The following is a 60,948-nucleotide window of genomic DNA, read 5'->3' as shown; positions in this document are numbered from 1 at the left end:
GCAAAATCCATTCCACACTTTCAAATTGTTTTGTACTTCAATGCCACTGCAGTTGCTAAATTTAGCACCACATGCATTTAGCATGGGTTTCATCTCTTTATTAATAATAAAAGTTAGTGAATGTGGATCATAATCAAAGCTGTAACTTCCTCTAAGTTTTTCCCTCCCCCTCAAGTTATCTTTATGATACTATTTTTGCCATATAAATTTCTCTTTTTAAGTGTGTCATTCCTTCTTTGAGTTGAAAGAAGTCCACATGTACAACCAAACAGTTTGAATTCACTTGTCAAGTATAACTTGTTGGAAAACTATAGCAAATAACCTAGATTTAATTAGCTGCACATGTATGTCTTCAATGTACTGTTTATACTGTTATTTCAAAGAAGATACTCCTCAGTGTACCATGTTTAGACATATCTACCAAGTATTCTTAATGGGTTTGTGCACTGACTGTCATAGGCTCAGAACAGTTCTTATGTGCTGGACTAAACTGAAATGAAATGAATAGGTTTTTAAAAATGAATATGTTTTTTTGAAGGGCAGATAGGAATGTGGTGGTTGTTTGATTTCTTCATTTCTCGTCATACTGTTTTCCTAGACTTGGAAAATAGAAATAGCGTATGATTTTCATGCTAGTAAGGACCAGTACATGTTGGTGACAGGGAAAAAGATTTCAGGTTGAGGGAAAAGCAACCAATAGCACCATTAGCTGAGAGTATTGTAAGAGATTGTGCCATTAGCCAGCCTCATCTCTAAATTCAAACAGACAATGGTCTGGTGTGATCATGCCAGAAAAGAATCCTTGTTGCAGAAGATGGAAGATTGCATGACAACTCATGTAGGTTTGTTGTGAATTTCACAGTTTGGTTTGGTTTGATATTTGGTGGTACTGGGATTTCTACTTCTAGTCATGTGCTTATTGGAAGGAGTCTCATGTTTTTGTCTGGTGCTGACCTCTGATTCTGACCTTCCTCTCTATTAAGCTGGATTACAGCTATAAACCACCACAACCAGCCTCAGCTTCTCTAGTTTTAAAACTAAAGTCTTGCATCTGGGAATGAGATACAATTGAGGAGTCAACATTTCAAGCTTTCTTTCAAGTTCTTAACTCTGTAAAGGCACGAAATCTGCCCTAGACCAAACTGGTAAGTAGGAGGAAGTTTATCCCATCTAGTAGATAGGTTTTTGCATCTTTTTCTCTGCTACCTTGCAATTTTTCTTTTTTCTTTTCACTACTTTCAAAATCTGCTTTTAGAGCTATCTCTTTGTGCATAAATAATTTATCAGCTTAAGAAGTGATTCTTCCAAGTGGTATTTGGTATCAAATACCAAAGCCATTAAATAAAATAATGCCTTTTAAATATTTCCAAGCATCAGTGTATCTTAAAAGACAAGAAATTATTACCAAACCATGATATGCTGATAAATTAAATCTGTCAAGCAAGGTAAAAATACGAGTGTATGTTATACATTTGCTGTAAAATTATAACTTTTGCAACCATTTTGAAAAGCAGACAAGCTAAAATAAGTCTTGTGGTTTCTTTTATTATTAATTTCCTATTTATTCTTTTTTCATTATTTTAATAAGACTGTGGAAAGTAAATGCAGTCACCTGTATCCTAATGACAGGATATGACAGGCAATTTCATAGTCATGCAAACATTTCAAAGTATAGTCATACATCAAAATCAAAGATGATTCCATCACTAGATGAAATAAATTTAGGAAGCCACCATTACGTAGTTATCATTCATTAAATCATTATCCTATGTCGTGTGAGTTTGTCCGTGTTAGGAAAAGATACTGGACAAAAAAAGTCATTCTCGGTCAGGAGTTTGGCCTACTGGTAGAGTGCTTGCCTAGCATGCACAAAAACTCAGGTTCCGTTCCTTGGTACCACATACACAGAAAAAGCGGGAAATGGTTCTGTGGCTCAAGTGATAGAAATCTAACCTTGAGAAAGCTCAAGGACATCACCCGGGCCCTGATTTCAAGCCCCAGGACTGGCAAAAAAAATTCTCCTATAGAGAAATTAAAATTATCATATTGATGTAATCCACAAAACATCTTGAGTACCAAAAAATTACAGATGGACAAAAGCAAAGCAAATGAAACTCCAAATTGAGATACAAACCAGCTGTTGTGAAAGTTTTAATGATCATATAGAGGAAGCAAGATGAAACGTGGTATGTCAATATGCAAAAAAAATGGTCTCCAAGCTTTGGCCAGTAGTAAATAAAGTCTTAACTCACTCCTAAAATATGTAATCTATAAGTTACTTTGTTCCATAATGCCAATATATTCACTGTATAATAATAATACACTAGCATCTAAAACATAAATTAACATAAATTCTAGCATTTTCTCTACAATCCAATGGCTTGTCTAAGTGCTTCTGGCCTACCTACACGCCACTTTAAAAGTAGAACTGGAGGCTCCTAGCGGTAGAGTGCTTGCCTAGCATGCACAAAGGCCCGGGTCGGATTCATTGGTACCACATACATACAAAAAAGCTTGAAAGTGGTGCTGTGGCTCAAGTGGTAGAGCTCTAGCCTTCAGAAAGTCCAAGGACAGTGCTCAGGCGCTGAGCTCAAGCCCAGGACTGGCAAAAAAAAAAAAAAAAATGAGGGAAGTTTGGCCTAGTGATAGAGTGCTTGCCTAGCATGCATGAAGACCTGAGTTCGATTCCTTGATACCACATACATAGAAAAAAAATCCGGAAGTGGTGCGGTGGCTCAAGTGGTAGATCTCTAGCCTTGAGAAAACTCAAGGACAGTGCTCAGGCCCTGATTTCAAGGCCTGAGACTGGCAAAAAAAAAAGCGGGGGGGGGGGTAAATAAAAGTAGAAATGCTATGAAAACATCTACATATTGACCAGTATTTTATTATTGCCAAGTTCCCATAAATCATATCCCAACATCCCTGCCTATGGAATTTCTGACAAATGTTTGGATTCAGAGCAATAATTTATTTTCTATAAATCTTTTAGAGAATTTCCAAGGTTTATGAGTTTTAACTTAAATAACTCCATGTTGTAGGAACATTTAAACTGTGAGCTCACTAAACTTCTTTTCCTTATGTTACTCAGACTCAAGTATTTTACTGTGGCAACAGAAAATGGTTTAATACACATTTCAAGCAATTTTTATAGGTCACTTGCTCTTCACTTACAATTATGAATTGTACTATCTTCTATTCCAGTAGGAGCATTGTTTCATTCATTCATGAGTAAGGATTCACTGACTGTTGGTCAGGATTTTAGGTGCCTGGCACAACACTAGAGAGCAAATCAAAGCCCTCTGAGCTCATAGACTTTACACTCTGGAACAGATGGGCAGCAAGAGGGTATAAGGGAAGAGAGACAACAAATAATATCTATGAAGTCACAAAACATTTCCCATACATTTTCATCACATTCAGAAAGAATGTCTACATTTCTTTCACTTAAGCTCATGATTTAAGTTAGTAAGTAACATCATATCCACCTGTGTCTTATGTAATCAAAGTTGCCCTAAGGGGGTAGAAAGAATTGCTTTTAAAGACTACCTAATGAAAACAAACTGTATATTCTTAGGCTTATGTTTAGAATGCTTGTGTTATACAAAACATGAATAGGGCTTTATGAGCTAATTAGTAGGTTGTGCTAATTGGTAGGGATGCTGTGACTAAAAATATAGTTTCATTCTAGAATAAAAGCATGCCAATATCTAATTTTAAAGTTGCTGGATATTGAGTAAGGGAAGAAACATGTAATGGCCAAGTTTTTTCTTTATGAATTTATAATGACTAGATTATAGCAAATAATGCCCATGGATTCTGTCCTTTCCCAAGTGAGCTCAAATAATTATAACTACGAGACACTAACACTAAACAATAAATACCTTTATAGTTTAAACCCACTTTTTGCAAACTTTTCTATAAAGGACCAGATAGTAAATGTTTTAGCCTTTTCGGGTGAAGAGGTAAAATATGAAAGGTAATACAAGAAGAAAAAAGCTTCAGGTTGGGGATTTCATTCAGTGGAAGAGCACTTGAGTTCAGTCTTCAGCTCTGCAAAACCAGAGGGGGAGAGGAGGAGAGACGGGAGTAGAGGGGGAAGGAGAGCAAAGAAAGGAGGAAAGGAAGGGAAGGGCAGGAAAAGGAAATAAGAAAACAAATTTGGATGATTTTTTATTTTTTTATATTTTTTATTGTAATTAATAAAAGGGTTACATGATATTTGCCAGATAGAAGGTGCATTAATTCACATCTATTGATACCCTTTCATGTGTCTTGGTCCCCATTACCCTCCCCTCCACCCCCCCTTCTTGGTTTTCCCCCCTTCCCTATCCAATTTCAAATAACCAAATACAAATAAATTGGATGATTTTTTTAAATGAAAAGTCTCAATCTAGTTGAGAGCAATGTAAGCTTACTAATAAAACAATTACAACTTAACATGAGTCACGGACTTCAAAAACAATTAAGACTCACTGCTCTGGGCTTGAATGCCGTCAAGTTTCTATAAATAATAGAAGGAAATACTTACTGTTAAATATTTCTACATCCTAATATTCTTTCCTAAGGCGCCAACTATAAGAAGTTTCATTCCCAGTATCCTTTTGCTGAGTAATAGTCATTAACTGACAAGTTCAGGTACCTGCAGGTGTGGGAGACTCAATGCATCCTGGCCTCAACAGCTCCTGAAATGAGAACAGTGACACCTCCTGTCTTTTCTCAGGAACTGCAACTGTATCCATTTCTTTGGTGAAAATTTAATCACATCCTCCTGAAATGTATGTTCAGTAATACAAATCATTTTCCCTCTCAAGAAGATACTTTGAAATGTTTAGTGTGTAACATCGTAATGACATTGCTGACCAAAGGAAGTAACAGAGACAAAATTTCTGCTGGGAATAATTATAGAATATTTGACAGAGATTGTGTTAAAAGAATCTGTATTGAGGGCCAGGAGTTTGGCCTAGTGGCAGAGTGCTTGCCTAGCATGCACGAAGACCCAGGTTCAATTCCTTGGTATCACATACATAGAAAAAAGCAGGAAGTGGTGCTGAAGCTCAGGTGGTAGAGCTCTAGCCTTGAGAAAGTCCAAGGACAGTGCTCAGGCCCTGAGCTCAAGCCCAGGACTGGCAAAAATAAATAAATAAAGCTGTATTGAAAGAAATCCATCTACTTTTCCCTTTATGATTTTTTTTGTTTTTGTCTTGTTTTAGGAAGATTCCTCTCCAACTCAAAATATTAGTTCCAAAATGCCCATCATTTAGTTGGCTAGCTATTTGAAAGCTCCCCCCACCACCCCACCCTCCTTCCTTTTATTCTTTTTAAATGTTAAATGAGATGAAGTTGGGAGGGGAATATGGGCCTGATGCTCTAAGATTAATTTAATGGACAGATAACAAGGAACAAAGTAGTAATGATTTAAGATGGCTCCAGCTGGCCCAGGCTTCTAGCATAAAGGATGGAGTTTCTGCATCATTTGTGCCTGGATCTGGTGGGTTTGGGAAGATCAAATCAAAGTTTGTTGGCAACCTGCAGACAAAAAGGAAGTGAGTACACAGGCTTTGCCTTCTAGGGAAGCCCCAATGTTGCCTTGTATATTCACTTTCCCATTAACCAGAACTTGTCATAGAGCCACTCCTACCTCTATGGCAAACACGAAGGTCTCTATTCTGCAATAGCAGGTGAGCAGCTGAAAATGGATATTGAAGAGGCAAGTACCAAAAGAATTACCAATTCTCCCCGGATCACCCTTCTCACTATGTAAATGTACCCATCCTACTATACAAGATAAGTATATTTTCCCCCTTTCAAAGGCTTTAGCACCAAAGACTCTCTCCCTGCAGTCAGTTCACAGTCCTATATATATGTAGGGGAATATACAGTCTCTTTACTAGGAACAAATGTACCCAAGGTAACTATAAATGAAAAGGTATTACCTGCCTCTACACACTCAATAGAGACTGGAAGTCTTGGGCTAGAATGATTCTAATCCATAACTGAATGAATGAACTTGAGGTAAAGGTTAATTATCCCTCTGCATGGGTGTAGTTAGATCAGAGATAACTTCCAATGTTCTGTGGCATAGTAGGACAACAATGGGTGAAATGATTAATAGAATATTTAAAAAACTAGTTCAATATTCTTAGTATAATGACAAATATTCCAGGTGATATGCCAATTAGCCAGATCTGATCATTGCATGTTATATACAGGCATTAAGACATTCTATATCCCATAAACATGTAGTTGCTATGGGGTAAAAAAATATAATAAAGTAGGAGTGAACAGGAATTTCCAGGTTGTCCTATCCTGGCATTTCAGCTTCTTGACTAGTCTCATAGAACAGCCCTTGTACTTTTGCTCTCTGAGAACTCCTTGTCCATTGCTTCTGGGGAAAGTTCTTCATTATTTCTCCCTAACACCCTTTCAGATTCTAAATAGGGCTGCACAGCTTTCAGTGCTCACTGCAGTTGACCAAGATAACTGGACATAGCATTTTGCCTAAGAGTTCCTTATTACTCTTATTTCAATGTAATTATTGATAGCTCCCTTTCTCTCAAATATATTTTGGCTTGGGTATAAATGACAGTCACATTATCCCTGAAATGGACTTCCATGGTAGCAACAACATAAACTTAGAAGATGAATACAAGTCTCAAGTAAGATGGTGATCCAGCATTACCTGACTTTCAGCCTGGACAAATCAACAGAGTAAACTTATGACACATTCCTGGACCCATGGAAACCAACGTGCTTATTATATTGTCATTCTTGCCTTCAACTTTATATTTTGCTGATTTTCCTTTGGAAACATAAATTCTAAATGAAGAAATGAACAATTCTAACCAGGTTCAGTGAACAGGTTCAGTGAACTTGCGAATATTTGTAGTTAGTAATTAGTACAAATAACCCCTAAGGGAGTTTCTGTTACATGAAATTCATCAGATGTCTAATGGAAGATCCCAAATACAGAATTCAAGGTAAGATTTTCAATGTTTTGTCATTGAAAACAAAAGGTAACCAGCTCCCCACTCTACGATATCCATGCCCTTATTGAATTTCTCTGGTAGGTGGGGAAAAGCCAAACTCCTCTAGAGGTTATTTTCTATTGTCACCAGGATGAAGAGGTATCAGTAGCATTTGGTCCCTAGGGGAAGAGCATTCATGTATGAATTCATGTATGAATGCTCTACTGTATGAGAATGTCAAAACCCTGTAGATGTACACTTCAGGTTTTGTGACTTGCAGAGACCTACATTTGGTACCAAATTATGTACAGAATAAGAGGCAGAATTGATGGGAAGAAAACAAAGCAAAACCAATCTAAAATAGCAGAGGTGGGGCAGGGAGTTTGGCCTAGTGGTAGAGTGCTTGCCTAGCATGCACGAAGACCCGGGTTCGATTCCTTGGTACCGCATACATAGAAAAAAGCTGAAAGTAGTGCTGAGGCTCAAGTGGTAAAGTGCTAGCCTTGAGAAAGTCCAAGGAGAGTGCTCAAGCCCTGAGCTCAAATCCAGGACTGGAAATTAAAAAAAAAATAGCAGAGGTGTAAATATGATGTCTATTTCTCCACAAGGTTCCAATTAGTGCCATGCCTGGTTAGGTTCTTCATGTCCCGGACTGGGTGTCAGTGGGTCTGCTTTTCAGTCTTTTTCATTGTGTTGTGGGGGAAAACTATCAATCTGTTAAATAAATCACACATATGTACATGGATGGTTTGGTTTTTGACAAAGGGCTGTTAAAATCATGCAGAAAATCCTGATTTTTTTTTTTTTTCCAGTCCTGAGCTTGAGCTCAGGGCCTGAGCACTGTCCTTGGACTTTCTCAAGGCTAGAGCTCTACCACTTGAGCTGCAGCACCACTTCCAGCATTATTCTACGTATGTAGTACCAAGGAATTGAACCAGTCTTTGAGCATGCTAGGCAGGCACTCTACCACTAGGCCAAACTCCCAGCCGACAATCCTGATTTTTATGGTCATTTTTATATTGACTCTTATCTAAATGCTTCTATACTATTGCCTAGTCCCATTCCTTCATGCTCTTCACTTACAATTGTGATTTAGTTGTGTATCCCACTGTCGGTTTTATATGACAATATACTTGCTTTGCTTTCATTTAATGTATTATTGATGAATATTTAGAATGGTTTATTGTATTTATTATTATTGCCAGAACAAGTCTTTGGAATGGAATTTGAACTCTTGTTAAGGTCAACATCAGAAAAAGAGTGCACTCTGGTATGGTTTTTGTTGTGAGGGTGGTTTTTTGCTAGTCCTCGGGCCTAGTTAGTCAGGGCCTGAACACCATCTCTGAGCTTTCTCGCACTCTACCAGGCCAGGCCACACTCCTGGCTTCTCTGATAGGGTTTTTTTTTTTTTTTTTTTTTTTTTTGCCAGTCATGGGCTTGAGCTCAGGGCCTGAGCACTGTCCTTGGACTTTCTCAAGGCTAGAGCTCTACCACTTGAGCCTCAGCACCATTTCTGGCTTTTTTCGATGTATGTGGTTCCGAGGAATTGAACCTGGATCTTCGTGCATGCTAGGCAAGCACTCTATCACTAGGCCAAACTCTGGGCTCTCTGATAGGATTTTAATGCTTTGCATTTTCTCTTCCTGTGAGTCTTGCAGTGTCCTGAAACAGGGACTATAGCAAATTACACAACTGTGTGTTGTGAAGAACTCATCTTTTCTAAGTGCTTAGTCTACACTAAGTGAACTATGACTCCTAGATTTTCTCTTCTGTATTGTCTGTGAAACTGGAGGCAAGCTTTCTGGTAAAACTCTGGAATGGAGATCTGTATTCCTAGTGTTTACATTCTATTAAATGTGTAAGTTAGTAGAACAAAACATAAGAAGTTAATGATTTTTATTGTATAGACAAGTTTTTTGTTTTTCTTCTAAAAGCAGAGTCCTGTTATATAACCCAGGCTAGCCTAGAATGCACTCAGTATCCCAGGCTGTCTTTGAATTCATGATCTTCTTGCCTCAGGATCTCAAGAATATACCACTGGAACTGGCTAGCAATTTTAGGGGTTGGGGGTTGGTCATGGGACTTGAACTTTGGGCCTGGGTGTTGCCTCAGCTCATCAGCTCAAGGCTAGCGCCCTACCCCTTGAGCCACAGCATCACTTCGTTTTCTGGTGGTTAAATGGAGATGAGTCTCATGGACTTTAGTGCCAGGTTGGCTTTGAACCACGATCCTCAGATTCTTCTGAGTAGCTAGAATTACAAGCATGAGCCACTGTGCCCAGCAGGGGTATTTTTTTTTTTTTTTGTGAGACATGGGGCTTGAACTCAGCCTGGGCGCTGTCCCTGAGCTCTTCAGCTCAGGGCTACCAACCTACCCTGGGCCTGGGCCTTGTCCCTGGGTTCTTCAGCTTGAGGCTACCACCTTTGGCTTGAGCCAAATTCAGTATCAGTTTTCCAGAGATTAATTGGAGGTAAGTCCCAGGTTCTTTTGCGCCCCAGCTGGCTTTGAACATTCATCCTCAAATCTCAGCCTCCTGAGTAGCTAGAATTACAAGCATGAGCCACGGCACATGGCAAGGGTATTCTTATAGTGAGAAAAACCCTTGTATACGTATTTGTCTTCTATTCTTAGTCCTAGCTACGTATAGTTATGCAAACAAGCTAATGAGTGAAGATGTATGCTGTTACATGTAGTGGTATTTAGCTAAGTAAGGCTTGGAGTCTGTCTTGCACAAAACCCTAAATCTGAGTTATAAACACAAGTTTTAATGTGTTATTTGTGACAGGTCTTCTCAAATAGGTTCGATGTGCCTAAGTATTGATCCCTTTAACTTGTCATTAGCTGAAAGGCTTCCCCCTTCCTGTAGTGTGTGTTACCAATACCAGCATTTTCTATACAAAGTGTGATATAATAGTTCCACAATAATTTGTAGAGCCAAAGCATCCATTTCCTATTTACCAAACTTCACCAGGCAGGCTGTGAACAGGATCCTTAAATCTCAGCTTCCCAAGTAGCTAGTAGTAGCATAGGTGTGGGCCACCACCACCCGCTGCTCAGTATACTTTTGACTTTCAATGTTTTCAGCTTAGAACGGTTTTATTTAGGATGTAATCCCATTGTAAGGCAAGGAGCACCTGTATAGTTTGGAAAAACAGTACTCTTGTCAGATAGAGATGACCTTTCTAACTGCAGAATTCATAGTTGTTTACACTTCTAGAGTCCTCCCCCAGACATTTTCTTGAGTCACAACTTATTACTGACCACTCTCAAATTTAAGTATCCATATTGACCTACATATCCTACATTTCTTTGTAGTCTTCACTAGAAATGTTGATTGTTCCACATTTTAACTATCCCTCCCCACCAGACTATCACTGTAATCTCATTCTTTTCATCTTGGGCATAGCAACAGCCTCTATTAATTCAATTCATGCACTCTGTGCCTACACTTAACACAGCTTTCTAGCCATCACTGCTAATTGTGAGCAGTATTCCATTTTACCTGACTGTCCAACTGCTTCCCAGGTTCATTCACTTTCCTCTTCTTCAAACTTCAAAGTATCCTCTATGCCCTTTTCCCCATATTTGACTGCTACATGTTATTTATTACTCATAAAATCTTAAACGGAGACCTGAGTTGCCCCAGCTTTCTGACCATAACTACCTAGTTGGTTAATCCAGAATCATCTGCAATTCCTTAAAGCATTAGCATCCTCCCTCCTTGATGGCTTTCTTTTTTCTTTTCTTGTCATGGGGCTAAAACTTGGCCTGGGCACTATCCCTGAGCTCTTCAGCTCAAGGCTATCGCCCTACCCCTGAGCCTGGGTGCTGTTCCTGAGTTCTTCAGCTCAAGGCTACCACCCTAGCCCATGAGCCAAGCCCCACTTCCTGTTTTCTAGAAGTTAATTGGAGAAGGTTCTTTTGTACTTAGGTTGGCTTTGAATCTTGATCCTCAGATCTCAGCCTCCTGAGTAGCTAGGATTACAGGTATGAGCCACTATGCCCGGCTTGTTTGATGGTTTTCTTAATCATATGTTCCATATCAATCTCTCAGTAAATCTCACACATTTTACCTACTGTTTCATTATCTATAGCTACTGCTTCATCTATAGCTACCCATTCTCTAGCTAAGCCAACACTCTTTCAATAGATCTACATGTTTCCCTAGTTGCTGTCTCTAATTCTATCCTCAGTTTCCACAGTTTAGCCCACTCAAGATAGCAGCTATTAGAGTTCCTATTCATATTATATCTCTGAGCTTTAGGATATTTTAGATTTTCTTTATAAGGTGTCATTTGTAGACTAGCATTAAGTAAACATGACTTTGGTATATGTTCGGATTTGGGCTACATCTTATTTTTTTATTCTACATTAGGAAACAGAGCCAAAGTATTGGCCTTTATGAGATACAAATCCATAATAGCCCAACTGACCCAACTAAGCTAATCAATTACAAACTTTAATAGTTACTTGAAAATCACCATCAAATTTTAGATATGTCTTTTTTAAAAAAGGAATAGATAATGTTTATAATTAATTTTCCTTAGAAATCCTACTATGCTAAAACTAGTAAAACTAAAGAAAGTGATTTAGCCAAAAATGTCATAATTTCGTATTATATTCTCAATGATTTCAAAGCCCAACATGATTTTTAAAGGAAATTAAACAACATGCTTTGAGAGAACTTTTTAAAATCTATACAATTCAAGCTAATGAAATATTTTATTATACATAATAAAAGTGGATTTTTTTGTTTTTTGTTTGTTTTTTAAGAAACATTTCCAGATCCAGACATGTAGGAGTATGTGAGGAATGGATTCCACTCAAATATAAGAAGCAAAACTACTGAATGAAACCATAAAACTCCTTGTAGTAAATACTAACATTCACTACAGGCTTGAAACTCCTGTAGTATTAGTAAATCTACTTTTAAAAATATTACAAGCATGCTTCTGATGCATAGGAAGATGGAAAAACTTAAGACTATGTAACTGCATACCATATGTACTCCCAGCTTTCCTAATTTACAACCATTTAAGAATTACAATATCTTAAAATAGTATATGACTCACTGTTAAGTGCTTTTTCTACTCAAATAAATAGGAAAATTTGCATTTTTAACATCACACTGAATTTCAGTACTTATCAATCCAAGGAAAAAAATGAACTGAGACAGGGTCATGAGTTCAGGATTATATATATTACAATTTGCCTTGTTATAATACATTTGTGGCTTTGTGATAAAAATAACTCAGGGACATATGGAATTCAAGCTAATTTGCATAACTCACGAGAAAAAAGCATTAAATGCATTTCTGGAATAAGTATTCTCATTTAATTTCAGAATTTCAAAACAGCAATAGATGTTGGCCTTGTTTTTAAAAAAAAGTTTAGTTAAACACTAAGCTAGCTAAATAACCTTACTGAAAGGTCTAAACATAAAGTGACCTAGAAAACACTTTCCCTCTAATCTCAATCTTTCATCAGTGGAAAAGGTAAAGAGAAAAGGTAGACAATTTCTTTAGCAGCATATATGGCTAAGTCCATCAACCACCTTAAGCTAGAATGCCCATTAGTGACCCCATTAAAAAGAATTGGGCTAATAGCAAAAGTTACCCATTTCATAAGCCAAAAGGCAACAATTTTAGGATTACAGTAAGTAAAATACTTTCGAAATACTTCAAAAACTTTTCACCATAAACTAGAGGAATCATCTCTTCATTTTAAGAAAGGAATAACAAAGAGGCATTTAAACTAAATTCATTTTCAATCCTCTTAAAACAAAAGAAGTGAAAAATAATGGTTGATTAGCTAAGCTTTGTGCTCTAACCAAACTAATTAATTACAGTGATTTTAAATGGCAACAGCCCATTTGACTGGGCAGTCTGACAGTTCTGAATACTTTTGCAATAATTGTTTTTTTCTTAACGCGAAGACGTTGAAATGATCCGGTCATGCAATGTTCATCTTATGCATTCTGCATCTCTTTGCCGATCTTGTAGCTAAGGATCTTGTTCCAATCAATCTTAGTACGTGTAACTGGCAACTGTCGACGTAAGGCTTTGAAAGTAGTATCTGACATGGTCTGGTAATTCTCACTGATGGCAGTCTATAAAAAACAATAGTTAGAAGTTTAAAGCAAAGGAAAGAATAAACAATCTATAACACATACATATAGTGTCTTAATGACACCCTGTATCTGAGCATTCGGTTTCACAGTTCTTAGGCAAATAAAAATCTCATATGGATTAAAAAATTTACTAAGGGCTGGTATCACATACACAGAAAAAGCCAGAAGTGGTGCTGTGGCTCAAGTGGTAGAATTCTAGCCTGGAGAAAGCCCAAGGACAGTGCTCAGACCCTGAGTACAAGCCCCAGGACTGGCAAAAAACAAAAACAAAAAAAAACCTTATAGGCCCTGAGTTCTAGCCCCAGGACTGGCAAAATAAACAAACGATCAAACAACAACAACAACAACAGCAAAAGGAGCTATAAAAAAAAGTTATGAGCATTCTGAATATGACTTATGACCATAATTAAATTTAAAGGAATGAAATTATAAATTGGAATTATTTCCATTTTACTATTTCAGTTAGAATAATTACAAATTACTTCTGGTGGTCATTCATGTAATCCTTGCTACTCAAGAGACTTGAGAGCCACATGATTGGGGCTCATAGCTATCCTGGAAATAAAATGCTGGGGAGATTCCATCTCTAAAATGCTAAGTTGGAGACATGATGGTTCAAGTGTTACGAGTTCCAGCAGTAAGCAAGTAAGCAAAGCAAGTATGAAGCCTTGAAGTCAATTATCAGTATTCACTAAAAATAGAGCACAAAATATGATCTTAAATAGACTGCCTACAGTCCAAATGAGTTACAAAGCCTTTAAATTAAACTTCCAATCAAATTAAATAGCCACTTAAAATCTTGGAATATTTTGGCCAATATTTAGAAATTACAGTCAGCCAGTTACATCTATTTTTGGTGACAAGGTCTTGCTACATAGCCCAGGCTAGCCTCAATCTGACAATCCTTCATGCCCAGCCATAATGTTCTTTTTCTTTTGAACTCAGAGAACTTTATTATTTGATCACATCTCTAGCTCTTCTTGCTTTCATTATTCTTAAACCAAAGCGTTGCATTTCTGTGGTCCTGGACCATGATCAGCTGAGGTGACAAGTTTGAGATACCACACACTGAGCATATTAGTTGGGATGCTAAGACTGTCCTTGAGTCACAATCCTAAGCAGTGAGAACTGCAGGTATGAACCAATCCACCAGTCTGAGTCTTAACATTTTTTTCAATGCAAAGTCTTAATTGAATTTACTATATTTATCATTCTAAATTTTAAACTGTTTTTTTTTTACAACCTTGCCATTGTACTAAAAGCAAACATACAACAAAAATAATGTGTATTAAAACAATGAAAATATGCAGGATTATGGCTGAAAACAAAATTTTAGTGTTATTCATAAGTGAACATAGATCACTATTAATGAAAAGAAATCATACCTGGTATTCATTTTCTGCAGCTTCTACAATCTTTATAAATTCTTTTGCTGTTTGCACTTCATTCTAAGTGAAAAAAAAGAAAACAGTAATCTAAAACTAAGCCATTATTATTTAAAATAAGTATATATTATTAATGAAATGTAATAAATAGCACAGATGAGGATTATTAACAAGCAAGGACAACTGTAGGACTGATTAATCTATGCTCAAAAGGAATAGACAAGTTAATCTTAAAAATACACATGTAAAATTCAAGTGTACGGACCAAGACCATGGCCTAGTGGTAGAGTGCTCACCCACCATGCATGAAGCCCTGGGTTCAATTCCTTGGTACCACATACAAAGAAAAAGCCAGAAGTGTGCTGTGGCTCAAGTGGCAGAGTGCTAGCCTTGAGCAAAAAAAGTGTTCAAGGACATGGACCAGGCCACAGGTTCAAGTCCCAGGACTGGCAAAAAAAAAAAAAAAAAATTAAAGCGCGACATGTAACTTGAATGCCAATATACAATCTTTCTGTGTAAGAAGTTATCATTGATTTAAAAAAAAAAAAAAGCAAAAAACTGCCAAATAGGGAGAATGTATTTTAAAGTTCAGGGAGAATTTCATTACCCTACAAAGAAAAAAACAAATCTTAAAAAAAAAAATGAGATTACAGGTATAAGCTACCAGCACCCAACCCCAGGTATTTTCTTACTAGCAGGATTAAGATTAAATATGTTTTTCTTTTTGCCAGTCCTGAGCTTGGGCTCAGGGCCTGAGCACTGTCCCTGGATTTTCTCAAGGCTAGAGCTCTACCATTTGAGCCTCAGCACCACTTCTGGCTTTTTTTTTAAATTTTTTTTTGCTGCATATGTGGTACCAAGGAATCGAACCCAGGTCTTCATGCATGCTAGGCAAGCACTCTACCACTACGCCAAACTCACGGCCCAAGATTAAATATGTTTTATAACTGAACTTAATTTTTTTATTCTTTTGGTGGATAAAACATTCAATGTCCAGCATTACTTTCTCACATTCCCTCATCCTATAGCATTACATTTAAATTTGAAATTTAATATTGATTCAAATTATTTTCTCCACAATCTATTATTTTCTAAACAAATTTCTCTTGAGTATCTTACCATGCCAAACTCCCAAAGAATACTTATCAAAGGTACTTTTGTTATATAAATAAGTGACTATTACATATAATGTATAACTGTACTAAATAAAATGTCTCATAGAAGTACAGACAGTATTAGATTTCACTGCAAATTTTATAAGGAAAAGTACTTAGTACCAAGTAGAAATCTCCCAAGTGTTAATAAAATATTTTAGAATATCAACAAGCAGAAACCAAAACAACACACAAATACACTGCAAAATCTTGTCTGAAAAATCAAAATGAAACAAAAATCCTTAGCACACAAGAAAAACTAGTTCTCTTTCTTCTCAGGTAACGTATTTACATACTTCAATACAATTAAAAGAATGGTAAAAGAATTCTGTGGAGAAATAAAATCCAGTACAAAAAATCTTGAATATGAGTGCTAAGCTAACAGCCTATAATCCTGTTACAAAAAATATAGAATCACAGACACAGGAGGGTAAGTCTTCATGTCCTTTGCTTAGGAAGTAGTAGTGGCCATTAATATGCCAAATGCACAAATAACAAAAGAAGATAACCAACTGACTATATCAAGCCTATACCATTGCTCTGAAAACGATTCCATTAAGAAAGTACATATACAATACATACAAGGGTGAAAGTATTTGTAAATCACATATCTGATCTCGAACCTACATGTGGAATAAAGAAATTAAACATATATAAAAAAAGAACATCATCCAGGGCCCCAGTTAATAGAAAACAGAATGTCTATATGTCCATACAATAGACTGACAACTGGGAGAAATAAACTATTGACACATATTTGATAAAGATGAACACTGAAAACATTCCCCATAAAAAGCAGCAAGTCATAAAAGACTACTTTTCGTATGATCCTAGCCACATGAAAAGTCCAGAATAGGCAAATCCACTGAGGCAGAAAGTAGGCTAACGGTTATCTAGGACTGGGAAACATAGGAAGTGATTCATTAAGATGGATTTTGCCTAAGAAGCATGAAAAGAAGTTGGTGCTGGGGCTCATGCCTTTAATCCTAACTACTCAAGAGGAAGATCACACAGTTTGAAGTCAGCCATGGAGAAAGGACCTCAAGACTCTTATTATCAATCAACCAGAAAAATAACTGCTCTTGAGGTGTGGCTCAATTATGGCACCAATGAGTAAAAAAGCTGAGAATGAAAGGTCCCAAGTTCAAACCCTGGTATGTGCACCAAAAAACAAAGGGGAAAAAAGGAGAAGAAGCAGAAGGGGAAAGGGAAAAAGAAAAAGAAGGGGGAAGGATAGGGTAAAAATGTTCCAAAACTAGGTTGGGGTTATTGGTGCACAAAACTTATTAATTTTAAAAAGATCATACTTTAAAAGCATGAACTGCACGGTCCACAAATTCTATCCATTTAATACAGATTCTAAAAATAGTTAGGTCCTATCAACTTGAATTATCTGAAAGTAATATGAAACAAAAATATCTAAAATGTTCACTCAAAAACTTTCTTAATGACAGTATTATGTTGCTTTCGTATTACAGAATTACTTACAGACACTGTTAGAAAATCTTGTATATCTTTATGACTCACTAGCTGAACATTACCATCTTCATAATAATGAACCTATTAGAAAAACAAATTAAGGAAAACACATTATAGGAATCATCAAGATTGGTGAGTGCCAGCAGTGACACTGAAACAGTTGGCCACCAGTCCCAACTTCCCAACTCCCCACTCTCAGTCTAAGTGTCTGCCTAAAATTAGGCAGACAATATTTTAGGACTCCTTCCCTTTCTACAAACTACTTGCTTCCCCAAATTCAAAGACAAAAATTAATCATCAAATATTAATTTATTATTACAAATACATAGATTAAAAATACATTAAAAAAAAAAGCCAGGTACCAGAGACTCCCATGTGTGATCGTAACTACTCAGGAGAACTGAGATCTTAGGAACCTGGTTCAAAGCCAGCTGCGGCAAGAAAGTCTGTGAGAGAGACTCTGATCTCCAATTAACCACCAAAATGCTGGGAGTAGAATTGTGGGTAAAATGGTAGAGCACTAACCATGTGTTCAGGGACAGTGCTCAGGCCCAGAGTTCAAGCCCCAGGACTATCACCGGGAAAGAAAAAAAAGACAAGAGGTATCTACAGATAAGTAGCAACACTCCAGACTCCCTCAGAAGGTTAAAAAGGGAGTCTGGGATATAAAAGCACAACGAGCTGGAGGAATTTATGATGGGAATGCATGGATAAGGGAGTAAAAGCTAGAGATATACATAGGCAGTTATATTATATGCTGTGTTGAAGACAGAACTGTGAGAACTCCGATTCCTATTCTCAACAAGTTCTGGTCCAGTCCACATCATAAGATATTGACATAATTATCTAGGCAAGAGCTATTAAGACTACCTATTAAAGAAAACAATGTTAATGTTACTAAACAACTGTGTCTGACACTGCTCTCGCCATTTTATCCCTATTAACTAATACACATACACAAACAAACAAAAAATCATCCAAGTTTTCACTTTTGTTGTTATTGCTCTCTTCCTGAGGTTTGAACTTAAGATTTGGATGCTGTCCCTTATTTCTCACTCAAAGATGGTACTCTACCTATCATTTGAGCCACAGCATCATTTCTGGCTTTTTGCTAGTTTGGCGATGAAAGCCTCATAGACTTTGCTGCCTGGGTTACCTTTGAACCTCAATTCTCAAATCTCAACCTCCTGAAAAGGTGTATGTCACTAGTGCCTTCCCATGTAAGTTTTAAAGATGCTGTTCTTTAACAAATAATAACAAATATTAACTGGTAGTGCTAGAACACAATTAATGCAGTATGATTTCAAACCCCAGGCCTTTAATTTCTATTCACTGGTCCTTAAGGAACCAGGCACCAAGGCTTAACGACAATGAAGACTAGAAATATGTATCAAAAGCAAGAGCTGCAGTGTCTGATTTGTCTTTATTCCTCTATAGCTCATAGCAGACAAGTTTTTAAGACAGTTGATCGATAAGAACAAAATAAAAAAAACACTAGTCAGTACTTTCCTTTAACTTATATAGTAATATATACTAGTATTTATTCAAACAATTAATTATGAAATGTTCTACATAAATGTTAAAGGTTAGTTTACCATTTACTGAGTTTTATAAGAAGCAAAACACCAGTGCAGAAGATGTTTAAAACATAGATGTAATATGTAACAAAACACACATACAATCAATATACATATATACTATGTATTTATACATTCACATGCATCTATTAATATTATGCTTCAACCACCTACACTCAGTTTAGATGACAGGAGAGCATAAATCAAATCCAGATACTCATGAACAAATTATATGAGAAGAACAAATGGTGACTTCTAATTTTAGCTGTGTTGCAGAATCTGTCAACTATCTGCAGATTTTTGATGATTAGGGAACAAAATGCAATATTACTTAACATGTGAAACAGCACTAGTTGTTTTTCCCTTTGTCCTAAAACAAGTCTTGACAGAAAAGAATATCATGTACTATGAAAATGTAAATTTATAAATTAGCTGTTTCTTTGTTAAGAAACCATATGTATCATAAGTAAATTCTTTATTGCATACCTGAATTTTCAAGATGCCAACTACTTGAGTGCTTGAGGGGCTGACTGTAAACTTCCATTCTGACCGCCAACGACCATTCCTTAAAAATAAAAACAGCAGCTGTAAACAAGGCAGGGAAAATAATTTGAATCAATATTAAATTTCAAATTTAAATGTAATGCTATAGTATGAGAGAGTGTGAGAAAGAAATGCTGGACATTGAATGTTTTATCCATCAAAATATTCAAAAGAATCAAAAGATTAAGTTCAGTTATGAAACATATTTAACCTTAACCCTGCTAGTAAAAAAATACCTGAAGCTGGGTGCTGGTAGCTTATACCTGTAATCCTATCCACTCAGGGGGCTGAGATCTGCAGATCATGGTTCAAAGCCAACCTGGGCAAGAAAGTCTGTGAGACTCTTAACTAGAAAGAAAACTAGATGTGGTGCTGTGGCCCAAAGGGGTAGAACACTAACCTTGAGCAAAAGAGCTCAGGGACAGCACCACCCAGGCCGAGTTCAACCTCCTTGACTGACAAAAACAAGCGAAGAAAATACCTGAATAATGAGTGCAATATTAGAATCCTAAAGTTGCTAAACTTCAAATTTAAATCAGGTAAATATTCCTTGGAGAAAAAAACTTAAGGTATACTTTTACATTAAAAATGGACTCTATCAGAAGTAGCTTAAAAGTTTCTTATAAACTAAGTAATGTTTAGATAATGGTGGCCTTTTGTCAATACAGTAAAAAATTTAACAAAATTCAGCAGTGTAACAGAGGTTCAAAATATAATTTTATTGTTATTATTAAAGTGTTCTATAGAGGGCTGCCATCTCATAATTCAGGTAATGAGTACAATTACTTTTGGGACAATGTTACCCCTTCCTTCGTTTTCCTCCAGTTTTCTCCTATCCTTGCCTACAAGTTGCATAGTTTTAAAAATTGCTAGAAAACTTTATATAATACTCTTTAGCTGAAGAATTAGTGTTATAAATACTTCAACCAACTTTAGGACTAAGTCTACACATAGGAAGTATCTATTTCCAAAGTGATTTTGTTATAAGATACACACTCATGCTCAGAAACTGAGGAATTAAAACAAGAGGTATAATTTGGGACTGGGGTTGCCTAGTATGGATTCAAACCCCAGAAAAATAAAGTGACTTTTTAAAAAATGAATTTTATCGCATATGTTATTTTTAAGCAACCCATCCAAAAATATTCAAAGCTGCTTGGCTGGTAGGGTGCGAAAGACGGGGATAACAACTTAAGTCTATGTACTTTTCTTTCATGAGTCCAAAATAAATTATATCCTTTATTTAGGTTATTAATACCAAACCACTAGCAAGACACACACACACACATACACACACACACAATATACATACATATATCTTTGTTAGTGATAGCTATGACAATATATGTTTATCTCACCACTGATGGTGAAAAGAAAAAAAACTGTGGTATCAATCTGAGAATAATATGTAAAGATTCCTCCAAGTACCCCTTAATGGAATAAATGTTATATATCCTAGTCTATACTAATATTCTACCCACCTTTATTAATTCTCTAATTGTAAATATCTATTCTTTCAACTAACATATAATAAGTCTTTAATACTAGTAGACAGAGAAAACTAGAGACTGAGACAGTTTCCAGTTTAGTTTAAATTTCATTGAGATCCTGTGCTATAATTATAACTCTGGACAATCATGCAAATTTTCTTTTTTTCAGAAAGTGAAGTTCATGTTTAACTTTCAACAATGGTGGTTTAGGAAACAATACTAATATTTAAAGTGAAATAATGAGAACAGAAACCTCAACATTTTATGTATGTTAAAGTTCAAAGGAGCTTTTTTTTTTGGGGGGGGGTAGGTCATGGGGCTTGAACTCAGCCTGAGCAATGTCCCTGAGCTCTACAGCTCAAGGCTACCGCCCTACTCTTGAGCCAAGCCCACTTCCCAGTTTTCTAGAGGTTAACTGGAGATAAGAGTCTCAGGTCCTTTTGTGCCTGGGGTGGCTTTGAACCTTGATCCTCAGATCTCAGCCTCCTGAGTAGCTAGGATTACAGGCTTAAGCCACGGCACCTGGCCTCAAAGGAGCTGTTTTTTGAAAACAAATTTGTAGTTTATTTTAACAACAATAAGATTTTAAAGTAAAACTTATTAACATAAATTTCCCTTTAGTAGGTCAATAGACTGATTTTACTATATTTCCATAATTAATACAGCTTCAGAATTATTATTTTAAAATTCTGGGAGGTTCATGTTATAAAATTTTAGAGATAAAACAGAGAAACTATGCTAATGGTAAGTCAATAAAAGTACACATGCATGCTACTATCATTACAGAAAATGTTTAAATATGGAATTCACTTTCCTTCAATGATGATGGATTGGCATTTCTCCAACTATTCTTGATTAACCTTGTAACACTTCATTTACTTCTGAGATAATCAGTGGAGAAGCCCTGAACCACAGTCCAAACAGGTCTCGTAGAGTTGCATAATTCTGTAATTTGCCTTCAATATCACTAGCTAATACAACTAATGAAACACTAATTTATAACAAGCTGTATCCCAGAAAGTCTTATCTAACAGTAAAAAGAAGCAAAGATTTGTCAAACATTTTTACCAGGCATGATTGTAATTACTTTTATACAATGACCAACCAAAATATTTTTTTAAGTTTATTTCTATTTTATTTTTTTGCCAGTCGTAGGCTTGAACTCAGGGCCTGAGCACTGTCCTTGGACTTTCTCAAAGCTAGAGCTCTACCACCTGAGCCTCAGCACCATGGCATTTCCTGCTTTTTTCAATGTATATGGTACTAAGGAATTGAACCCGGGTCTTAATGCATGCTAGGCAAGCACTCTACTACTAGGCCAAACTCCCAGACCCCCGAAATAATTTCTAAGCCCCATGTTGTCTCTGTCCTCCTCCCTGACATAAATTTCATTTAAGTACACCCCCTTCTCAGAATGAGCATATGGGCCTGCCAACTGGTCTGCCTGCAAGCACACATGCTCCCTTAGGTTGTTGTCTGCTAGCCTCCAAAAAACAAGGTACTCTTCCACATCGTTTTCACTGAAAGCTATCTTTAATGATGAGAATCACTATGAAACAGATACCTTTCTACCAAAAGGCGGAAGTTCTACATCATAGTTCACATTGCTCTTAGTCAATCACATACAAATAAGTCACAGTCCCAAACACCAAAGCAAGTATTACAAAATATATAAACAATATCATTTTCTCTTTTTTTCCTTTGCCCAGTCCTGGGGCTTGAACTCAGGGACTGGGCACTGTCCTTGGACACTTTTGCTCTAGGCTAGCACTCTGTCACTTGAGCCACAATGCCACTCTGGCTTTTTCTGTTTATATGGTATCGAGGAATTGAACCCAGGGTTTCATGCTTGCTAGGCAAGCACTTTACCACTAGGTTATGCTCCCAGCTCCCGAATTTTCTCAATACATAAAACTTTTAACTTACCAAAAATTTTTTGCTTGGAACTGATGGCTTTCTATACATGCGATAATGGTTTGCTGTCCATCTATTTTTTTACCATACACCTTATTGATAAAGAAAATACATGTAAGAGTAAATTTAGGAACATAAAATGCCTAATTTTAAGCATCTATACAATATTGAAAATTTGTACAAAAGAAACATGTAATTGAATATAAAGTAGATCCTCATTCCAAAAAGTAACTAGACAAATTGCAATTAACTGTAATTTATAGATCATAATACAGCCCATAATTAATAAAGTAAAATCTGTTGAACAAAAACAGATAGTGTAAATAATGACAAGCATCTTAGGTATATCATGCATTCATTCTAAACACAGGTATCTTAAAAAAGTGAATGATTTATTTTAAACGTATAAATACCAACTTGGCTATTTCATTTCAAGTAAAAATGGAAGTGGTTATTATTCGTGATTATTTTATTGGCTTTACATTCTTAAGAGTAATGGCTCAAAGTCACTTAAAAAAAGGTGGTGAGACAAAGGACAAAGGGTGAACCAACGCAACAGCAATACTCCCAAGACATTATGTTGGAAATGAACTTTACAACCTGGGGGGAAGGTGAGTTGGTGGGGGAAAGTGTGAGAAAATGAGGGAGTGGGTAACATTGTTCAACAAGAAATGTACTCATTGCCTTACTTATATAACTGTAACCCCTCTGTATATCACCTTTACAATTAAATTTTAAAAAGGCGCGCACACACACACACAAATTGTGACATAAATTTTCCTTTGTTAGATTGAACATTGGCAGTTTAATTTTTGTTTCCTAAATTTTATGAATACTGGCTCCTCTTCTGACTTTTGAGCTCTTTAGCAGTAATAGTAACAATAATAAAAAAAAGAATAGTTAAAAAAATAAAAAGGTGGGGCCGGGAGTTTGGCCTAGTAGTAGAGTGCTTGCCTAGCATGCATGAAGACCCGGGTTCGAGTACTCGGTACCACATACATAGAAAAAAGCCGTAAGCGGTGCTGAGGCTCAAGTGGTAGAGCACTAGTCTTGAGAAAGTCCAAGGACAGTGCTCAGGCCCTGAGCTCAAGCCCAGGACTGGCACCAAAAAAAAAAAAAAAAAAAAAAAAAAAGGTGGTGCTAGGAACTCATGCCTATTATCCTAGTTAAGAGGCTAAGACTTAGAGATTCATGGTCCAAAGTCAGCTTGGGCAAGAAAAAATAAATCCACAAAAGTGGAAGAAGGTGGATGTGGTGGTTATGAAATTGAGCATGAAAGAGAAGAATCACAGTCCAGTGACAATTATCTCAAAACAAAACAAATACTAAAAAGGATAGAAAAGTGGGTCAGCAATAAAGCACCTGTTTGGCAAACTCAGGAATCTGAGTTTAAATTCTAGTACTTTCAAAACTAAGTACTGAGACAATTATGAGAAAGTTTACTTATAACTGAGAAAGGCCATTAAGAAAATGTCCACATGATGTTTTGATGCTTGCCTTCTGATTTAAAAGTAACGAATATTTTTGTGTCTTTTAATTTTTCATTAGTAAATCTCTCAAGAGATCTAAAAAAATATATAAAAAATAAAGTTGAAAAGACATATGTGCAAATATGAAGTTGAAAAGAATATATGATAAAGTTAAAAAAAAATCTCAAACATAGCCCTTCTCTTTTTACAGATTTTCTTCCAAAATAATCCTACTCAATTTATAACTCAAAGATTAGTTTTACTACTGTGACTGCTGTATTTCTTAAATGATTATTAAAAGGTTAATTAGATAACCATATAATTATCTAAGGATATTTCGGAGAAATAGGACCCTATTGTTCATAATTATTAATTATAGAGAAGGAAAAGTGTAAACTACCATGTATGTCATCAGCAAGTGGGGCAAGGATTTGTAAGACTAGTTCAGATGTTTTGTATATACCCTAAATAAAGTAGTAGAAGGATTTCAAAGGAGGGGGTTTTCATGATCTGATCTGGATTTCCAAACATCATAATGGCAATGGAGAATAGCACTGAGTACCTACTTTGTACATCAGTACCTTCTGATTATATAAAAATGAATTTAACTTAGGAGAGTCATATAAAACCAACAAAAAAAACTGATTATAAAATACTTGAGGAGCTAGGCGTTAGGTGGCTCACACCAGTAATCTACACTATTGAGTAAGCTGAGATCGCAGTTCAAAGCCAGTGTGGACAGAAAAGTCTAAGCAATTCAATCTCCAATTTATTAGCAAATAAAAACTGTACTGGAAGCATGGTTCAAGTGGCAAAGCCCCCGCCATGAGTGGAAAAAGCTGAGTGCATGAAGCCCTGAGTTCAAGACTCAGTATTAGCATGTGAAAGTGTGCGCATGCACACACATATACACACACACATGCATGCATGCATACATACGTACACACAGAATAATATGACCCTGTCATTTTGAATTTAATAAGAGAAATTTCATTAACATTAAACTAAGATCATAAATATGAAACTAAAATATCTCATCATTCCCTCTAATCCTATGTATTAAGAGTTCTTATTTGGATTTAATTCAAGGTATAATTAATTTTCCATTTCCAGACATGAAAATATATTGCTTAATTTCCTGGGGGGAGGAAACCGTGCCACCTTCTTTTTTATTTATTTATTTTTGCCAGTCCTGGGCTTTGGCTCAGGGCCTGAGCACTGTCCTTGGACTTTCTCAAGGCTAGAGCTCTACCACTTGAGCCTCAGCACCACTTCCGGCTTTTTTTTTGTATGTATGTGGTACCAAGGAATCGAACCTGGCAAGCACTTTAACCACTAGGCCAAACTCCCAGCCCTTGCCACCTTCTTAGGAGTACTTGCCTCAAGAATAACAAGTTATTTTATATTAGTTATTAGGTCTATGTAATATTGAACCTTTTGAGAAATTATAAACTTCTATCATTGGTACATACAGAAGCCACGCAGTGATGGCTCACACCTATAATCTTACCTCCTATGGAGGTTGAGATATGAAAACTGCAGTTCTAAACCAACCCAACCAGACAACTCTGTGCAAGACTCATATTCATTCTAATTAACCATCAAAAAGCTTTCTTCCCCACAAAGACACAAAAAAATAACAAGCAAACAGCTAACTAGTAATAAACTTACAGTGCAAACCCCATTTGGGTAGTGTTCTTTTACATATGCTCGAAGAGCAGTTTCTACTGAAGTTCTCCATGATTCAATTGTATTTTCTGCTTCATAAGGTCTTGGATCAGTTGCTTCCTTTCTTAAGTGATCAAATTTGAAGCAGATTCTGTTTTTTGGATCCAAAAACTTTCCATTTCCCAAGTCACCATGTTCTGTTATCAATACCTTTAAGGATGGAATAAATTTAGGAAGTATTTAAAACAAGTTGATACTGATACGTGTTAGTATATATTCACTTGCACTTTTCATTGACACTACGTAACAATTGATAAACAACTGGTTTATTTGTATGGTATAACTACCAAATTTCAATTGAGTAGACCATAAAGACAATGAGACTCTCTTGACAGATGTAAGTTCTGGCTACTACTGAAAATATATATCCTCTATTATACTGCTGGAATTTTCTTTGAGATCTATAAATTTACTATTTCTGGTATTGGGATCCAGTTCAAACAGGATGGTTACAAAAACTTGTTTAAGTTCCAAGAGGAAGCCTCTGCGCCAGGGTCATAAAATCATCTGCTCTTAAGCACCTGCTTGGGTTCTTATAAACTAATCATTGTCTTAGTATTCCTAAATAGTTCAGAAATCTATATATTTATGCTAACTTTTACAAATTCTCATCTTATCTGCTACACTTTCATCTATGATAACTAAGGAGACAAACCTGAATTTTAAATGAATTGAGTCTTTGTAATTTATGATATTTATGACTAGTTTGGTAAATAATTATATTTAATAGGTATACTTTGCACACAGTTGTTTTTTTTTTTTTTGTCGGTCATGGGACTTGACTTGAACTCTGTGCCTGGGCCCTGTCCCTGAGCTCTTCAGCTCAGGGACACCCTATCCCTTGAGCCACAGCACCACTTCGTTTTCCAGTGATTAATTGAAGATAAAAGTCTCACAGACTTTAGTGCTCGGGCTGACTTTAAACCTTCATCCTCTAGGATTACAGGCATGAGCCACTGGTGCCCAGCTTTTGCCTAGTTTTACTGTTTTTTGTTGTTTTGTTTTTTAAATGAGAAAAGGGACCGGGGTTTTCAAATCCCTTCTTTTTGATATTAGACTGATATCAGACTTTTCTCTTTATTGGGTAAGTATATGTAAGAGTAATAAAACTGTTTGATAAAGTACCATCCCTATAGCACTCTGAAAAATGTGTTTAGTCTTGGTAAATTATTATCATTATTATATTATTATTTTGCCAGTCCTGGACTAGAACTCAGGGCCTGGGCACTGTCCTTGGGCTTTCTCAAGTCTAGCACTCTACCACTTTAGCCACAGTACCACTTCCGGCTCTTTTCTGTATGTGGTACCAAGGACTCGAACCCAGGGCTTCGTGCATACCAGGCAAGTACTCTATAACCAGGCCACACTCATGGCCCTGGTAGGTGAACTTTTTAATAAACTTTTAGATCATATTTGTTAATATCTTACTTGAAATTTTTAAACTGATGGTTATATAGGAAGTTAGTATATAGTTCACTATTTCATCTTTTTGAGTATAAGTATTAAAATCATGCTAAGATGATAAAAAAATTCTCTTAGCTAGCAAATTTTCTCTCAAGGATTTATCCCAGGAAAACACCAGTCAGTGTGAGCAGAGTTACAAAGATAAGTTTATAATAATAGCAGAAAAAGAAAATCTCTGGAGAAATTAAATGAATTAAGCAAAGTAAGATAATTAAATGCTATGCATTCATATACATATATAATTTCATTACATATGGACACATACATACATAACTTCATTATATTATAGTAATTATATGCTTTTATATTGATACATATGCATATCTACATGTAAGTTTAAAATTTCCCTTTAGTTATGTTATCTATCACAAGAATAAAAACAATGAATGTTTAACGTTAGTTCTTTCCTCATTGTAATTTTATATACATTATGCTTCATATAAGCATGACTGGAATTAATATAATCACTGTTCAATTATTAATAAAAGTAAACAAAAAAATTAAAGAGCTATAAATGTTCTGTGTATTTTATTAGCTTAGTAATTCTAACTTGCATTTTGAAGAAAAAAAATGGTTTAATTATTATTAAATTCTAGTGTACTCACATAAAGAACAACCAGAGTAACTAAATTATGATATAAGTTTTACTAATATATTTACTAGATTTTGGGTTAGTTTAGGACTGATACTTTCGCCTATAAAAAAAAATTAAGTAAATGTAAAGCAATTATTTTCTAAAATCCTGAATTACATGTGAGTCTTCCTAAAGGCATTTTCTGCTAATAGTATCAGTCTTAAAAGAAATTAAAATTTCAAATATTTTGCCAAAAAGTGGCTATGATTAAAGTAATTATTTGTCATGTTTAAGTATGCCTCTTCACCATTCTGTAGGATGTATCACTTGACATCAGATTCTGTGTTCACATGAAACATACCTGATCTTCATAACCTTCGATTTTTACTGGTGTAAACTGGTCCAAATTATACTGTGCAAATGCACTAAAAAAAAAAAAAGAAGGTAAATTATTTAAAATTATATTTAATGCTTTTATAAAATGACTACTAGTTAATAAAATTCTCTTCCTGCATTATACATGGCTAGATTAATAAAATTACAAATCTATTACTATCTTGTACTAACTACTGCTATATTAGATATATGTAATATAAAAACTCATCAGCCAGGCTCTGGTGGCTCAAGCCTGTAATCCTAGCTACTCAGGAGTAGGAGAGACCTGAGAATCATCATAGTTCAATGTCAGCCCAGGTAGGAAAGTCTGTGAGACTCTTATCTACAATTAACCACCAGAAAATTAGGGTGATGCTGTGGATCAAAGTGGTAGAACATTAGCCTTGAGTGAAAGAGTTCAAGGACAGCATCCAGCCTCATGGCTGACAAACAAACAAACAAACAAAAAACCCCCAAAACAACAACAAAAACTGATCACTGATATTCAGTCTTCAGTGCATATCAAAATAAAATACATCAGTAAATATAATTGACCTCTCACTAAAGAACCTGGAAGTAGGGCAGGGAGTTTGGCCTAGCATACATAAAGACGCATTTTCAATTCCTTGGTACCACATACATAGAAAAAAACCAGAGGTGATGCTGTGGCTCAAGTGGTAGAGCTCTAGCCTTGAGAAAGCCTAAGGATAGTGCCAAAGCCCTGAGTTCAAGCTCCAGGACTGGCAAAAAAAAAAAAAATCTGAAAGCAAAATATAATCTGTAAAATACATATCCAATTATTCGTCCAATTATCTAGTTTATATACTTTAATAGACCAGAAAATATACTAAATGCTATAATATGCTCAGATTCTATAATCAAATGAGATAATGGATACATATAAACATAACACAAAGCAGAAAGTACCACTAAAGACTTAATAATACACTCAGAGAAAAACACACACACACACACACACACACACACGCACTCACACTTAAATATTTGGTTAAGTAGTAAGCAGAGACCTAGTGCAATTTCATGATGGATATATTAAGAAACAAGCTTGACTAACTAGATATGCTCTTGTCTTGCAGAAACTGAAAGACTGAGTATTTCGAATGGGATTGGCCATGTTCAGGGTAGTATGGCCATAGATTGACTTCTAGATGGAATTACTTGAGAGGCAAGACAGCTTCACACAAAGTTTTCTGAAAAAGGAAGACACAAATAATTCTAAAGATGAATTTAGCAGTTGCTCATATAATGAATTGGGCATTGGATCAACTAGAGCTTGAAAACGCAGAGATGCTGCTGTCAATCTTCAAGTTACAACTGCAGAAAGAAAGCAAGGTGGTGATGAGGTGGACTTTCACATAAAGCTTCTCTATCCTCATATGAAGAATAATGTACAGCATGCCAGGTAATTATTATACATGTGACAGGGAAACACTCTTGTAGTGTGCTCATATTCTTTTCTATGAAATCTGTAATATAGGAAATTATCTCCACCTAACTGAAAAGACAGTGGAATTATCTCTAAATTTTATCTACTTTAAAGCTTTTTAGGTTACTCTGATTGGCCAAATGTCTTCTGAATCTTCAGCTATTAGCTTCAGTCTCTTCAGAAAGTAAAGTTCAGCTGAACAAAGCATCACTGATGAGTTAATAGAAGACAACTAAATGCAAAAATAGCAAAGTAGAATTAAATTACAACCTGTCAAATGCCTGACACTGCATGTTCAAAAAAAGAGAGAAGAGGAAGTAAAGAAGCACATGGAAGGTGAGGGAGAATGTAGTATTCGTTTCTCATTTTAAAAAATTCTTTAAAACTATAATTTTGCTAACAATAGTTTCAAAGTAGCTAGGTAGTAAGTTGCTTTAAATAATATATCTGAAAAACGTTTGTAAACTAAGTAATTAAGAATTCAGCACTTGGGGCCGGGAGTTTGGCCTAGTGATAGAGTGCTTGCCTCGCATGCACAGGACCTGGGTTCGATTCCTTGGTATCATAGACATAGAAAAAAAAGCCGGAAGTGGTGCTGAGGCTCAAGTGGTAGAGCTCTAGCCCAGGACTGGCAAAAAGAAAAAAAGAATTCAGCACTCATTTTTCTAATAAAAGCTAAATTTAAATGATACTTGTAAATATTTCAATTTTACTTTCATGCAAGGGTGTACCAAATCATTTTTTATTGGTCCTATAATCAAACCCCAATCACCTAGTGGGAAAGAGTAAAAACAGAAATCTCATAAAGGAAACAAGTATGAACAGGTAATATTTTATTTTAAATGCTTAAAGTAAGCTTAAAGCTACTATGTAGTATATAATGCAAAAGGTAGTCACTAACCTAGAAGTCAGAATATTTGGGTTTTGTTGCCACACTATCATTATCTACTATGGACTGACTCACAAAGGCTCTTCCATGCAGAAAACTCTTTTCATACACCTACTCATTCAACTTTTCTGCCCTTCCATCTCTTTAAATATTTACTGAGGTCTTATGGTTCATGATAAGCACTCTACTAGGTATAGTACAATAGCCTCCCTGTCCTAGTAGAGTTCTATGAACCAATGATTCATTTCTTTTCTTGGTTAAATCTAATTTATTCATGGGGGGGGTATTCTTGAGACAGGGTGTCAGAAAGAAAGTCTCAAATTAATAATCTTTCCGCCCTAGCCGCTCAAGTGTTGGGATTATAGGCATGCACATCCACAAGTGGCTACCCACATTCTTCATGTCACACAGGACACTTTCCCCTATGCTTACCTTACTTTAGTCACATCACTTTTCTTATTCAGTATCTAAATCTGAGTTTATCATTTAAGAACCAGCTCAAAAGTTACTTTCGAACAGAAACTAAAATTTTCTTGCTTTGGGCTCCTAGAATATTTTATTTCATATAGCCTGGTTTGGGACATACCTGACTTTCCATTGGAAAATCCCTAAGAGGCTTAGTTATCTTAACAGTGAACTTTGGCTTTCAAATGTCTGTCTATTCAAAGGGTAATTTTTATTTCAACATACTAAGTTCCTGCTCTTTTAAAAAGATGCCTCATTAGAACCATTCTAAAAGATTTTCCCTACAGGAAAAAAAAAATTTGGAAAAAGAAAAAAAAAAAAGAAAAGAGTTGAAGCAATAGGACAAACTTTCCAGAGAAATAAATGCATTGAGATACATTCTGAATGTTGTTATGAAATTTATGCTATGCAATTTGTGCATAGCTTTAATTAGCCTTAATGACCGGTGACAAACTATCTGTTCTTTCTCTCTTTCTCTCTCTTTCTCTCTTTCTCTCTCACGCTCTCACACTCTCTTTCTTTCTGGTTGATACTGGGGTTTGTACTTTAATCCTCCTGCTTCTTATAGGTGTATTTACTACTAGGCCATGCCTCTGTTTCTGACTTTTGCCTATTATTTTTGAGATAGAGTCATCATATTTCCCTCCTGAGCATGCACATGGGTATTAGGCTTCCCTGTAACAAGGATAACAGAGGCTTATCACTACACCCACCGTTTAGTTGAGAATGGAGTCTGGTGAACTTTATCTGCATAGGCTTACCTTGAACCACAATCCAACAATTTCAGCCTCCTACATAGTGAAAGCCACAGCTTGGTTTCATTAGTTGAGCTCAGACGTGTGTGTGTGTGTGTGTGTGTGTGTGTGTGTGTGTGTGTGTGTGTGTGTGTGTGTGTGTGTGTGTGTGTGTGTGTGTGTGTGTGTGTGTGGTGTGTGTGTGTGGAGAGGGAAAAGAGAATGAGCAATCACAAATTAAACCGATGTAGAAACCCATCTATGTTAGATTAGTGATTACATTCCACTCTTCTTTCATTTTAATTATGTTAATATAAAATACTTACTGGGCTGCTCCTTCCCTGAGAAGATTATCATTATTAAGCAATAACCGAACATCTGTAAAATAAATGTTTTCTATATTATTATATCTATATTACATTGCTTTAGTCATGTGTTAGGCACATCCACCCCAAAACAAAATAAAAAATTACCATCCCAATGACTAAAATATCCACAAATACACATCATGTTTGTTTTTTTATTTTTGGTGCCAGTCCTGGGGCACCAACAGTATAGGTACTGTCCCTGAGCTGTTTTGCTCAGCCCTGATGCTCTACTACTTGAGCTATAACTCTTATTTCCTGCTTTTTGGTGGTTTATTAGATTTTCCTTCCCAGGCTGGTTCAAACTGCAGTTCTCAAATCTCAGCTTCCTCAGTAACTAGGATTATAGGTATGAGTCACCAGAACATAGCCATGAGTATTTTTTTTTTTTTAGTAAAAGATTTTTTTGTGAGGAAACAGAAGACAAAATTAAATAGAAATACATTCCACTTTACACTCTAATATTTGAAAGACAGACTAGTACCTCTAAAGAAATAGAGGTAATTAATGTACACTTATAGAGCTAAGTTATATGTAAAGACAGTACTATTCCTACTGGCAAAACAAAGTTTCAGGTGAGTCTGCTATAAATAAAAAAGTGGTTAAGTAAGTAACAGCTTGTGATTGAGTCTAGACATAGGCATTTTGGTAACACATTGACAATATTTGACTTCTCAAAAAAAGATACAACTTCTTAAGAAAAGTTCTATGAAAAGGACTCTAGCACAGGCTTCTTTTTGGCAAATATTTCAATTTTGTCATCCTAATTGCTGAAGAGCAGCTTTGTAATAATCAGGAGACTGTATAGTAGTTAAGAATTTTGGACTAAAGGATAAGAATATTAAAAATGCTTGCCAATGAGGTCTAAAGAATAGCATACTGTGAAATGACTTATGAAATATACTACCAAATGGGTTTTTACATTTTCTCTTTTAAACATAATAAAAATGTTTATCCCATATTTAATTGGCTATTTATATTGATCTAGTAGGATTTCTTTAAAAGAAAAAAAAATTAAATGTACTATGTAATTACCAAAACTGAAAAACTATTTTTAAACTATTTAAATGTTTCACTGAAGAAACAAAAATGGAAAAAGAAAAAAAATGAAAAGACTTGAAGCAACAGGACAAACTTTCCAGAGAAATTCTGTTATGTGATCAGTCTTACATAATAAAACAATTTATACCAAAGTTGAAGCTAAATTCTCAGAATGTTACTCTTTTCAGTAACTAGAATAAAATTAATCTTTTGAATTAACACGAGAACACAATTATCACACATAGCATAAATACACTGTATTCATTACAAAATCCAGATTAATATTTTCACTGTAATTCAGAAAATGTTTATTGCTCTTAGAAGTTATTTGGGTTATGGTTTCATTTATTGTTTTTCTGATCCTGGGAGACTTGAACTCAGGGCTCTCTCTGTCTCTGAGCCTCTCTATGCTCAAGGGTAGTGCTCTACCACTTGAGCCACAGTGCCACTTCTGGCTTTTTCTGAGTAGTTTATTGGAGAATATAGTCTTGTGAACTTTCCAGATTAAGCTGGCTTTGAACTTCAATCCTTAGATTTCAGCCTTCTGAGTAACTAGGATTATAGGCCTAAGCCCTCAGCACACATCTGGCTGAGTGGTTATGTTTAAAAACTACAACAACAATCACAACAACCACAACAATAAATAAATGCTTTAAAAAAAGTGATGTATCAAGCCTTAGTATTAAATACTCACCATTAAAAACTTCATTGAATTCTCCAGGCGGGGCATGAATGATGAACTTTGCTGCTATGCGTACCTGAAAAAGAAATGATGAAAGAAAACATAAAACATGGAGACATAAACATAACTACATAGACATAAAAATCCATGATGGGCTTTGTACTCTATAGATATGTTTTATTATATATATTAAATTGTTTCTATGACATACAAACCCTCAGCTTAATTTTAATTATGTTCTAAAATCTATGTGCCAGTGACTGTATATAGAGATTCCCTTCTTGAACCCTTGTGTTTGTTAAATGTGACATTTGAAATATGATGTAAAAATCAATGGAAAAAAAAAAACCACATTATATAGCTTACATCTTTGCTGATAACAAAAAAGTAGGGACCAGGAGTGTGGCCTAGTGGTAGAGTGCTATCTTAGCATACATGAAGCCCTAGGTTCAATTCTTTAGTACCACATAGATAGGAAAAGCTAGAAGTGGTACTGTGGCTCAAGTGTAGAGCACTAACTTTGAGAAAGCCCAAGGGACAGTGCCCAGGCCCTGAGTTCAAGCCTCGGGACTGGCAAAATTTTTTTTTTAATTTAAAAAAAGTACAGAATTACCCAATTTTCAAGTTGTACTAATAAGATTTTAAAAACAGTGACATTTTATCACCCAAATACCTTCAAGTTTCCTATTACAGTTCTAATCACTAATAATCACAAAATAAGGCCTCATGAATGGCAAAAAAAAAAAAAAAAGTGTGGGACTTAAAACTGATAATTGATCACTTTGGTTTCATCAAACTTAAAAACTTCTGATAAAAAAAAAATGACAGCTGCAAATTGGAGGGGGAAATCCGAGGATATCATCTCTAATCTAAAAATCTTAACTCCTTACCAATTTTGATTTTATTATCTCAGATTAGGGATTCTCAACTACTGAAGTCAGTGCAAGCATTCCAAAATGCAGAATATTCTTTTTTTTTCTTCTTGTGGGTCCTAAGGCTTGAATCTGACCCAGGCCCTGTGCGCTGTCCCTGAGTTCTTCAGCTCAAGGCTACCACTATCACCCTACCCTTGAACCAAGCCCCACTTCCCGTTTTTGAGGTTAATTGGAGATAAGAGTCTTAAATCCTTGTGTGCTAGGACTGGCTTTGAAACTTGATCCTCAGATCTCAGCCTCCTGAATAGCTAGGATTACAGGCATGAGTTACCACCCAGCCAAAATCCAGAATAGTCTTAAATTTAAAATACATATAATTCTAAGCATTTTGGTTAAAAGATACCCAAACTTTACAAAAGACACTCAACTTTACCAACCAATTATACATTCAACAATAACCCTGTATCCAACATTTATCAAATTCGAGTAAAACAATAGTAAAAGAGTTTCAGAATAATAAACAATACCCACCTAATAGACCTAGAACCATTCTCTAATGATTAGGCTGCTCACAAAGTACACATAGTAACTCACTACAGACAGTAACTACCATTTTGCCTTTATTGCCATTTCTTGCATTAGAAGCAGGAAATGTCTCTCCTTATTTTTCATCTTCCTCAACTTTTATCCTGTAATACTATATTAAAACCTTGTTAAAACTTTTTCTGTGTAATATCTTGACACATTTTTTATATGCACTAGCAAGTACTTGTGTGTGGTCAGTGGGGAAACTGAAGAAACCTCTCCTTTCTCATCCAGTGATATGCCCAACTGTTTGAAATAATATAAAAATATTATTCACCATTCCTTCCTTATTTATTTTTTTGGTACCAGTCTTGAGGCATGAACTCAGCCTGGATGCTGTTCTTTTGTTTTGTTTTGATCAAGACAGTGCTCTACCACTTGAGACCCAATTCTACCTCCAGCTTTGCTTGATTCATTGGAGATAAGACACCCAAGAGACTTTCCTGCATGGCTTGGCTTGAACTATGACCCTCAGATCTTAGCCTCTTGACTAACCAGGATTATAGATGTAAGCCAGTGTTGCCCAGCCACACTGCTTTAAACTTTGTCTTTCTTGTGGGCTTTGTGTTTTTTGAAGACAATCAGGTGTTATTATAATTATTATTTAAAAAAGCAATGAGCTGGGCACTGGTGGTTCATGTCTGTAACCCTAGCTACTCAGGAGGCTGAGATCTGAGGATCGTGGTTCAAAGCCAGCCCGGGCACAATAGTCTGTGAGACTGTGAGACTCTTCCCTCCAATTAATCACCCTCAAGGGGTAGGATGGTAACCTTGAGCTGAAGAACGCAGGCACAGCAACCAGGCCCAGAGATAAAGCCCCACCACTGACCACAAGTAAGCAAGAGGGTTACATTTACATAAGTAAAATAATGAGTATATATTTTTTAAACATTGTTACTCTATCCTTCATTTTCTCTGGTTTAACCCCCCAAGTTGTATGGTTCATATCCAACAGTGTCAGATGAGTATCAATGTTGGTTTGGTTCATCCTTTGTCCTGATGTTTCTGTGATTCCCTTTCCTTTGCACATATTGAACAATCATATATACAAGACAAGACACAGATGACTAACAGAAACTAAAAACAAAACAAAACAAAACAGGGAAGCATGGCCTAATGGTAGGGGGCTCACCTAGCGCATGAAGCCCAGGGTTCAATTCCTCAGTACCATATACACAGAAAAAAAGCCAGAAGTGATACTGTGGGTTAAAGGGGTAGAGCTCCAGCCTTGAAAAAGTCCAAGGACAGTACCCAGGCCCTGTGTTCAAACTCCAGGACTGGAAAAACAAACAAGCATCTACATACAGTACATAGTAAGAATCTTGCTTCCCTATCTTGGAATTTATGTTGATATGCTTCATGAGTTCTATGTACTCAGCAATTGGATTATTGAGATTCCCTGTTAAGAATATCATAGACATATTCTAGTTCTTACAAATGAGGTAAATCATGCAATTCAAGCAAACTACAATTCAAGCAAAAAAACTAAGTAATGAAAGAAACAGATGGTAATCCAGAGTAACAATCTATAATTCTATACTTATATAAGTGAATAGACAATGGGGAAAAAAGGAAAGTTCCTCATTATAGGAAAATGTCAATTAAAAAGTATAGAAGGAATGACTGAATTAGGTCTCAAAACAAAAATCATTAACAGATGTCAAAAGTAGAACACAAAATACTAAAGCAACATGATATGAGCATTGTTAGTAATTGCATGATACTTAATTGCAAAGGGGTAAGTAGCAATTTTTTGGTAGGTCATGGGGCTTGAACTCTGGGCCTAGTACTGTTCCTGAGCTCTTCAGCTCAAGGTTACCACCCTACCCTTGAGCCACAGCTCCATTTCCTGTTTTCTAGTGATTAATTGAAGATAAGAGTCACAAGTTCTTTAGTGCTTGTGCTGGCTTTGAGGTAAGTAGCAATTTTATGTGAAGGAAAATTTTAAATCAAAATTAAAAAAAATTCACTTCTGTGTTTTTGTGGAGGATACACTGAAAATACAACATCACTTCTGTGAAATTCCTGCCCAAAATTCATACTGATTAGTCAGGAGGAAACATCAAACAATCAAGTTTGAAAACAGTCTAGAAAATAACTTGTCTAAAAATAAAAAGATAAACAATGCTGAGAATTAAAGGCTAGACTCCACACAAAATTCAGTCAGGTTGTGTTTGAGACTGTTAAAATGCATTACAGGAATCAGTGATAAAATTTATAGTACAAATTCTTTAAGTTTGGTAATTTTACTACAGTTGTGTTAAACAACATCCCCTATACACAATGAAGTATTCAGAAATAGAAAAAAAATTCTTCTCCACTCTTACCATTCTTAAAAGTTTTTGTGTTTGTATTAAGATCATTAATCTGCTAAAACTGGTCTGAAGCCTTGACTCAGGTGGCAGAACAATGAGCAAGAATACCCAGCAAAAGTATAAGGCCTTAAGTTTTACAGCAGTTAAGAGTCCTTTACAAATACAATTCTAATCATCCAAATATAACAGTACACAAAGTCTCCCTCTAACTTTCCAGATTAAATTAAGGCTACACTTTGGAGAACTTTGAAAACAAAGGGGCTGGAAAGGTAACCAATTTTTACAGTGTAATTAAGGTAACTATGTTTAGGCATAGATGAAATACTGAAGAAATTACCTTTGTTTCATTATAAAGTCTAGAGAAGAACATTTTATTTTCTCCATAATCTTGAGTTGGTTGTGAAGTATTCAATTAAAAATGATTGACAAGATATTTTAATTATGTAAAACTCAAGTAATTAAGTCTTCTATCCTCAAATTATTTAGCTTGATTTTAAAGGAGCCAATTCTCCATTTTTGAGTTGCATTAACAAGTAACTTTAGTAATGAGTTATAAATTACTTATGAGAAACATTGGAAATTTTTAAATAAGCTGTTGGTTTAGAAAAATGGACTATCAATTTGCTCTTATATTATTTAACATTCACATTATTTTAGCCTCTACAGGCTGGACAGCATGACACATAGTTATCTCTACCATGATCAAGGAAGGAGACATGAGGGGAGGGTAGGAATTTACCAAATATAGATGTCTGTTAGAGTCACCTGGAAAGCTTCAGAAAGAAATACAGAATTCTAAGTTCCATTCCAGACCTACAAACCCAGGGTAGGGAAAGTCAGGCCAAGGGCCATATAAGGTCTGAGAAATCATGTACACAAGAGGACAGACAGGTATGCTTCTCATTGGCTGCCTGAGGTCATCTGTCAGCATTGATAATTTTATATGGCCTTTGAATGATGTTATAAATATCCAAATAGCCCTTGGCAGAAAGATTCCCTACCCATGAAAACAAAAACAATCTCCAGACAGTTGAGACCTAGAATTCTATTTTTTAGAGAATCTCTCCAAGTGATTCTGATAGGAAAATAAATAAGGTACTCGCCTTCTTTATTCTTCCTACTGTACTCAGCCCTAAAATTAAAATGCTCCAAAATAGCAAACATTCTGAGAACTGACATGATACAGTTGAAAACTCCATACTATGAAATTGTTTCATGTTCAAAATTATTAAAATTACTCACAAACATTCCAAAGTCTTAAAAAGAAAGAAACATATGAACTAAAATATGTAAAAAAGTTCTCTGCCATTAAATTCAATAGTTAAAACAAAGAAACGTCATATGGACAAGTATGTAACTTTTATTTCTAACTTCAGAATAAAATCTAGAACTCATTTTTCTTTTTCTTTTAGGTTTTTGCCAACCCTAGGCACAGTCCTTGGGCTTTTTCAATACTAGCACTCTAACACTTGTTCCACAGCAGCACAGCACCACTCCTGGCCAGTGTATGTAGAACCAAGGAATCAAACCCAGGGCTTCATGCATGCTAAGCAAGCACTCTACCACTGGGCCATGCTCCTGTCCCCCCCTCCAAAAAAATGTCTGTGTATGCGCATGTACACATGTGTGTCTGTCTGTGTCTGTTGTGGGGCTTGAACTCTGAGCCTGGACACTGTCCATGAGCTCTTCAGTTTAGGGCTAGTGGCTCTACCACGTTGAGCCACAGCACCACAGCACCACTTCTGGTGTTCTAATGGTTAACTAGAGATAAGAGTCTCATGGATTTTTAATGCCCTGTCTGACTTTGAACCGTAATCCTCAGATCTCAACCTCCTGAATAGCTAGAATTAGTCATAACTCATTGGGACCCAGTTCCTAAAACTCATTTTAAGAACAACATCCATAGTATTTTTATGGAACCAGTTATAAGAGTATGAAATTACTGGTCAAGTTTTACTATCATGATTTTCAATCTTAAAAAGTATTTTATCCAGGCACTGGTGGCTCACTTATAATCTATGGCTCAAAATGGTAGAGCACTAGTCTTCAGGGAAAGAGCTCAGGGCAGCATCCAGACCTGAGTTCAAGCCTCCAACTGACCAGAAAAATTATTTTGTAGCCAGGCATGATTGGCTCATGCCTGTTATCTTAGCTATTCAGGAGGCTGAGATCTGAGGATCACAGTCCAAAGCCAGCCAGAGCACTAAAGACCGAAAATTAACTAGAAAACTAGAAGTGGCACTGTGGCTCAAGGGGTAGGGTGGCAGCCTCAAGCTGATGAGCTCAGGAATAGTGCCCAGGCCCAAGAGTTCAAGCCCAATGACCGACAAAAAAAAAATTGTAATTTGTCCTTAGAGCTATATATTCATTAACTTAATTTTTACTTAATTTGTGCTGGTACCAGAGCTTGAACTCATATCCTCATGGTCTTACTTGGCTTTCTCACTCAAGACTAGAGTTCTACCATCTGAGTCATACTTCCATTCTGGTCTGTTGCTATTTGATTGGAGATAAGAGTTTCACAGACTTTTCTGCCAAGGCTGGCTTCAAACTGTGCCACTCAGATCTCAGACTCCTAAGTAGCCAGGATTACAGTTAAGAGCCATCAGTGCCCTAAGCACTGAGTGCTTTCATATCTATGTTTTTAACCTTAATATTATGTAATAGTCTATATTGAATTACTGTTAATGAAAAAAAACTTCTAAATGCACAAAATGTACTACAAATTTGTCTTAATGATGTTTGAAAAATTCCAGTGCCCATCAAAAAATTGTCTACAGTAAGAGTGGGTTCAATGAGAGAACTCATCTACAGAATCAGATTATAGATGAGTATTTTCCAAACTAAGAGCTTTCTGGTAGAATGTAGTATTTGGTTAATACTAATTTTGTGTTAAACCACTACTAATTTTATATTGTGATGAAATGCAAAGGTAACATTATTTCTATAAACCCTGAATTTCTGAAGTGAGCTATGATTGTACAAGCAAGGGAAAAACATGTCAGCTGCTTATGAAGAATATTTAGCATTTCAATTTTAGTCAATATCATCTTTATTTTGAAAAGCACCAGGAATTTCATTTGATGATCTAAATCTTTTCAAACTATAGCACTATTCAGAAATAAAAAATTTAGGCATTCAAGATCTAAAAAAATTAGCCATGCTAGCTTTTCTTTCAAAACCCTATCATTATATGCTAGTTCTACTTTTTGTAAAACTTACACTGTCACTCAGTTATTGAAATAAGCTACTTACCATATGCAGACTGCAGCAGATGCCAAGTGTTTAGTATCAGTTTTCTGTACTTAAGAATTTCAATAAAAAGGGAAAGGTAGGCTGGGAGTTTAGCCTAGTGGCACGGTGCTTGCCTAGCATGCACAAAGACCTGGGTTCAATTCCTCGGTACCACATACATAGAAAAAGCCAGAAGTGGCACTGTGGCTCAAGTGGTAGAGCTCTAGCCTTGAGAAACCCAAAGACAATGCTCAGGCCCTCAGCTCAAGCCCAGTCCAGGACTGACAAAAAAAATTCATTATTAGTGATGTATAAATCTAAAGTTCAGAAAGGAGATTAAGTGAACCATATGATTTGAGCTAAATATTAAAAAATGAGTAATATTTTCAAAAAAGAGGGCAGACCTAGGAGTACTCAAGGGAAATATGATGAGTTGAGCAGAGAAATGCCTACCGTTAATTATATAGCATTTGACAGGAGATACTGAATTGGTACCAACAACACAAAAGTTATTTGTGTAAAATAGATATTTATACATTTGTATAAAACAGATACATTTATTGGGTGCATTCACTCACATCTGGTGCTCTACCACTTGAGCAATGCCCCCACTTCTGGCCTTATGCTGGTTATTTAGAGGTAAAAGTATCTTGGATTTGTTTGTCTAGACTTATTTTAGGCTACACTCCTCTGATCTCAGCCATCTAAGTGGATAGGGTTATAGGTATGAGCTACCACTGTCTGGCAATGTAATGTACAGGACACATTTTTGATGATAAAAATTAGAAAGTATAGAGCTGTGTGCTGATGGCTCAATCAGGGCAGGAAAGTCAGTGAGACTTCTTATCTCCAATTAATAACAAATCTGGAAGTGGCACTGTGGCTTAAGTGGTAGCACTAGCCCTGGACAAAAAGGAGCTCAAAGACATCACCAAGGCCCAGAGCTGGAGCCCCAGGGCTGGCAAAAACAAACGACAAAATTTAAATTGTATAAAGTACATTCTAAATTAAATGGAAGTTAATATAAAACTGAAGTCTAAAGTCCTAAAACAATGGGAATAAGGAGACATTTTGCCTCCCTTTTGGGATAAAGAATGCTGGTTATCAATTTGCTTTTAGAAAGGCTCTACTTAGGGGCTGAGAGTTTGGCCTAGTAGTAGATGGCTTGCCTCGCATGAACCTGAAAATTCAGGTTCAATTCCTCCATACCACATATATAGAAAAAGGCAGAAATGGTGTGCTGTGGCTCAAGTGATAGCACTGTAGCCTTGAGAAAGTCCAAGGACAGTGTTCAGGCCCTGAGTTCAAGCCCTAGGACTGGCAAAAAAAAAAAAATAATAATCATAAAAGGATCTACCAATCACATCTAGTTAACTATTTCCTGTGAACATAACCAGTAGATAAAAATGTGTGACCATGCCGGGAGTTTGGCCTAGTGGTTAAAGTGCTTGCCTAGCATGCATGAAGACCCAGGTTCGATTCCTCGGTATCACATACATAGAAAAAAGCCAGAAGTGCTGCTGAGGCTCAAGTGGTAGAGCTCTAGCCTTGAGAAAGTCCAAGGACAGTGCTCAGGCCCTGAGTTCAAGCCCAGGACTGGCAAAAAAAAAAAAAAAAAAAAAAATGTGTGACCAATGTCTAGCAAAGGAGTTAGAGCTACAGCTTTGTACCTGACATACATCTGCAGTAACATAAAGTCAAAGTTTTGCAAGAGATTATCCAATCACCCGAGAAAGGTATGAGGGGCAGGAAGAGAAGAAGTAAAGTCTGTTCTTAGCAATAAATCTTCCCTCTGAAAGGTTTGGGAATTACTTTTTATTTAGGACCTACGCCATATTGCATACAATTCCAAATTCACTACAATTTTTTTTGGGAATACAGTTGCACCAAAAACAGAAAATGAGAATCACTTTTTTTTTTTAAAGTTTAGTTTCCATAACTATGTAAAAAGTCTGTGGAGCACACTATAACATTAAAGAAATTTCATTGCATTTCATCTAAATTTACTGGCTACTAACCCAGTGGCCCAAGGAGAAAAGCAATTATACATGACTTAAGAGGGGGAAAAAAATCATTCTAAATTCACTTCTCTTTCTATTTTGCTTCTGTGACACAATCTGGCCTCAGAACTCTGATTCTCCTACCTCACATGCCCAAATGCTAGGCAGGTATGGATGGCCACAAGTGTGGATCACCACAACATGTTTAATTACTAAACTGCTCTCTACCACAGGGCATACATGAAAAAATAAGATAAAGTATTACAATATTATAAAATGGTATCAAACATTTCAGTGTGTTAAATAATAAACTTTGATCTAAAACAATAAACACAAATGTAGAACCGGTACTAATGTTTAAAACATATTTACAATTTTTATTTAAAAAGAAAAAAAAAAGAATCATTGTTCTCCCTTTTTCAAAATTACCTGTCAACAAATTAATACTGAAATACAAGCCCAGAAGACAGTCCTATAATAAGAGAGCATGATGTCATTAGAACATGACTCTTGGAGTCAGGCAAACTTGGGTTTAAATTTCCTTAATCCCTACCATTTCTTTCCTAGGTGTCCTTGGGCAAAATACTTAAAAGTTTTTGAAACTTACCAGTTCGTTAAATAGTAAAAATAAAACAACCTATCTCAATCTTCAAACAATATGTGTATTTGTCTTTGAGCTAATTATATAAAAAGTACTTATATTTACATGGTAACCACTTACTTCCTTTCTTACAGATCCAAAAGCTCCAAAGTATTAAAAGCTCATGTCTGAAAGTTACAAACAAGGAGGCAAAATAAGTAACATGATTATTTAAGTATTAGTTTTTTTTTTAAATCACCTCTAAATCCTCTCCATTTCCTCCTGATCCTCTAACCAACACTTCCTTCCCAAAAGATAAAGAGAATATTTAGACAACTGACAAGGATATTAAAATTTCTACTCATATTATTACTGGAATTTAACCTCAAGATTTGGTCAATGTTTTTCTTAAGCTAGAAAATACATGTAGAAAAATCTATACATAAGAATGTTCTTACAAAACTCAAGATAAAAACAAGAACATTTGCTCAAACATTACTCTAGAAGGCAAATTTAAAGACCGCCCCTGCCTCAGGAAACAGCAGCCTGATTGCCATATAAGGAATCTTGTCATCACTCATTTTGAAAAATGTTCACTATTTTAGGTCTACATTGACTGGCACACCGAATACTCTTCCCTGGGCTATCTTTCCAGCCCCTTTGGCTACTTATAACCCTTGAGAATGGTAAGACAGAAAATGGAAAATCCCTTTTCAAAACTGCCTCGTATTATTTACTACTTTTAAATATATGGACGTGTGTGCACTCATTTTCATCCACCAACTTATGCACATGTGAATACTATAGGGCAACTTTGGGATGTATGGATTTGCCTAATGAGTCTGTGAGATATGCACAGTGATGGTGATCTCCCATTTTGTTGTTTTATCATCACTTTCACTAAAGAGCGTAGAAGAAAACATTTCCCGAAATGAAGATTAGTTCTACCTTCTACAAGCTCACATCTGGAAGGAGACAGAACCCTATACAATACAAAGCCAGAGTGCAGGGTTCTTACACTGGAAAGATCCTAGGGTTTATGTGATCATTTGTTAAAACACCAGAACGTAACTGTGTGTTTCCTATACGGCTGTACCGATGTGGAACTTAAAAAAGGAAGAAGTAGTGTTAAGAGTGGACACTTCAAAAGCTGTAACTGCCATTTCAATTACCTCTAAGATTGGGGAGGAGTGGGGGGGGGGGAGCAGGACCCACCAGGGGTTCTTTTTTCAGGAAACACCGCAAAAAAGTAGGACTCTCCTCGCCCCACCCTCCCGGCCTTCACAGTAGCCACAGGAAATGGGCAGATTCCGAGAGAGCCAGTTCCACCATCAGATCTTCTTATTTCACATGACAACTTGGGTCGCTGATCTGGTTTTCTTGGTGTCACCACATCGAACATACAATAGAGGAGATGCACCGGCTCCCCTCCTCAGGAGAACTCTGGTGGGGTGGGTGTCACCAAACCGTCCTCCCCCACCTCCCCGCCCCCGAGGAGGAGGGGGGAACCAGCTGCCAAACGCCGGCGGAAAGCAGCCATGGGCGAGGGGGTCTTTTTGTGAGCCACGTTACAGCTGTCTCCAGGGCACATGAGTGCTGAGAAGCTTCCTGATCCAGCCGAATAGCAAAGAAATCAGGGGGAGGGGGGGGAGAAAGGAAGGAGGGGGGAGACGGGGACGGGGGTGGAGTTAAGAGATCTCCACCAGGAAAGGGAACACCCTGGACATTCAGCAAAGGAAGCCTTCCCCTCCCCGGAGGGGAAAAGTGAAAGGTCTGCTCCCTCTGCCATTTCTCCCTCGCCCCTCACTCCCAAGCCAGGCCTCCCGGCCGGGTACGACCCGCGGTCGGCTCTGGGGGTGGGGACGGGACCCAGATCTAGCCCCCCCCCCGCCCCCGGCGGTAGCGGCCGGGCCCAGGGCCCAGGACCCAAGGCCGGGTCCCCCGCGGCCTCCGCCCGCGCCCCCGGCCCCGTGCCCCCGCGCAGGCCTGCGGGCTCCGCCGCCTATTTTCGGAGCACACACCCTTACAAGGCGCGCCGCGAGCAGGCCCGGCGGAGACCGGCCCCCGCGTTGGGGCCTCGGGGATGGACGGGGGCCGGACTCGGGCGCAGGAAGCGGGGGGGGGGGGGGGGGGGGGAACGGGCGTCGGGAGCACGGCCCGCGGCCAATGCCCTTCCGCGGCGGCCCCCCTCGGGCTGACGTGCCCCGGCTCCACCGCAGCCATCGGACCCGATCCGGCCACCTCCGCCGCCGTCGCTCTTACCTTCTCTTCATCAGACAACTGCTCCTCCAGATCCGCCATCTTCCTTCTGGCGACAAACCGTGGCGACGGCGGCAGCGGCCACCTGACTTCCCCCTTTCCGTGCGGTCCTGCGCGCCGCGCGCCCCCGCCAAGGGAGGGGCCGGCCGCCCTGGCCGCCGCGCACGCGCCTCGAGGCCCCGCCTCCCCCGCCCGGCCTGAGGCCCCGAGCGCGACGACACGCATGCGCGGCGCCTCAGCGACTAGGAGGGGGACCAGCCATTCCTACCGCCTGCGATGACTCCTCAGCATCCTGGCTGCACGTTTCTCGCCTCACCTAGGGCCACACGCACCCCCACTGGCACAGGTACTTGCTGAGCCCTTGGTGATGTTCCCGTGAAGTGCTGAAGGCTGCCAGCCGGATTGCGAAAACCTGAACCAATGTAAAGCATGTTTAAATATTAGAAAATATGTTTAGCATTCATTGAAATAGGCACACACACAACCCAATCCCAAATTGAAAGATTGCTCTGGATGTTTCACTTATCCATCCAATAAATATTTATTGCTTTTAAGATGTGCAGTTCATTGTCCCTGGAGCTAGAAGCCATATAATGCAGAGGAAAACAAAATTGAGCAAAAAAAAAAAAAAGACACAAAAAATACCTAGAGAAACTTAAGCTAATTTTTATCATTATAAGGAAAATACTGTGCTAAGGTAGATGTGGATATTATGCTGTCCTGAATTGACTTTCGAGAAAATTTGAAATGTAAGATGCACCTGAGTGGTGCTGAAGCATTATTCATTGTTTTTCAATTTAACTGGATGTCCTTTATTCTACTTAGTAAATCTGACCATTTTAAGGCTGAAACTTGCAAGCTCCAGGACATCAAAGATACAGTTAAAGTTGGACATCTTGTTAAAATGAAATTGTTGATTCACACAGGCCTGTAGTGGGTCTATATTATTAACATGATTACAGGTAATTCCAATGTTACTGGTCTGAAGACTAATTTTAGTAGCAAAGTCTTAGGTTTATATAGTTAAGTATTCAACAGAAAATGAGAAACTCTTGCATCTTTCCGTGGTGATAGGTCAGGATTAGAAATATGTCTAGCAAGACCAGTCTGAGAGCTGCATATAAGTGACACATGATAGAACCTTATGGAGTTCAAATAACTATTCAGTTGCAAGACACTATTATTAGGTGATTCACTGAGTGTTCATTTGGGGAGAAAACAAGAAGAGGAAGTATGCTGACACAGGCAGGAAAAAAGCAGGAATCCTGTAGAAGATAAACCTTGTGACGAAGACATGGAAAAAAAATCACCATCATTTAACCAAGAACCTCACTGTCTGGAAGGCAACAACTGCTTTACTCATTTATTATTTATAAATCATAGCTTCATTGATTTCTCACTGCAACCTCCTGAAATAAGATGCTTAATACTCTTATTTGTACCCATTTACAGAAGAAAAACCAAGGCTAAATGATTTGCTCATCATTGAATATTTGCTAAGTGACAACTGGGATTAGAACATAGAATACATATTCTTTTTTTGTTTTGCCAGTCCTGGGCTTGAGCTCAGGGCCTGAGCACTGTCCTTGGGCTTTCTCAAGGCTAGAGCTCTACCACTTGAGCCTCAGCACCACTTCCGGCTTTTTTTTTTTTCTATGTATGTAGTACCAAGGAATCGAACCCGGGTCTTCATGCATGCTAGGCAAGCACTTTAACCACTAGGCCAAACTCCCGGCCCTATAGAATACATATTCTTAATCCCATGTTCTTTCCACTGCATTTCCACCCCTCCTCTCTACAGTCTAGACATTCCCCCCTCCCACCTACAAAGTTAGTGGAGGAGATTTTGCTAGCATTTCAGCAATTCATTCATACCAGTTGTTGCATCAACAGAATATTCTGGATTTGAGGCTTTTCCTCCCATGGTTTTCTAGTTTACTCAGTAACACTTAATGCTTCACTGTGTGGTATATATGCAGTGATTGTCCTTTCCTCTAGAAACCTCACCCAAATCTGGTAATGTTTGGCAATATTTTGAGTAACAATAGGTTTATAATTGTAATCTTGATGATTCTTAACCTATGGTTCCTATAGTGACTCAAACAGCAATTACATATAATTTCTGACAGTCCTTTCAGTAACCTCCCCATACCACCCTCTTGACATAATTAGAAGGTAGTATAGAATTCATGTAACCTATGTATGATAGGAAGACTTCGAGTTGTCACAATCAGTATACATTTTCAATGGACATTATACGAATGCAGGGGAAAATGTAGTATTATTGATAATCAGTTATTTTATAATGGAAAAGCCCCTCGTTTCTTCCTGAGAGAGTATCTAGCCTTAAGGACAAACACACCTTCTATTTAGCTCTATATTCTTGATTTTTCTGATTAACAGGACCAGACAGATCTGGTTGTTTTAGGTTGCCTTTTTGCATTTTTGGTTACTTGCATATTCCTTAATCTATTTTTCTGTAGATATTCTTAAAGTTTCCAACTACATTTTAAGTTTGTCATGAACAGAGTTATCAAATATCATAGAATCACAGTCTTTGGGTCCATCTAATTCTCATTTTAGATGTAAATTGTGTCTCAAATAAATTGATAAAACCAGCATACAGACTTGATACTATTTTAGATCCCAAGGGTCCTGATGGTCAGAGTCATGTTTGTCAATATACATATATACATATATCTCTAAATATAATATATTATAATATATAAATAGCATATAAGAGGATAGTCTGAATTACTGATTGACCACTAAATGATTGCACCCAATATAGACTTCCATAATACTATTTTCATATCATTCTAGAAATTACTGAAGAATTTTTCTTTAATCTCCTTGACCTTCCAAATGGGAATCACCACACAGTTGTGGCATCTACACTTATAGTAGCACTATTTACAATAGCCAAAGTATGGAATTAGACTTGGTACCTATTAATCAAAGGATAAAAAAAAAGATGATACCAATAAAAATTACTCAGGCACAAAGGGGGATGAAATTATGTCATTCGCAGGAAAATGAATAGAACTAGAAATAATCACATTTAGAAATTCTGTTTAGTTATGTTTTGTTCTTTGAAACCCTCATTACATTCTCTAGCAGAGCTAGTAACTTTTCTTTAAGAATCCCATAGACAATTTTCTGTTGATTTTTGCCATGAACCTTAGTGCTAAGGCATACAGATTTTTATTACCATTAAATTTTAGGTTCCATTTAATCTCTCAGGTAACTTATTCTGGAAGCTTCCATTTCTTCATCTGTTCACTGGAGATAACATTGGTACATTTCCGCCTCCATGGGGCTGGTGTGAAGGATTAATGAGATCATCAGGTGAAGTGCTTAGCACCCAGCCCAGGCATTAATAAAGGTTTCAATAATGCTAGCTATTATCATCATATTATTATACCAATCTGCTCTTTGAGGACATGGCCTATGTCTTAATTAGCTTCTAGCATATTCAGTGTCTGACACATAAGTGCTTTTAAAAAAAAAGAAAAGAAAAGCTCTGTTGGAATGAATACTGATTGACTCTTTCATTTCACATACCTAATTGGGAAGTGAGCTAACAATCCGAATGGAGTTTAGAGATTACCCTAAAATATAGTCTAGGACTCTAGAATAGAAGAGCAAATGATGTTTAGTGGCTACCTGTTTATGGTGTCTGATAATACATTTTAACTCTTATTAGACTCAGACTCTTGCTCTTGGACTTACAGCAAAATAGCAATGTATCAGAAAAGATGGCCATTTACTTTTCCCCAAAGCCATCCAACCTCTAATAAAGTATTTCTTAAGCTGTTTGGTATAAAGTATTACAATAGTGCCAGCCCCATTTTTTCCCCTCTTGGTTTTTTGGGAGTACTACAAGTGACTCATGATTTCAGTGATTCCAACCTTTCTTCTCACATTGATCTTCATCACCTCCGTGGCTCCCTATTTTATCAGGTGTTCCCCACCTGAAACACAGCACTCCATCTTCTTGAAATATAGCACTCCATCTTCATGAAACCTCATCTTCTCCCACTTGTAACTAGGAACTGCATTCATGGGTGATGGCATTCACAGACACTATTGTGGCCCATGTGTAAGACACCTGATTTTCAATGATCTTCTTTTGTGAGCTGTTTTGATGGATATATCTGTGATGGACATTGTAAGTGTTATGACCAGGTATTCTCAGAGGACACTACTGTGTATGCGTGTATTTACTTCTACTTCGCAGTGTCCGTGGTGGTCCTTCTTTGGAAGACTGCTTTTATGCTACTGAAGCTGCTTTGCCAGCAAGCACAGATCTGGGAATTTGGATCCTCTGAAGCAGCTCTCAACCATTGAACATCAGATGCTAGAGTAAACAAAACTCCTAAACCTTGAAGACTTAGGACTAAACTACTACTGTTTGTATCATTTTCACTCTATATTTCTTCCCCTCAGGGAGAAGAACTAGCTCAACTTTGTTTTTCTTTTCCCCTGAATCCTGGGTAAGACTGACACAGTAAGAAAAAGTTATCAGATTAGGAGTTTGGGAACAACCTTAATGGACTTGGACAGGGCACCCAAGGGGACTGTCAGATCTACGTGAGATGTCACTTATCAGACTTAGAACTTCTCATCAAAGTTAGGGCTTTTACAATGCAGAATTTTAAAGGACTTTTTAATTTACTTTTGACTAAGAATAGAGTAGGGCTAATTATTCAGACATATTTAAAGGTGGGGATAAATACAGCAAAGTAAGGAATTAAACAAATTAGGATTCTTTTAAAGAGAGGTAGAAAGAGAGAGGATTGTAAATTGTGAACTATCAGACATGCTGTTTGTCCTAAAGTAACTAACCTTCTGGTCGCAAGTCTGTATATTCAATATTCAGAAACATAATCCTATATACCAATCTATATGTGCAAAATAATTGACAAAATGAAGGCTGCTATATACATACACACACAGACATATGGAATAGGCATATGTATATATAAAAACATTCATATATATGAATTTATTCTATACATAATGTTGAAGTAGTGAATGAAAAGAGGAAATAAAAATTCAGATTTTACTATTTTATATATATTTCTAGAGCCAGGAGTTTGGCCAAGTGGTAGACTGCTTACCTAGCATGCACAAAGACCAGGATTCAATTCCTTGGTACTACATACATAGAAAAAGCTGGAAATGGTACTGTGTCTAAAGGGGCAGATCTCTAGCTTTGAGAAAGGGCCTAAGCACTGAGTTCAAGCCCCAGGACAGGCCAAAAATTATATATATCTGAATCTAGCACATTTCCTATCTCATAACTAAAGGGTAAATTTAAGACCAATGGCAGTATTAGAGTTTCAAATTATAAGGATTTATTATTTTTATTTGAATTAAATCCTATAGCTAAATTTACATGTTATAATTTCTATGAGTTTATATCTCAAACACATCTTAGGTGAACTACATTATTTTAAGAAATTATGTCTTAATTTCACAGTATTTGACATAGTAAGAAAAAAGTAAGATATTAATATATAGTGAGATATTAGAATAAAGGTGTTTCAAATAAGATTGAACAAGAGGATGCTTGGTTCTTAGGAGAATGATTTCTTTTTATGAGGAGACATGTTTTCATTATAACATTTCTATATTTCAACTCGTAGGAAAATTAGTTGTGTGATTTCTACCTATAGTCAAATCATTTAGAACCTCTATGTCATCATCTATTAAAGGGAAAACAATGGTAGCATCTACCTCATTTTTGTTCTGTGAGACTAAAATTACATATAAATATTCTATCTTCTAGTGTGTTGCTATTTTTATTTCTCAAACTGATAGAAATTGAGCTCTATTCATCAAGGTCCACTGTGATATGTATAACAAAATATTTTTACAAATGAATATATTTACTTTTCATTTAAGTTATGTATTTCAAAAATTTACATAATTTTGCTTTTGACCTCATAATTATCAGGGATAAAAAGGGCCTCACAAAATAGAGTAATAAAGATTGAATTTGAATGCCCAGGTTTCAGAAATCCGTTTTTTTCCATGGAAAAAGTACAATGATTTTGGACAGGTGTTTAAACCTCCTCACCTAATTTGTTGTGAAACTCTAATAAAGTAATATGTAAAAGATGCTTTGTACCATTACTGGATACATGTAAAGAATATTAAAACACCTTATGCCTGGGGACATCTATAACAACCAGCTGTTCTTCTTCTGGTTGTAGTAGCATACTCGTCTAAAAGGCAACAAACAGTTCTTCAAAAAAATATTTACTGCATTAATATGTATCAATACTCTTCTTGTCACTAGAGATTGAACCCAAAAGGCATGGTCCTTGCCTTGAGACAGCTGATTATTTAGAGAAGAAATAGTAAACCAGTTATCATAGGAATAATTATGTAACTACAACTACAATAAGAACAATGAAGGAATGTGCTAGGTCACCTGACTATATTAATTCTTAGTGGGTGGTGATTGTTTCTGTAGGTTTACCAAAAAGATTGTTTGACCATTTTGCTGGTTAATTGGAGATGGTAGTATTTTGGATTTGTCTACCTGGGCTCGCTCTAAATCACAATCCTTAGGTCTCAGTCTCCTATATAGTTAGGATTGTAGTAGGACCCACTGGTGCTTGGCATAGATTATCTTTTTGAAGGAAGTTTATAGAGCTTTAGGGTATAGCTCCTTCCAGAATAAAGTACATATTCATGCTTACAGGTGTTGGATTAAATAACTGAGTTTTATTTCAGGATAGTTTGACTGGGATTTTTTTTTTTTTGGTGGGGAGGGTGCTTGAACTCTGGGCCTGGGCCTTGTTCCTGAGATTTTTAGCTTAAAGCACTGCCCTACCCTTAAGCCAAGCTCCACTTCCCTTTTTCTAGAGGTTAATTGGAGATAAGAGTCTCATGTTCTTTAGTGTCTGGGCTGGCCTTGAACTGCAATCCTCAGATCTCAGCTTCCTGAGTAGCTAGGGACATTTTGTGACTATCTTCTTGTTTTGGATAGGGCCCCTAGAGCACACGATATAATTTTCCAGAAGAGGAAGAAGCCAAATAGAGAGCTGATTCTATCAGGTCTTTTCTCTCTCGCTCTCTCTTTCTTTTTCTTTCTTTCTTTCTCTCTTTCTTTTTCTTTCTTTCTTTTCTTTCTCTCTTTCTTTCTTTCCTTTCTCTCTTTCTCTCTTTCTTTCTTTCCTTTCTCTCTTTCTTTCCTTTCTCTCTTTCTTTCCTTTCTCTTTTCTTTCTTTCTCTCTTTCTCTCCTTTCTTCCTTCCTTCCTTCCCTCCTTCCTTCCTTCCTTCCCTTCCTTCCTTCCTTCCTTCCTTCCTTCCTTCCTTCCTTCCTTCCTTCCTTCCTTCCTTCCTTCCTTCCTTTCTTTCTTTCTTTCTTTCTTTCTTTCTTTCTTTCTTTCTTTCTTTCTTTCTTTCTTTCTTTCTTTCTTTCTTTCTGGCTTGGAACTTGAACTCTGGGCTTGAGTATTATCCCTGAGTTCTTAAGCTCAAGTCTAGTAGTGTTCTACCACTTGAGTCACAGGGCCACTTCCGGTTTTCTGGTGGTTAATTAGAGATAAGAGTCTCATGGCCTTTGGTGCCTGGGATGACTTTGAACCACTATCCTCAGATCTCAGTCTCCTGATTAGCTAGGATTACAGGCATGAACCACGGTGCCTGGCTTCTCTCAGGTATTTTCTCAATTCTTGTTTTGTACAGTTTCTTCACCTTCAGAGGTGCTTGGTATCTATCAATCCAAAGTCACTTGATTTTGTTCTCTCCTCAGGGTGAAGAAGGGATCATCACACAGCAGGACAGATATCTCAGCCTCCTGATTTGGAGTCCTCATTCATCCCCTGCTCCACCCATTTACAAAAGTACTTGAGATGTCCAGGCATGGAATTTTGGAAGCTATTGTGGTGACAGAACAGGCTGGCCCTAGGTTTCCCTAACGTCAGTTTAAAGGCTGGCTTTGAACCACAAACCTCAGCTCAGCCACATTAGTAGCTAGGATTACAGGAGTGCACCACTGCTGTCTGGTTACATACGGTTTGGATTAGACTTTTTGATAAATTCCAATTTAGCGAGTGTCACCCATTTCTTCCTCATCTCCACATTTTTGTTACTTTTTTCTCCTTTCCTCTTCTCCCATATCATGTGTTTATCAACTTTTTAAAATGTGTTTGTTGGGGCTGGGAGTTTGGCCTAGTGGTAGAGTGCTTGCCTAGCATGCACGAAGACCCGGGTTCGATTCCTTGGTACCACATACTTAGAAAAAGCCAGAAGTGGTGCTGAAGCTCAAGTGGTAGAGTTCTAGCCTTGAGAAAAATCCAGGGGCAGTCCTCAGGCCCTGAGCTTAAGCCCAGGACTGGCAAAAAAAAATGTGTTTGTTAACCTAACAAAATTGCTTCTAATGGGTTTTGGAAGAGAACAACTAGAAATATGTGTTCACCAAAGTTGCTTCAAAATCTCTAATCCCTTTATCATACTGCTGCTGGAGGGAAACATCTTGTTTTGTTTCCATGGACACAGCATCCAACCTCTTTGAGGACATTCAGAAGTTTTTGTTTTTTAGTTTTTAAAAGCACTGTATGTTTCAAAACACAATCCTACTGGGGCACACCCTTTCTACCTTACTTTTATTTTAGCAGCTTTCTTTTTATTGCTTTTAGATAGAAAATGAAGTTCCTAAGCATTATTTCCAAGATTGTAAGGTGTGTGTGTGTGCATATATATATGTATATATACATATATATAGGAGTGCCTCCCACTCCCTGTAAAGAAAGCAAAAATAATGGAAGCTTATATAAATTAAAATGTAACTTACAATACATAGTTTGTTTCTCTTTAATGGTAGTTGAGAATTAGATTAAAATCTGAAAGATTTTTTTCTTTTTTGTATAAAAAGTTCTGGTGACTCACACCTGTAATCCTTGCTACTCAAGAGGCTGAGATCTGAGGATCCTGAATTGAAGCCAGCCTGGGTAGGAAAGTCCAAGTGGGGCTGTGACTCCCAGTGGTAAAGTGCTGGCCTTGAGCATAAAGCTCCAGGCAGGCCCTTGAGTTTGAGCCCCATGACTGGCAACAACAAAGAAAGTTCTGGTAGTCACCCTTAATAGTGACATAAAGTCATTGGGTCATAGAGTAGATCACATTACATTAATGTATCACATATAGTCCTAAAATACACTAGAACTTTAATAGACTATTTTAGCTTTGAAATAATACATACAACCATGTACACACAATGATCATATGCATGTTAATTCAAGAAAAAAAATGTTAAATCATTAAAATCAGTTTGTAACAAACTATTGTGCATTAGGTCAATTTTTAATGCTTTTCTTTTTGTTTGGTACTGGAGTTTGAACTCAAGGTACTAAATTTAACTTCTCTGTCGATTATCACTTTTCACTATAAAGAGCAGTGGAAAGCATTGGTTCTTAGCGTTATTACATAGAAACTGAGAGTTAAGAGAGACATGGTTCTCACAGTGAGTTAAAGTGAGGTTATCATGGACAGGAGCTGTCTGAGTCTTAGTAGAAAGTATTCATCCAAGTAAACCTAAACCTTCTGGAGACCAGGCTGCCTTCAGGAATTGCTAGATTATTGCAGAAAGGGACTTGGAAACATTCTGGTCTATTTGTTTACCTCATCAATCTGTACCTAACCCTAGCCATTCATTTCTGCCCCCTTTGGCTCCCACTTCTAAAGCTATAATCCATTGAGTGCACTCTTATTCCCCACTTCTCTTCATTTTCAGTTGTTTGAAAAAAAGCAATAAATAAATAAATAATAAGATAACCTGGAAGGAAGGGAGGAAACAACACTCAACTCTGCTTTTTCTGCTAATTCCAAGGGGAGCTCTGGTTGTTCAAACTTGTTGCTCCTTTAAGTTCTCCACTGGTTTCTACTTTCTATGCATCTACTTCACACATGCAGTTAAATGACTGTCGTTGGTACAGTTTACTTGTCATCTCTGGTGGGCAAGGAGCTTCTAGTATATTCATCTTAGTTTATGCTTAGGAAACATCTCTAGGACAAGTGGAGATGTATGTTTCATAATAAATGAGACAGTTATGAAGTGACACACTGAAAGTATTTCTCCTCTTCCTCCTCCTTTTGTTCTCCCTATTTGAATCATTTGACTAAGTCAAATTATTGACATACTATAATGTGCAAATGCAAATTACTAATATGTATATTAAATATGTGTGTAATTCACTTCAGCTGTCATAAAAATACAGTTCTGGTTCAATAGATCCTGGAGTAGGGCTTAAGATTGTGCATGTCTATGGAATTCTTGGGTGAGGCCCATCTTACCTAAGAGTGGCTTTGCCATCATAGTTTGTACAAGAAGGCTTGATAACATTCTTAGGAAAAGAGTTCATCAGGAGAAATGGGAAGGCTGCTAACATGATTAAATTTATGACATATTTCATGGACTTGGCTCCAAAGCAGAATCTGTGATGGGCTAGAAGTCTGCATGTCAGTACCCCTTTGTGACCTTTTACTGTTGTGAGTTGTGGGTGGCAGGATTGCACTGTTATTTGAAGGAGCTGTAGGTACATTATCTGGTGAATCCTTCCCTCTTTGAACAAATGTAAAACAGGTATTTTATGATTGCATAGATGAATGTAAAGATGAATGTAATTAAAGTTGACATTTTAATTTATTATTTTATTATTTTTGTTTTACTATTTATTATTACATATGAGCATTGATATAAACAAGTTATATATTCTGTACAGTGTTCTAATTTTAACAGAAATGAAAGTTAGAATATTTTTGTGGGACCCTGAAAATATCACAGGCTCTAGGCACCTTGCCTAATGGAAAAGCCAGCTATGGTAGACATGCCTGTTGGACCAAATACAGACAACTCTGAGAAAAATACTTGTTAGACATAGTGCTGTTTAAATTCCTAAAACGGATTAAATATTTTCTCAATGCCTTGAATTTTCAAAGCATCTCCCTTTTGGTGCCACTCTATTAATATTCAGCACAGGAATTAATTCAATTTGTTCATTCTCTTCCCTGCTGCTTTCCTAATTGTGCACATTTGGATTTGTAATGAATAAAAGAAAAGGGAATGATATTTTAAAGGCTGTGCCCTTAATTACAAAAAGAGGAGCTTTGAGACTCTTCTCAAGAAAGATTACATTGGGAATCAAGCACCTGCAGTTCTGTTCCCTTTCCAGCTATAGGTATTTTATTCTTACAATTGTATTAATTTATAACAGTTATAAATGTAGCGGCTCTGGTTGACTTGGGGCCTGGAATCCTGTCTTCCTCGTTTCTCTTTCATGCCTTCTGCTGGGCCTAAGATATCTTTGAAGAATGTCAAGGCTTCACTGATCTGAATTTGTGAAGCACTATTGAATCCAATAAAGGAATCAGAGGGTCATAACATGCAAGTGTGTGCGTGTGTGTGTGTGTGTGTGTGTGTGTGTTGCCAGTCCTAGGTTCTTTTGCTCATGACTAACTTCTACCACTTGAGCTGTAGCACCACTTGCAGCTTTTCCTGTTTATGTGGTACCGAGGAATCAAACTTGGGGCTTCATGCACACTAGACAAATATTCTACACCACTAAGCCACATTCCCAGCCCCATTTGTTGTTTTTACAAATCATGAAGTTAATTTTGTTTCCAGATACACTTGTTTGTTAATACTTACATGTATTCTACTTTGTTCCTCTCAATGACTTTGATTCCAGAATGATACTTTGATTTCCTGGAGATGAAAAAAAAAAAAAGGCTAGGAAAGAATGTCAAGAGAAAGTCCTGCTCCCCAGAAAGAAATAGCAATTGCAGTAGCCGGGTGAAATGGCTCACACCTGTAATCCTAGCTACTCAGCAGACAGATCTGAGGATTGCAGTTCAAAGCCAGCCCAGGCACTAAGATCTGTAAGACTCCAATTAACCATCAGAAAACCAGAAGTAGTGCTATGGCTAAAGTGGTAATGCAGTAGCCTTGAGCTGAAGAACTCAGGGACAATACCCAGGCCCAGAGTTCAAGTCCTACAACTGACAAAAAATAGCAGTTGAATATATCTACTTAAAACAACTTTGATCAGGCATGGTTCTGGTTTAATTTGACAGATGTTAACTTTATGGCAGTGGTGAAGTGGAAGCCAATCCATACTTAGGCACAGAGAATTTTAGTAACTTGTCCAAAGTAGTCATTTAATTGTGAACTTAGGTCTTGTGTCTTGGTCTTGTGTCACTATCTTGTGACAAGTCTGATATTTGCATGACAATGTTGACATGTTCTGCTTTAGAGAAAAGATTTCCTTTTTCACTTGTTTTTCTGCTGTCTTTCCAAATAGCTGAAATCACCGTCAGCCTTTCTATTCTGGTGATGTGTCTCAATTTACTCAGAATCTCTCTGCAGGTAAGGCATTGGGTAATAATTCTAATTGCTCTGGGCATTACAGGAATCAGCGTTAGGGCCAAGTGAAGGCTGCCTCTGGTCTTTAGACTGCTTGCTGTCTTGATATCCTCTAAATTCTCCCACCCAGGTGCACTCTCCATGCCTTGATAGGATGTCTACTACTTAGCACTGAGTACTCCCAACTTGACCAATAAGTCAGGCTGCACCCTCTCACAGACAGCAGTGTGACACATAGAGCTCTGACCACTGGGCAATCTGAGTGTCTCTGGGAAGCATTCAAATATGAAAGCAGAAAATAGTCTCCTGCAAATTCAGTGCTAGTCTGTCTTGGAAATGCTGCATAAGCAATTTAATTCATCTTTGTGTTATCAGGAAATTTGAAGATGCTTTGTAGTACCATATCACTTAGCTGTAATGAAGAGTGAATGTGATAATACCAATAAAACCCTCAGAATAGTACCTGGTGAAGGGCAAAGAATTAATTAATAGTAGCTGTTTTATTATGAGATGACTGACAATAGGGGCAAAGACAAAGTGGCCCTCATAACCTGAGCATAATTTAAGATTAGAGTTATTGATATATATATATTTCACTACTTGAATGGACCCCTTTCCATTATGTAGCCACACTGAGGATGAGAGTCTTCATCCTACGTAGTGCCTACAGTGAGATGTGAACAAAGCTGCAGCCCAGTCATCAATGTTAATATCCTGGGAGTCTGACTGCACCATATCTATTAATCCTAGTCTGGGTCATATGACTAAGTCATGTCTGAGTCATCGGTTTCACCTCCACCAGTTGAAACCCATGTGTCACCTCATGGACATATGCTCTTAACCTGTGCTCTGTTTTCTTCCTCATCATGCCCCTTTTATATGTGTTCTTGTAGCTGAGATTTTACATGATTCAGAATCAATGAGCTTTTATAGCTTGAACTATCTGGTTAATAAGTATCTCTCTCTCTCTCTCTCTCTCCCTACCTCTCTCCTTCCTTTCATCCCTCCCTTTTTCCCTCTGCACCTTTCTCTTGCTGCTGCACCCCACCTCCCCCCTCTCCTCTCCTCTCTTAGTGAATATTTAAACCAAGTGTGTTGAACTTATTAGGTTGGTGCTCTGTCACTAGTGATATGCCTCCAGTCCTGATTTTTTTTTCTGGGGTGTGTGTGTTTCTTCCTTCCTTCCTTCCTTCCTTCCTTCCTCCCTTTCTTTCTTCCTTCCTCCCTTTCTTTCTTTCTTTCTTTCTTTCTTTCTTTCTTTCTTTCTTTCTTTCTTTCTTTTCTTCCTTCCTTCCTTCCTTTTTTTTTCTTTCTCAAAGCTAACATTCTACCACTTGAGTCAAAGCTCCACTTTCAGCTTTTTGGTGATTAATTGGACCTAAGAGTTTCATAAACTTTTCCTACCCAGGCTGGCTTCAAGCTATGATCCTCAGATCCTGATCTTCTGAGTAACTAGGATTGCAGTCATGAGCCATTGGTGCCCAGGTTTGCTGGTTATTTTTGAAATAGGGACTCTTGAAATAATAATAAATAATAAAATATTGAAAATAAAATGATAAAAGATTATTTAAATGATCTTTTTATTGTGAAATATACTGGGCATCATATGTTAGTGTGGTAGACATTGTGATATACTTCTCTGTACGGGACTTTTTCAGATGCTGAGCATGCTGCCACTAGAAGCTCTTTCTTGGGAAGAGAGCTGCTGTGCTTCAGGTCAAGATCTTCTTCCAGGTGGCCTGTACGCAATAACTGTTTAATATGAGTGAATCGGCTCGGGACAATTTTAAAAGGATAGCCCAGCTTCAAAACTACTTTCTTGGCTGAGACTTCCATTGAAATGATACTGCCAATAAACTCATCAACAGTCTTTCTAATGTACTTCTTTCTTCAATTCCTCCTTCTGGCTATAGAGGTGGTTCTCTCCAATAAATCTCTTGTATATTAATCTGCATTTCAGAGGGTTCTTCCAGACAATTCCAATTAGTGACAATTTTACAAGAATTTGTCAATTAAAAAGTAATAAATATTAATGTGCTTTCTATCTAGATAAATACATGGAATATTTTACTAGTACCTTGAAACCCATGTTGTGGCTCCTCCAACTATTGCATCTCCTTCCCTTCCCCACCTGTACCATCACCCCAGATAACTACCATCCGGAATTTTATGTCAATCATTAATTTCTTCTTCTATTTTTATCTCATATGTAAGTGTTACAAAAATATAAAGCTTTTTTTGAATGTTAAAATAGTGTATTGACACACATCTATGTTGTGGCATTTGAACCTTTTTTCAACAGTTTTCTGAGATTAGGTTGGAAGATGTGCCAGAAATATTTGTTCTATTTGTAGAATAGCACTTTATATTTAATCCTCATATCTCCTTAAGTTCCTTTGGCTGTGACCTTAGTGACCTTTTCTTTGATAGCTTTGATGAGCACCAATTATATATTCTATAGATTGTCCTTGGAAATCTTAAGGAATCAAGCCTGCTAATGCTTTGATTTCAGGTTTCTAGCCTCCAGATAGTTGATTTCTGTAGTTTAAGCCAGTAGGTTTATTGTACTTTGTTATAGCAGTCCTAGCAAACTAATATTCTCTTTCTTCTTCTGCATACATAATATGGCTCAATCATGAGGAAAAAAAAAGCAAGCACAGCAGGGTCTGTATGTTCAGAGATCTCTGACTTTGTGTCATAAGTACTGATCTATAACGTGGATGACTTTCCAAAACAAGTGCTTTGTAAGGCTGGAAAAAAAAAAACAGCCTTACCTTACCATTTCTGTGGGGAGTTGGGGGAGGGAAACATTAAAATAAGCAGCAAATACTAAAACAGCAGAGTTCTGAAAGT

At 36.9% G+C, this 60,948-nt stretch overlaps 1 protein-coding gene across 1 annotated transcript; it reads right to left on the bottom strand.

The window, feature by feature from the left end:
* Nucleotides 1–12,146: 12,146 nt before the first annotated feature.
* On the bottom strand, nucleotides 12,147–45,880 carry Capza2 (capping actin protein of muscle Z-line subunit alpha 2). The gene is made up of 10 exons (XM_090333189.1): nucleotides 45,722–45,880; nucleotides 33,883–33,946; nucleotides 32,109–32,160; nucleotides 28,234–28,297; nucleotides 25,778–25,984; nucleotides 22,650–22,729; nucleotides 19,177–19,255; nucleotides 17,123–17,194; nucleotides 14,481–14,543; nucleotides 12,147–13,074 (listed from the first exon to the last, which is right to left on the bottom strand). The coding sequence occupies exons 1-10, from the start codon at nucleotides 45,758–45,760 to the stop codon at nucleotides 12,934–12,936; spliced, it is 861 nt and encodes a 286-aa protein (XP_090189315.1). The 5' UTR covers nucleotides 45,761–45,880; the 3' UTR covers nucleotides 12,147–12,933.
* Between the last annotated feature and the right edge of the window lie 15,068 nt (nucleotides 45,881–60,948).

This window comes from Megascapheus bottae, chromosome 5 (genome assembly GCF_031878675.1).
Source record: "Megascapheus bottae isolate mThoBot1 chromosome 5, mThoBot2.hap1, whole genome shotgun sequence".
NCBI lineage: Eukaryota > Metazoa > Chordata > Mammalia > Rodentia > Geomyidae > Megascapheus > Megascapheus bottae.
The sequence above is the reverse complement of the archived record's forward strand: the minus strand, read 5'-3'. Positions and strand labels throughout refer to the sequence as shown.

Coding starts and splice junctions, on each gene's coding strand:
- Capza2 (XM_090333189.1), bottom strand. CDS start 45,760: ATGGCGGATCTGGAGGAGCAGTTGTCTGATGAAGAGAAG. Junction 33,947..45,721: donor AGTTGTCTGATGAAGAGAAG/GTAAGAGCGACG, acceptor TTTCTTTTTCAG/GTACGCATAGCAGCAAAGTT. Junction 28,298..32,108: donor CTCAGGGAAGGAGCAGCCCA/GTAAGTATTTTA, acceptor TTTTTTTTTTAG/TGCATTTGCACAGTATAATT.